This window comes from Corvus kubaryi, unplaced genomic scaffold (genome assembly GCF_017639235.1).
Source record: "Corvus kubaryi isolate FWS band 111438036 unplaced genomic scaffold, C.kubaryi_AGA036_p1.0 split1-131, whole genome shotgun sequence".
NCBI lineage: Eukaryota > Metazoa > Chordata > Aves > Passeriformes > Corvidae > Corvus > Corvus kubaryi.
The window spans coordinates 4436775-4508863 of NW_024582073.1; the positions used below are offsets into that span (position 1 = coordinate 4436775).

General features: G+C 42.5%; 1 protein-coding gene across 1 annotated transcript; it reads left to right on the top strand.

The window, feature by feature from the left end:
• The first annotated feature begins 10851 nt into the window (after positions 1-10851).
• On the top strand, positions 10852-41501 carry KDR (kinase insert domain receptor). The gene is made up of 30 exons (XM_042053383.1): positions 10852-10967; positions 12207-12297; positions 12784-12980; positions 14143-14267; positions 14568-14736; positions 15957-16096; positions 16292-16460; positions 17872-17983; positions 18076-18239; positions 19048-19204; positions 20293-20413; positions 21005-21113; positions 21878-22222; positions 23122-23268; positions 23414-23545; positions 25196-25302; positions 25724-25859; positions 26120-26224; positions 26857-26970; positions 28193-28281; positions 29999-30155; positions 31526-31626; positions 32979-33101; positions 33242-33353; positions 33742-33841; positions 33958-34063; positions 35145-35296; positions 38748-38844; positions 38940-39028; positions 39885-41501. Exons 1-30 carry the CDS (start codon positions 10916-10918, stop codon positions 40087-40089), a joined length of 4023 nt encoding a protein of 1340 aa, XP_041909317.1. The 5' UTR covers positions 10852-10915; the 3' UTR covers positions 40090-41501.
• The last annotated feature ends 30588 nt before the right edge of the window (positions 41502-72089 follow it).

The window sequence follows — 72089 nt, forward strand, 5'->3', positions numbered from 1 at the left end:
ACAGAGCTCAGCTTTTTCACACACGCTGCAACCCCTGTATGCCAGTTTGCAAAGGTCAAGGCCCCCATCCCCCCCAGCCATTCATCATCCTGCCCAAAGAGGCAACCAGCCTGATGCTACATGGTCTTTGGTTCCTTTTTTACTACTCAGCTATCCCTGCTGCACCCTGCAATGGAAACACTGGTTTCTTTTCATTCACAAGGGCAGTTTGAACCCAATACATTCCCATCACACAGCTATCCTAAGGGCTGATGAGGGCAGTTTGAACCCAATACATTCCCATCACACAGCTATCCTAAGGGCTGATGAGGGCAGTTTGAACCCAATACATTCCCATCACACAGCTATCCTAAGGGCTGATGAAAATAATGAACCCTGGCCACAGGAAGGTACAGGATGTGGTTGTGCTAGCAGAGCCGGCGTGCAGGTGGCAAGCCCTCGCAGCAGAGGAGCCAAGGGTCAGGAAACATGTGGAGCTAGAGGGGCGGAAGAGAAAGTAGGGAGCCTGGACTTAGTTTTCCTGATGACACGCACATCCAAGAGGAAGGCTAGAGGCTACAGAAAGTGACTTTCGCTGACGGCGCCAGGCGAGCGTGGTAAAGCTACCCACTTTTCATGTGTTCTCCTGGCCAGCTGGCGCCATGCTTTGTAGGCCAAATGGATTAAGGAAGGGAAGCAGTATTCAAAGTCCTTTAAGAAGTTTTAATCTGTCTTTTCCTTTTTTTTCCCTACTAGCTAGAAACCATATACCTGTACTTTCCCACTTGCTTCCTTTAATAACTGGATAATGTTATTACATACCAGTAGGTGTGTTATTCTCTTAGCAAGTTTTGACATCCATACCTTGGATTTGCCTGAAATATTTTTGCACCAGTTCAATCAAAATATTTTCACAGGTTGACACACACACACACAAAAAATCTAGTGACTGAAATGATAACAAGAGGATAGCAAATTCACAGTTCAACTGTGTGAATACAGTAAATGACATTATAAATGAGGCAGAGAGAAAGGAATTAAGAGACAGAGGCTTATTCTACACAGTGACTGTTCATGCATCTGTGGACATTAGACAGATTTGTTCTTCACTGACCCCTGTTGCTATATTTTTTGGGTTAAAAATATTGTGATTTTTAAGAATTTAGAAATGGTAATTTTATGCTTAGATTCTCACCCCTTATAAATCAAACATTCCTGTATTTCTAAGTCTGAAATAAAATAAGTCTTCTTGGCAGATATCACTGACCCTGATCTCAATGTCTTCCTTCCTTGAACTGCTCAGTTACCTTTTTCTTGGCACATGGCAGTCTGCAGATGTCAAAGAATAAGGAGGTGTGTGTTGTGTGGTGCCAACACTTCAGAGTTGGCATAGTATTTCCTGCAATAAAGGTCTAATTTCAGGCTTATGGAGAATTCCTGCTGACTCACATCCTGTGGCATTTTATGGACAAAAGTCCAAAACCAGATAATCTGAGGTCCATGTCAATTCCATAAGGTTGTCACCCTTTTCACCCAAATGGTTGCTTTCACCATTCATTTCTAATGGCGATAGTTGTGGCTTCAGGAAAAAGTCCTTCCTACCAATTTAAGCCTGGAGATTTGGCATCCCTATCTACATCTGCACCTGTGTAGTTTGCACCATGTCATTCTTGGACTCACAATTCCAAAATCACCTTGTTTCCGTTGCCTGGCATTTCACTGCTGGTCTCAGCTGAAAATGCTGCCACTGAATTATGACCTCTGCAGAGAAAGCAATGCCCCAGAGAAAAGTCTGGCAGCCTCCACCACATAGCCTCCTGCAGATCAGTTTTCCCAATCTGTGGTGTTCTGTATCCAGGGCTCACCTGGAAAATGTGATGCTGACTATGGAAAGGAGCAGAGCTGGGCTCTTTCCCTCACTGCTCCCTCAGCTGCAGGATGGTTCTCTAGGAAACCCTCCAGCCCCTCCCAAGGTTCTGTGCTTTCCTTATTGTTTCCTTGGCATTGTTAGCCTTAATCAGCTCCTTCTGAGTCTGGGCAGGATGAAAAAAGTGTCCTCATTGCTTGCTATGAGTGTTACAAGGAAGAGTTGCCTTGGTGACTCCCACAACTGAAAGGGTGGGAATGGTAATGTATTACAAGAACTGAATCAGCAATTCAGTGAAATGAAATTATTTCAAAATGCTTATCAGCTATGTTTACTGTGTAGTTAATAAATGTTATACTAGTAGAATTGCAGAAATATTCCTGACATCTCACAAAGTACAGATATATATGTGTATTAATATAAATGTATATATTACATCCCCCATATATATGAGCATACAGTTTGTCTTTTTAGAATAATCTCAACACAGTGCTAAGGTTGCTATTATATATGATCCTAAAATCCTCCTGAATAACATGCAGGCTCTGAGCCCTTCATCTGCTATTAACTGTCTGGCTCTAACTTCAGCCAGGCTCAAGCTTCTAGTAAATATTTCTCTTCTCTGCTAGTAGAATTTGTACTTCAATAATGAAGCACTGTGTCCCAGTGGGCTCCCTTTGCTGCCCGTGGTTCTCAAAGGTCAGACTGAATGTCCTAATATTTCCTTCTGTCCTTAATGATTATTCTATGAATTTTGTGCGTGGCCTGTTTGGGCGTCCCCCTCCAGAAAACAATGTGGAATGTATTTTTTAACCTTTGGTTGGTGACAACTTTTGGTGAGACAAACCCAGTGAAGAATACAGTCAGTGCCTGGTCACTTCCTTTCCTTTCCTGTTGATGCTTTTCTTCTGGTCCCACATCGCCACACATCAGCTACTAAATGTTCAGAGGATTCATTTAGCTACAGCCACAGCAGAAAACAATGAGGAGGTAGTACAATATTTGCTATGATATTTCTTCTTGGATTAGAGATGTGAGAAAATAGTCAGGTGATTAAAAATAGTGTAATCAATCAGTCAGCTTGTTCATAAAGGCAAAATCCATAGAAACCAGAGCTTTGGGTTACGGTTTCTGGCTTTGGGGTAAAGAATCTGAGAATTGAGGTAGTCTGCTTCCCCAGACTGTTGAAACACGATTTGTACCTCTGTAAAGAGAGTACTTTGATCAGCAAAGAAACTGTGATATTCTCCTTGTTCCTTTTCAAACCTGACTGATTTGTGTCCTGGAAGGGAAACCTGAACAGAAGCTGAACTTGCACTTAGTGGAACAGTTCTTTTCTTTGAAAAAAATGATGACCGTTATCTCACTAAAATGGGTATGAAATAAACAAAATGGGTGTTTTGTAAACAAAATATTAACATGCAAATACAATTAGTTGTGATGAACTTTTACACTTTGTAAGAAAAGGCTTTTGAGACATGGGTGTTAAAAATCAACTCTTGTATTACAACGTTAAAGAGTTTAATCACATTTAAGATATCTGCTATGCAAGTAAATTTTGACCATGAAAACAAGGTTTCCTCACTGCTGGGAGGTTCAGTTCTTCAGAGGGACTGTGAGAGCCAGGTGTGCTAGTACCCAAAAAGGTCTTCAGAAGAACGGTAGAGAGATGGAGATCCCTCCTATGTCTGTAGGAGCCCTTGCTGCGTCTTTTGTGGATCTCAAAGTTCTTTGCGTTCTTAAGTCCCTACATTGTGTCCCATAATAAAAAACATGTTCAGTTACTATTCAGTTATCCTGGCTGTGAAAACATTTGGGAAGAAAATGAGTTACCTGGAAGGAGCCAGTTTGGGAGTTTCCCCAAATGCAGTTTAAATGTACTGGCAAGCAACAGTTGGGAAAGAGAAGTCACATGCTTTGTGCAATTGGCCCTGATTTGGGAAAGTCGTTTGATGTAATTTTGAACCATCACTATAAAATGCTGCTTGTACTTTGGCAACCGTTGACACATTTCAGAAGTCCTCACCAATTTTTGCCCTCAGGTATCTCCCAGGAGTTCCTAGCTGGAAGTAGGGTGATGTGAATAATGGTTTGGAGGTTGGGTGGTTTGGGATTTTTTCAATTTTGTTGCTGAACACACAAGAAATGACAGGAAATCTAGTCACTTCAAGATACCTTCCAAGAAAAAGGTGTAAAAGAGCTATCAACTCAGACTGGTCACATTAGTTCTTCTAGCTGAAAAGGAGTGCTGAAATGTTGTTGTAGGCTGGATGAAGTATTACACTTGGCCCAATAAAGAAGTACCTAATTTTTGGGCTGTTTTATTAAAGAATGGGAAACCACAAATTGTATTCCTATTAATTATGAATACATGGGACGTGAATAAACCTGAGAAGACTCTCTAATACTGACTTCTATTGTAAATCAGAATTAAATTTCATCCCTTATAAATATCTGACAGACCTGATCTTAAATACCTCAGTTGATGTCAGTCCCAGACTCTCCAGACAACCTTATTTGGTGCTTAACTGCCCTGAAAATCAGAAACTGTTCCCCATTATCTGAGATAAATCTCCTGTCTAGAAAATTAGACTGATTATTTCCTCTTTTACCTTTGGTGACTATAAGGATAATTGATCAGGGACCTCCAGTCTGTCCCCTCTGGAAGGTTGTTATCGCACCTGTCTGTCTGGTCTCCTCTTCTTCAAGATTGAACAGTCTCAAATCTGTCAGCCTTTCCTTGTAGGCTGAGTTTTCACAATTTCTGACAGCCTGTTTCTCTCCTTTGAGTTTCCTCCAGTTTCAACTTTTAATGCTGTCCTATGAAGTGCTGGCAGTTTTTTCCAGTTGTTGTGACCTGTAAATTTTAGGCTGGTTCCCTAGGGAAATAGGACTTACCTAATCACATTTTATGTCTGTCTGTTTACTTTTTATATCTACTTGACTCATAATTTTGTAACTCTTCTGCCAGTTTCAAGCAAACGTGACAGTGGTTAAATATCTCTAAGATATTAGGTCCATATTTATTTCATTTAAGAAGTGGTAAGGTGTAGGAGAGACATCTCAGAGTTCTCACCAGTGAAAGGCTGCAACATGATAAAATCCTTAGCAGACACTGAGGCACCTCCGTAGCAGAAAAGTGCTACAAACAACCCAAAACCCTTCAGATTGTTCCTTATGTAGTATGGGACACACAAACACCCTGGGATCTGGGGTGCATTGCTTTTACTCTGAACGCAATGATGGCTTGCAAGAATATGTTGGATCGGCTGGCTCTCTGTCAGATACATTCACATTTTTTCTTTATTTCATAACACATGTCTTTGGCAGACTCTTTCCCAAAGTTAGAATTCCACTACCATGGAAATTCAGCTGTGGGAGGCCTGGCTTTGTGTCACTAGAAAGCCTCAGACACCATGCCATAACAGGTAGCCATTTCAGTTTTCCTGATGGTGCTGTTCCATATCGAACTCCTTCCATATTTGCAGGTGCAAGGTCCAGAATCCAGGTCTTTGCTCCAGGATCTTCTTTGTGAGTAGTGTGATACTTACTCCCTTGTTTTCCTTCAGTGAATATTAAGGGAATTCACGTAAAAACACAGCCATTTGGACAAAGTGCCTAAGGATGCTGTTTTCCATTCCTGCAGCATGGAGGTGAGGGTATTCTTGTGAATGCAAATCTCTTCACAGGAGAGGATACAGTGAAAGCATGCTGCACCTGGCAACTAATGGAAAAAAGGTTTTTGTTCTTCTCTGGCAGTTTTGTCAACTTAGGCTTTGAGACTTTTTTTAGAGACTTTTAACTTTGAGCCCCAAAAAGGAAAAAGAAAAGTCAAGGGGAAAAAAAGAAGGAAAAGAAACAAGAAAAAAAATATTACGTGCCACTTCTGTGTAAGAATCTGTAGCTTGTCCCTGTCACCAGTTGCCCATCCATTAGCCAAACTGACCAGGGGCCCCAGGCACCCTCTGCTTCCTGCTCAGAAAGTGATGCTTCAGAGCTGCTTCCTGCTGCAAGCAGCAGAGAAATTTCCATAGACTTCAGCCACAAAAACAACAAAGGCATTTGTCCCTTCTCCACAAAGCCCTTGCCCCACAAAGAGTTTGGTGGCAAAAGTGACTTGATAGGGTAAAAAAAGGAACTCCTTCAATGAGGGATGTGTAGGACCCTGTTATCCTGGCATGAGTAGTTATGCAGAGTTTTAGGACACTATGGGGACAAGCAAATAAACAATGAAATAAATTCAGTTTTTCAAAGGTGTGTCCCTAAAATTCCACATGCCTCCAACCATAATTACACGCCTAGGAGTGGAGAGACATATCCAAGGCACTTTAGACTAGTCTGGGGCTTGACAGCAATGAACCTGCTCCTCCAGTTTTGTTACCTGCAGCACCCAGCCAAGCTAGAATAAAGCCTCTTTGGGGATGTCCATGCACACTGAACACACACCCCCTGTTTATAGATGGACAAAGCCAAATACAAAGCACATATCCCTAGATTTCAGCAAAGGTGTGAACATTTTTGGCATACTCTGAAAATAGAAGTATTCAAACCTCTACCTTTAGGCAACTGTCTGAAAATTAGTGGGTTTATACTGTCTCATTCCTACTTCCACATCTGTTCTCACCTGAGACAGTTATTATTTCATTTCTAGCTGGAAGGTTAGATTTTGTCCTTTGCAATGCCCCTTGCAAACCAACATGTTTTGTGTGGTCTACACACGAAGTACATGTTGTAGTAAATGTATTTCTGATTTTGCCTGTCATTTACATGAATGCCATCTCATTTTCTTGAAGTGGCATCTCAAATGTACTTCCATGTCTGCCTCATCAAAGTTTGTCGGTGTGCCGTGGATGCAGGCCTGAAGAAAGCCACACTAGGGCCAAGGCTGCAGGCTGCTGCAGTGGTGCAGTCTGCAATGTAGACAGAGCTGAAGGGAGCACCCACTCCTGCACTTGATGCTGAGGTGCTTGCAGCCGTGGCTGTGGCACAGAGGTTGTGACCGAGAGGCAGTACAGCTGCCGGCTGCCTCATTCCAGATGTATTCTGCACGGGATGCTGACCGCTTGCAAACTTTTTGAGTTACAGGAGCAGGAAAGAACATAATCGGTGGTGCCAGGGCCAGCCCTTATCTCCCCCCAGGTTGTTAGTTGAATAATTAAGCAAACAAAGGGCCGCTTGGCTGCTGCTGCTCTGTCCTCTAGCCGGGCAGGGCTGCCCGGGAAGCCCTGACAGAGCCAGAGAGCCTGGGGGAGTGCGACAGGTCTGGGAGGAAAGGGGAGAGGGCTTGTCCGGTTCCTCTGCTGCTTCTTTGTGTCTTGTTTTAAATGAGCTTTGGCGATCAGAGGAGCAGATGCACAAAGGCTCGCCGGCCCTGTTTGGCCAAGGCAAAGCTTGGTGCCCCCTCCCACTGCACAGATCATTCCCAGGGACCGTTCGTGGACACGGGGCTTTCCCTGCGTGCAGGCTGCAGCAGAAAGAGGCTGCAGGGAAGGAGGAAGATAAGCGCAGGGACTGGGAACACGCTGATTTCAGGATGGAAGCTGCTCTCCGAGGGGCTCTGGGAGATGCTGTGTGAACTGGCAGTCAATCTGATGAAGCACAGAGTGATGCACAGGGTTTGACTGCATTCTGTCTGTCAGCTACCAGTTCTCCCACAAATCTCCAGGTCTGGTCTCATGCTGAGCTGAGATCTGCTCACTGTGGCAGGATGGCTGAAGTTTCATGGAGCTCCTTCTAGCCCCACGTTTCTTTGCTGTTATTGTCTGGCCAAGGCAGAGGCACTTTTTTGAAGTAAGACAGATTTAAAAAGTCTCAATGGATTTTCCTGTTATTCAAGGCAGGTGAGAATGCTGAGACAGAGGGTAGAGTATCTTTAGAAGCCATTGCAGGCTAGATTTAGATCCCAGGAAGTTTTCCAGATTCACACTGTCTCTGGATAGGGAGGAGATCCCATCCTGTACTCACTGAACTACGTTAATATGTTTGGCTTCTCTCACTAGCTCCCTGTGGTTCAGCATGGATAGTCTCTGGTGCAATCTGGGCTATGCTAGATAATCTACAAGTCTGGAGGATGACACAAAGGCTGTGCAGAGATCACAGCCTAAAAGGCTGGATGAGAAAGCTGCCATCCCTTAAAGCGCTGGGGTTTTGGTTTTTTAACCAGACATCTGTGTCCCATAGCTATCACAGTAGCAATATATTTACATGAATCTTCCACTTGGATTTTAGGTGACTGTCTTTCCTCTCTGCTCTGGTTGATTCTTGTCTCAGAGGTTCCACACGGCATCTTCCAGTGAAAATCCTCTTTCAAAAGACCCACTGAAGCTCAAAATAGAAAAATCAGTTTCGCAAAATACATATGACATCATACATCATGTATTGGTAAAGTCACCTCACACCTTTTCCAGTTCTCACTTTACCCTAACATCTACCATTTTCAATGATACTTGGCTCTAGTTTTTATTTGATCTTCCTAGAGGATTAGTCTCACCAACACCATATAAGTAATTTGAATTAGATGAAAAGTCCTGCATCTGTTGAATGACTCTTCAGAGTAAAGTTATTTTTGTGCTTAAATGTTTACAGGGTTAGGGCCCCATTCAAAGAAGTTGCCTTCTTGTTCTCATTGGTACCACAAATGTCCCTGGTACTACAGGGATGGCAATTCATACAGTGAAGCAGCAGTTCCTGCAGCATTATTCTAGTTACCAAGATTATACTGACAGACAGGCAAAGTGCTGAAGGATTGTGTCCCATTTAGGAAGCACAGTGTAAAAATTGAGATCTCGTTGGGATCACTCAGGGAGATAAAAACACTTTGTGCTTTTGAAATGTGCAGTTCCCTGTGGATGCACTACAGTCACAACATGCAAGCTCCTTGCTGCCAGCTGCTCAGTTCAATGTGTGCACTCACCAGGTTTGTGTGTTTGAAGGGTCAGCCCCTCTCTTTTCTTTCCTTCCTCAGGATGCTGCAGGGGAGAAGGAGGCAGGGGACATGGCAAATGCCAAAGGGCCTGTAGAGGGCTAGCATTCCTCTATCTTGGCTTAGATATGCTTAGGGCAAACAGTGGTTATTTGTTTCCATAAAGCTCAGGCACCACAATAATTTTCAACAAAGAAAGCAGCCACCCCCCTCCAAATCTCTCATTTAATAGCAATGACTCTGCATGAAAACAGAGCCCAAGTGGTATTGCAGTAAGCTGTAGCTGCACATCATCTGACTGAATTCTAGAAAAGTTACTTGTTAAAATCAAAATAGGGGCATATTCTCTACAGCTGCATTTTGGAAGCTCATATAGGAACACAGAAAGCATTAAAGTGAGCTACCTGTGATTTTACTGTGTTCTGAATTGTTTACTGTGTAACAATTTCACGTAAATAGTTTTTAACTTACTCTGACAATTTCATTTTCTTTGTTGACTACTTAAACTGCTTTTGAGGCAAACACTTCTTGCAGGTCATCCAACCCTTACCAATTTTTTTTCTCTTTATAGTCAAACCCAACAAAACCAGGATCACCACAAAACAAGTTACCAAACTGGCTTTTTTAGCAGTAGGTATGTTTGGTTTTCTCTAAGTATCAGTCACTAGCATAGAAACCTTAAATGCAGCCTAGTATCAGCAAGGTCAGTAGTTGAACTCACTGCCTGAGTTCCCCAAATCACTCAGCAATACCAATGACCTGACACGCAGTACGATGGAGGAGGGGGGGATATTAAGGAGGGCTGCCAATATTCTGGTTTAAGAGCTCATATGAATAGCAAGTGCAGGTTTTATTTGCATGGTGCTGACTTGCTGCCACTTGAATCACACGAGTCTTATTTGACTTTTCATGGATTTTATTTGATCTCTAGGAAAACTTTGGCTTCTCCCATTCCCTGTATCTTTCTGTGAGCAACATGGGTGTAATTTCAAAGGAAGTTACACTCTTTCCCCAGTACAGTAAAACAGCTGGAATTGCATTGCATGCAAAATAAAATTACTGCTTCATTAACTTAGTCACTTGTAGACAAGCTCCCACACAGACTTGAAGGGAAAGAGGAAAAGGTAGCCTGTAGAGGTGCATATACATATATGCATGCATATATGTATACACAGCTGTGTTTTTCTATGTACCTGATTATCTACCTTTTCATCTACGTACCTCTCATTGCTGATCTATCTATCTATCTATCTATCTATCTCCCCAAGAGGCTTTATATTATGTGCATGGATAACACATTAATAAACCATGTGTTTATTTTTCTCAAAGGACTACCTCACAAACTTCTCTTTAACTAGTTAATAGTTTTGATTAAAAGGTATAGTTCCGGTTGGGGGGTTCATTTTTGTAAAAAAATTCCAGCGTTTGGTGTGAGAAGGCAATGGCTAGTGCCACGGGGAGCATCCCACAGAGCGCAGGATGCGGATGCTGATGGGTGGGAAGGGTGGCTCTGGCAGGCACTTGTTGGATCCCACAAGCGGTGATGTGGCCAGCCAGGGCGGTTGGGTACGTGCTACCCGGCTAGGGGACTCCACGGTGTGAACTCAGCACTGATGCTGCCAGACACTTCAACCCGGGGGTACAGCCGCTGCCAGCAGGGACGTGGCTGTGTCTCACATGGCAGTACCTCATATGGCTGGCCTTTGGGATCTTTCCTGTTGAGGGGATTTTAAGAAACCCCAAAAAAGCACGATGAAGCGCCAGAAGACGCTGAATTTTACTGCTGAGGCCCTCCTGCCGCCGAGCAGGGAGGAGGGAGAGCTCCCGGTGCTCGTCCGAAGCGGAGCATCCCGCTGGGATGCGCCGGGGGAGCCCGGGGCCGGGCCGGGGGGCGGGGCTGTGCCGGGGTGGGCGGGGGCTCGGCCCCGGGCCCCTCCCCGGGCACGAGAGGGGCGGTGCCGCTCGCCGGGGTCCCGCATCCCGCCGGGCGCTGCGGGGCGTGCGGAGCGGCTCGGCTCGGCTCGGCTCGGCTCGGCTCGGCTCGGCTCGGCTCGGCTCGGCTCGGCTCGGCTCGGCTCGGCGGACGCGGCGCGGCTGCCGTCGGGCAGAGGGCTCGCTTGGCGCCCCGCAGCCCCGGCGGCCGCGGGATGGAGCTCGGCGCGGCGCGGCTGCTGGCGGTCCTGCTGTGCCTGGCTCCCGGTAAGCCCTCGGGGAGCCCCGCGTGCCCCTGGTCCGGGGTGTCGGGGAGCCGCGGGGTCCGGCAGCCCCGCGGGACCCCGAGGAGCGGGGGCGCGGGGATGCCCGGGTGCCGCGAAGGGCGCGGGTGCCGCTTTTCTATGGGTTTGTCGGGGCTGCTTGAGCGGATGAGACAGTGCGAGCCGCCGGGTGGGACGGGACGCGGGCTTGCTGACCCCTCCTGTCCTGTCCTCTTGGCCTCTCCTGTCCGGCCGGCTGGTGCTGGCCCGTCGAAGAGGGCTCCCTGCCTTGGCATAGTGTCCTGCTCGCTTGGCTCCAGCATCAGCTGTCGTTTCCGAGACCAAAATGTCCCTGGAGCCAAACGCGGGAAACCTGTCATCAGCGAAGGACCTGCTCGGAATGCGAGTGATTAAAGCACGGGGAAATGCTGGCGAAATAGGGAATGTCCCGGTCTGGCCACGCTTTCTTGTTGCCCGTGGAAGCCGGCTGAGCTGTCACGGTCGGAGCTGCGGCTCGGCCCGGTGAGGCGGGATTCCTGAAGGTGATGGCAGCAGCTAGGGCGGACTGAAAATCTCTCCCTGTGGTACCCCCCAATGTTGCACAAGCTGGGCTTGTGCCTCAGAGCAAGCACTGCCACCCAGATCACAGCCCTCACAAGCGTCAGTGGCTGCGGGTGCGTGCAATACAAGCCGTTGTGCCAAGAGTTCAGTAGTAATAGAGTTTTGCCTAACTGCTTAGGAGGAGAGAGATAACCTTAGAAAATCAAGGGATAAAATAAATTCATGGGATCTCAAATTTGTGATGAACTGTTAAATAGTTTCTTCACATAATTCATTGACCAGTAGTCTCAAAGAAGTATATTCTATTTATTATAAGAAAAGTTGGTAATCCCCAAGGAGTGAGATCATCAAATGAAGGTTCACTTCGTTTCAATGTCCCACATCCTCTTGTTAGACCTTGAAGTTGGCAACACAAGAAAACAGGAACTCCACCCTGGCTGGCTGAATTGTAATGCTCTGCAGCTAGCTCCTGACCATCTGCCTTTGCTTCCTGTTATGACAGAGTTTTTGAACTTTTTGGGATGCGTGAAAAATCATTATTTACCCTTCGCTGCTAAGTAGGTGATGTGAAAGTGTCCATTTAAAACATGCTGCATATCCCTGTATATAATACTTTTCTGATAGAGTAGCATTTACTTTGTTTAGTGGGTTGATTTGAGGGGTTTCATACATGTTTTCGCAGGTTTATTTATTTCTCTGGATCAGCCAACCCTTAGCATCCAAAAAGATGTCCTCACAATAACGGCAAACAACACACTAAATATTACTTGCAGGTAAGATCAAATCTGTTAGCATGATTTTGATGATTGGTAATTTATGTAGTGAGATGTGATCTTCCTCCTGTCATTACTCCTGTTTTCTCCCCACTCCCTTTGTGCCTTCTGCCTCACTTTCCCCTGACGAGTTTTAGAAATTATGTGGGAGGGTTGCAGCAAGAGAGAACTGGGGAGTGTAGGGTGGCTGGGAGGAGGAAGAATCAGCTGGGTCCTTGTGGATCCTGCTGGTGAGCCATAATCTCAACACTCTCTTTTGGGTGCTTTGTCACTTAGATTCAACAGAATGTAAACCTCAAGTAGCTTCCTTGTAGCTGTTAACAATAGGGTGTGTATGTGAATTTGTCTACATGGTTTGACGCTCTTTCTGTGTGACGGGGTGAAGCCCACCCCTCTCCATAGCCACAGAGGGGCTGGGGTTCACCACAGGGCATCAGTGCTGGCACATATCACAAGTGTGTGCTCCTCTAACATTTGCTTTCCCAGCGGTCAGAGACCACTGGAGTGGTCGTGGCCAGGCAAGCAGAGCAGTGCTGAGAAGCGTATCTCGGTGACAGACTGCAGTGATGGCCCCTACTGCAAGACACTTACTCTGAGCAAAGTCATCGGCAATGACACAGGGGACTACAAGTGCCTTTACAGGGACAACCAGGCAGCTACAACCATTTATGTTTATGTTCAAGGTAAGTGCTTACACTCTCAGGTGTCTCTTTCCCTAGCATCAAGAGAAAAAAAGGGTATCAAGTGTCTCAAAACAGTTTTGATGCTAAAATTTATTAATCCTAGAATTTTTGATCCTATGAAAATTTTTTCTTGTTTTCATGTTGAGTAATTAAATTCAGGTATGCTAGTTGCCATCAACACAAAAGCTTTCGTACCTATAATTCTGAACTTATCGGCCATATGCAGTACGTGGTCTGCTGATCTCCACCCAGAATGTAGCATACATATCTCTGCTGAGCTCTGAGCCTGTCCTCATGAATGCAGAGCTATTACTGACCTCAGCAGGAGTTTCATACGAGAGAGGATTACAGAGACTGTATATTTGTTAAAAATTACAGATCCAATCCCATGTATAATTTGTACTGATACCATTAAAAAAACTCAGAGAAACCACCCAAACCATAAACTTCCCTACATTTGCTGACCGTGGTGGTAAAATCTATGTAGGCTGTTAGAGCTCAGTTTTCAGACTCGGGCTGTCAGTTGTGCTGGCAGCAGCACAGCTGAGTGTCGCAGACACTGCAGAGCCTCCAGTTACACGCTCAGCTTCAGTAAGTGCATTCATTGTGGCATCTGCCTTTTTGCACTGCTGGCTTCACCCTCGTTCCCATGTGCATCCTGTTTCCTTTTTATCGTTAACTTATAGTTACCACTTGGAGAAATGAGATGTAATCATGTACATGAGTTAGCTTGTTTTATAATGTCATGGACCTATTTTTTTTGGTTTTTGGTCTGACTTTGAAAAGGATGCTGCCATCAAGGGAGCCAGTGTAACATGTCACAACTTTTAACTGATATTTCCTGTAATACTTATGCAAGGAAAGTCACACTAGGGTAAATCAGTTTTTTGTTGGCAAAAGGACTGCTGTAGCGGGAAGCCATTCTCCAAAGTGCACTCTGCTGCTGATAACTGTTTTGAGAATAATGATACTCTAAATCTGGGGGGTGGGGTATCTATAAAAACATGTACCTCCCCTATTTAGTCTCATTTTCTCAGTGCTTTATGACATAGAAAATAATAAAACTGATTTGTGAAATAATAGGGAAAGAAGAAAACTGGAAAAGTTTTCTCCATAATCATGTGACAAATAATACCCATTTATCTATTGGATATTATTCTAGATTACAGATCACCATTTGTGACTTCAGTTAGTGATCAGCTTGGCGTTGTATACATCACTAAGAATAAAACTGTGGTAGTTCCGTGCCTTGGAACCGTATCAAATCTCAATGTATCTCTACATGCGGTAAGGAAAAAGCCTGTTATTTTTTCAAGAGTTAGTTGAAATCACTGTGGCATAACTATGTTGCTTGAAGTATAAATATATTTCTTAAAAACTTCTTTCCATCCTTGTGAGTTTTATAGTCTGTGATTACAAGGTGAGTGCTGTACCTGTACTCGTCTGTGGCACTGCACTCTCAAAGCGTGTACTAATTCCCTGAGCTAGGATGTTAAAATGGGGGCCCTGCAGTTGTGGACAATGCTGGAGGTGACAATTCAGGGTTGTTTGATTTTTGACTATGTATTTTATCAATATTTCAAACAGAAATATCCAGAAAAGATATTTGTTCCTGATGGTAAATCCATTTCGTGGAATAATAAAAAAGGCTTCACTATACCCAGTCACTTAATCAACTATGCGGGCATGGTCTTCTGTGAAGCTAAAATAGATGATGAAAGCTACCAGTCTGTGATATACATAGTTGCAGTTGTAGGTAAGCCAAAGTTTTTTATTTCTCTATAACCAATGTTCTTTTGCTTTCTACAGCATACTGAACCAATTACATTTGGTTGGACACTAGGTTATTCAATACTGACAATGCAGCTAATGCAAAATGGATGTTGAGATTTATATCAGTTTTCTTTTAAATGCAATGTATTGTGTTCTTTCTGATTGGTCGTTGGGATAAGTGCTTCTATTTTTAGTGTTTTACATAGATGCCAGGGATTTTAATTTTTTTTTCTGACAATGCAGACCTTTTTCCTAAAATCACTTATCCACAATGCAAGTCATAGTTGAAGGAAGTGAGAGGCAAGCATCCATCAGCAGCAGATGAAAAGAAATTGCTCTGAAGGGGTACCAAAGGAAGGGTGGATCTGAAGGCTGCACAACAAGCTGGGTTATCTTGTCTCTCTAAAGACCTGTATCTTGACTCTCACAGGGTTTTATGCTTTCCTGGTATATTTTGTCAGTTGTTCATCCAACCCCAGAAATAATGTGATAATTCTGTGGAGGCTTAAGTCTGAGCTGAAACTCAGCAGCTATTTCTCCTTCAGCTGAGGACACAGTGACCATTTAAAGTATCCAAATGGCACCAAGGCAGTCTCTCCTGGCTTGTCAGGAAGGCATAGCAGCCCTCCCCTCTTTACTCTGTGCAGAAGGCTTTTACTTCTCCACCAAATTCACAAGTCCTCCCTCTGATTTGGAGGAATTTCAGAATATCTGTAGAATTTCTGCATTCAGAATACTCTGTTTTGAGTTTTTTTACTGCACAAAGTAAACTTTGGATAATTTTGCTAATGCTCCACTGTTATTCTCTGTAAAGTTCTTGCTTACTGCTGGGAATGGATATATATCTCCTTTAGTTTTAGGTCTCATAAGGATAAGAAGAAGGTGTCTAAGGCAGAGGAACTGTGTGAGTCACTGTCTCTTGCTTGCTCCCCCCACTGGAGGGGCTCTGATCAAGTGCACACATTCTGCCGTGTCACTGTCTGACACAGGGCTCAGCTGAGAAGTGCTCAGGGCAGGCACATCACTTCTCTCCAGGCTCCTTTGTACACCCATTATTGTGCTGCACTGGGGTATCAAGGAGCTTTTTTGTAGCTGGGGTTTCGGTAGAGTTTTGGTGCATTCACCTGGGAAATTTGGTGCTGAGTGCCATAAAGAAAACTCTTCTTACCCCCGTGTTTTATGCGTGCCTTTTTCTTCCTCTAGGGTACCGAATTTATGACCTGACAATGAACCCGCACGATGAAGTAGAGCTGGCAGTAGGAGAAAAACTTGTTCTCAATTGCACTGTAAGGACAGAGCTGAATGTGGGAATCGATTTTAAATGGGACTACCCTTCCATCAAGGTAAAGTTGTACTAACTTACAGGTGCCTTCATCACAATGCAATTTGATCTAGGTATAATGTCACTTCCCCCTTCAAAACATTGAGAAAGAAGATGATAATATACAACGAAATTTCTGGCATATACAAGTGTGCAAAAGGTGACAGAAGGAATAACAATGACATTTCCAAACATCTCTGTCTTTTGTCTATTACAGGAAAAACGTGCCACTATTAGGGATGTAAAAACCACTGCAGGAGAAATAAAGAAGTTTGTAAGCACCCTTACCATTGACAGTGTGTCCTTAAGTGACAAGGGTCGATATACTTGTGCAGCATCCAGTGGTCGTATGAACATGAAAAACAGCAGTTACTTTGTTATCCATGGTATGACATCGTCCGCTTCAGTTTTGTTGGTTGTTTCAGATTTGGGATTAATTACTGGGATGCAGAAGGCATCTCGATGATGAATCAAATGACAGAAATGAACCAAACTGCAGCTACAGTATTTCTCTTGCAACTAGTATGGGATTATTTTTTTATCACAACCTTAGTTAATAATAAGACTTTAAAGGATGCTGTATGTTACTGTAAGCTGTAGAATCCCACCAGAAAGTGGGCAGTAGAATAAACTGATGTGAGCCTCCATCCTCTTCTGCACTGACTTCCTTAAGGTCCTGTAAAACTCAGTTTGGGTAGGTGGCTTTGTATAAGGGCTGCCTGTTCTCACTCTTGGTGAACTAAGGCTAGATTTTGGTGGCTCTGTGACACAAGAGTCTGGGTCAGCATGAATGAAGCTAAGAAAATAAAACTTTCAGCTTTTGCGTTATGAATAGATGAATCAAATGGAGTTTTGGTCATACGGAAATGATGCAAGGGAAACAGCTTTGGCTAAGTGAATAGATAAGTATGAGGCCACATCCTACACCCTTTTCTCAACCCCCTCTTGGGCACAGCCCCAGCTCCACTAACTTACTTATAGAAAAAAATTACCAGTATGAGAATGGCTCATTTTTAATCACCAAGTCAGACAAAGAGATTTATATTTTGAAGGAGACTGGTTTACCTGAGGTCTGATTTCAGGAGCCAGAATATTAATGGAACTTTTAAGAAGAATCACTATGCCCACAATAAGTTTGAAAGTTATTTGTTTCAAGATATACTGAATTTTCTGCTGGGTTCTTTCTGTTCTGCTCTTCAGGAGCCAAAATGAGATCATGTGTTATTCTGAATATACCAGATACTAAGTCTAAACCATTCTAAATCTTAGTCAAAAGTCTAATTCAGTCAAAAGGCTAATCACTGTCTTATGTCTGAATGCAAGTTTATAACTTATAACAAGTAATGTAAATAATTTCAAAGTACTCTGTGACCGCAGTGGTTCAAATACATACTTGAGAATAGTCTGAGAGTATCTAACTTTATCACACTGTAGTTTTGAATAGTCTAATTTCCTGGAATGAGTATACTGAGAGAGTTTTATGATATGTATATATGTGTATGTGTATACAGGTGTGACAGTTGGCACACTTTCCTGAGAGCTGAGTCTTGTCTCTGCTCTCCAGAGCTCCTCGGTGAGGGAACTGGTCTGTTCCTCTGTGTGAAGGAAAGGACTAGGTTTTCATGATGGCATCTCTCCAGAGTCCAGTTGGGAGCCAGCTGTGCTTTACCAGTGACCCATAGCCCTATCACTAACTTCTATTTGTCATCTTCTTAGGTGCTAACCCAAATGGAAAGCACTTTTGTTTTGGTCCACAAGGAAGGACCATTTAGTTTAATTCCTTTTTTTTTTCCCCAGAAAGTCCTTTTATTCATCTGGAGAGAATGGACAATGTCGTTGAGACAAGGCTAGGTGACACAGTCAAAATTCCTGTCAAGTTTAAAGGATATCCTCCACCAGAGGCTAAATGGTAAGAACTGGGATATAATGTGTTTGAAAAAGTGAGATTTTCTTAGTTAAAGAAAATAATTAAATATTCAAAGTGCTCTGTATTTTCTTCAGGTATAAAAATGGAAAAGCCATCAATGCGAATCATACAGTTAAACTTGGCTATGCATTAGTGATCACTGAAGCAACTGAAAAGGACGCAGGGAATTACACAGTTGTCCTTACAAATCCCATTAACAAGATACAGAAAAGACATACATTTACCCTGCTGGTGAATGGTAAGTGGGGTATCAGAGGTGCCTTTCTTTCATGTGTGGATGTGGTATATTACCATCCTTAGGCTTAATTCATCCCATAGCTATGAAGATTTAAGTACTGAGGAAGAACAGCCCTTGAATCTCAGCCCTGGGAGGGCAGAGGTGACCTGTCTCTCCTGTCTCTAGGATGTGTCAGTCAAGAGGCTGCAGACTCTGGGTGTTGGTGTTGTGATGATACTATGTGTGGGGTGGGTTTTTTGTTTTGGTTTGGGTTTTTTTCTGTATATTATTCTTTGCCTCTGTGTCCTGCTCTTTTCCTGCCCTTCTTGCTGGCTGTGCTGCTGGAGTCCTCCTCCACCCCGCTCCATCCTGGTCCTGTCCCGCCTCACCCATCCTTCCTGCCCCACACAGGCTATCCCTCCTCTTCTGCCCTGCCCTCTACAACCCTCCTCCTCCTCCTCCCCTACCTCCTCCTTTCTGCTCCCCAGGAAACAGCCTGTGCTTTGAAGACAGCAGGTCTTGAAAAGGTCAGCGAAGCTACGTGCAGTGGGATCAGGCCTGGGGAATAATGTGCACTTAATGGCTGGGAATGGTGGTGAGAGTCCAGGAACTGCATTTGAAACCATGGAGGATTGAAGGGGGATTTTGTAGGAGACCCTAAGTATCCCGATCCTCAAAGTGTTGGGCAGGTTCACTGCTTCCCCACATGTCCTTGGAGACGCTCTGTGTTGCACTCGGGGGCATGGTGTGAATTGGTCACCCTGGGTCTAATGGCATGCACGCTGGGGAGCCTTCAGCAGGAGGTGTGACCTGCTGCTCTCTCCTGCAGTGCCCCCCCAGATCGGTGAGAATGCGCTGATGGCCCCCGTGGACTCCTACAAGTACGGATCGGCACAAGTGCTCACCTGCACCGTCTACGCTGTCCCACCACCCACCACCGTGCTCTGGCACTGGCAGCTGGAGGAGGAGTGCACTTTCAGCCCCCAGTGAGTGCCACGTCCTTGCTATCTTCTCAGCTTATGTAGATCTTAAGGGATGTTTGTGTTGGGTTGGGGTTTGTTTGGTGCCTCCCTCATCCAGGCTCATTACTGAGTGCAAACCCAATGGCCAGTGAAGAAAAGATTGTTGTACTTAATTTGCAGATTGCTGCAGGCAGGCTCTGCCAAGGTCGTTGTTGGCAGAGGCGAGGGCCACCCGCAGAGAGGATCCAGCAGTGCTGGCATGTTGCTGTCGGGCTCTCTTGAAGGGCATCTCGACTTGCACGGGGTTTCAAATGCAGCTGTTCACATGCCCTTCCCTCAGATCCCCCTGTGGGCTGCAGGCCCAAAACTCCATCCCAAACAGAGGAAATTTGCTGTTTATGCTAATTACGCGTCCTTGTGGTGTTTTTTTTCTTGTGCTCAAGTGCTGAGTGTGATGGTGCTCTTTATCTGTGTGAAAGTGTATCTCAGAGGAAGTGCACTGATTGATGTTGGGGAATGATAGAGAGAGTGCCTGACTGAGATTCACGCAGCTTCCCTTATCTGGGCCTGCCATAAGCCCAGATTTCCTTTAAAAAAAAAAAGGCCAGGGACAAAAAAAAAAGCATTCTTCTTTCCTGTTGTTGTTTTTAAAATGATTCCACTAGTTTCTTCCTTTGGTGCCTGGTTGCTTCCTACACAATAGCTACTGTCCTCAAGAAATTCTTGTAGGGAGTTCAGTAATTTCTATGTCTCTCTGTCTTCCTTTGAACTAAATCAACTTGGATCATCCATTTATGAATGGAGGTTTGTTCCCAGAATAGCTGCTTTCCTCCAACCATCCCGACTGAGCTGACACAGGCAGATTAATTAGGAAATTCACCTTTAGGCTTGGGGGTCCTTTACTTTGAAGAGCATGAAGGTGTCAGGAGGTTATAGGGTGAAATTTAATAGAAATACTTCCAGAAGCATATGCTTCCCTCACAGATGCAAGCTGTGGCCAGTGATGCATCTGACTTATAGATACCTGCATATTTTAAGGAGAACCCAAAATCACTCTCTTGAAGGGCAAATATTCCTCTTATCTAATGCATATGTGTCTGCTTACATTTCAGGAAGGTTCGCTCAGGAGCCAATCCATATGCGTGCAAGAAATGGAAAGTGATCTCAGAGAGAAAGGGTGGGAATCAGGTTGAAATTAAGTACCGGGTCGTTACTATTGCTGGGAAAACAAAGGTGAGCAGAGTTTCTTTTCACTTGGCTGGGGATGATTAACCCTGTTCAGGCAGTCCACATATCTGGAAATACATCACTAGAGATGAGACTCTTTTCACCTATTGTTAAGCTCAGGGATCTACTCTTAGCTAGCCAGGCAAGCTCCTGCTGAAGCCAAGGGGCAGATACACACTTTCAGGTCCTTTGAACACTGATCTGAAGAGGGTCTTCATGGAGGAATATAACTGACTTAGATTTCAGTAACTACCTTTTAGTGGTCTGAAGTTAGATGAGTTAATCTTGCCAATTAACTGTAATTAGAAGCTGAAGAGACTGAAAAGCAGAAAAAATTGTGTGTACAATATTTTTTAACACGTATACCAAAGTCCACCTTCTGCTTCTTCCCGTTTCCTTTTACCTGGTTGTTACACAGTTAAGGACAAAAATGTAAACTTCAGAAGGGGACTGTGCTTCTACCATGCCATGGACTTGTGCTTTGGAGGGATTTTCGGTTGTGCAGATATCTGCAGAGCCCTTTGCTGAGCTGTTGAGGTGGTTGGGTGTTACTTCAGCACTGATGTGGTATGAAATTGCTTGATTGTTCTTTCGTAGACTGTGAGCACCCTCGTGATTCAAGCAGCAAATGTATCTGCTTTGTACAGATGTATGGCTACGAACAGGGCTGGGTCAAGTGAGAGAGTGATCTCCTTCCATGTGACCAGTAAGTGCACCCTGCCAAGGACAGCCATGTTAAATTAATGTTATTTTGTCTGTTTGCTAGTGAAAGGCACTTCAGTGCTGTTATCTGATTCCCGTCCTTTATGAAATCCTTTAATTCTTTTGGATTTTAGGTTTACCTAAGGTTTTCTTTAGGCAGCCTTTAAAGTTGCCACTAATTTCAGCCAAGTGATTAGTTCTGCTAGTATCAGTGGAGTGGCGGGCCAGTGAAGGTGATGCAAGATGGGCGCTGTTCTCCCAAGAGTGACTACTTTTAAGCTTTTACAGTCACTTAAAAGAGCTACAGAGAAAATATGGTAATGTCACAAAATGAATAAAGACATACTGTAAGAGCTAAGACTAACGTTTTCAAAACCTGTGGCAAAGAGCTTCTGTCTCCTTAACAATCGGTCCCCATATTCACACGCCAAAATTTTATTTTAATCCAAATTTTAAAATTAACTATAAGATAGTGCTGAGAACCGTCTTAGGTTGCTGTAAGTTTCTACAGGAAAAGCAACTGTATTCGTTACACAGTCTTTCATTTGATCCATTTGAAATATATTGCTTTTAATGAGATTGTACTCCTTAGATAATTGATTGGTTAAATGACTGATTGATTTGATTGCTCTTTTTCAGTGTTTCTTTTCCTTATTTCTAACCAGATAGGATGACAAAATCTGTGTTTCCAAAATTACTTTTTCAAGTTAATGTTAGCCACAAAATGCAGAATCAAATAGGAATTTCTTTTACTTTTTTAACTTGCAGGGGGTCTTGAAATTAATCTCCAGCCTCAGAATCAACTGACAGAGAAGGATAACATGTCCTTGCGATGCACAGCAGACAAATTCACCTTTGAGAAGCTATCATGGTACAAACTCAGTGCTCACGTTTCACAGACTCCCTTTGGAGGGCTGCCCATGCCTGTTTGCAAGAACCTCAATGCTCTCCAGAAGCTGAATGAGACAGTTTCAAATACCAATGGTGAAAACATCACCTTGGAGCTCATCCTTCGTAACATCTCCCTGCAAGATGGAGGGGACTATGTTTGCATTGCTCAGGACAAAAAGGCTAAGACACAGCACTGCCTGGTGAAGCACCTTACTGTTCAAGGTACTAATCTCTTACTCTGAAGCAAAATGAGTGGTTGTGTATGAAAATCATTGCAGTAGTGGCAGTTTTTGGTGTGTTCAGGCTTTGCATGTGTTTGGTTAACGGTGCACTCAGTGTGTTAAATAGATTTAAACCAGTTGTTGTAACACACACTTCTGGGGCTTGTCCAGGCAGCAGGGACTCTTTCATTAATGCCAGTGAGGAAACACTGACTGAGCCACTGTACTGTGCAAGGAGATGTGTTTGGCTCCTGCTGAGGTAATGTGTTTAGCTCAGTAACTTCTCAACTCTACTTTTCTGAACACATTTTTCTCTGTAGCTGTATATGCACATGTGTATTCATAGCATTGATGCTGTTGCTTTGTGTGGCTGTCTCTCGAGTCTGAAGCAGTGCCTATAATTTAAAACTGCCATAAGTGATACTGGTATTCAGGCACAAGCAATGCAAGCTGATAATCAGTCAGATTTCACAAAAATAGTGATGACTTTGCTTTGGGACCTAGATGTCTAGGTTGATTAGGCAGATTCAGGAAAATACTTATACATGTTCATGGCCCATCTTGAATGGATGTTTAATGGACTAAGAGTGCCAAGCCTCTCATAAGGACCCTGGACGTAGAAATGTGAGGGAAGCAATTTCTCAAGTATTCCCTCTTCCCTCAGCAGCCTGAGCAGTTACAAATTAAATCAGCTAAAGCAATTTATATCAATACTGTTGAAATTTTCTTGGCTATATTAATCCTTTCATGTCATGTGGAAGTTGAGCTATGATCTTAACATGAATGCTGTGGCTCTTGGTGTAATAAAAGGATCTGATACTTTGTTACTGGGACATGAATGGCTACTAATTGATCTTTTTATTAATAATCAGTAACTTTACTGTATTTTCAAATCAACAGAGCCCATAGCACCCACACTTGTTGGAAATCTGGAAAATCAAACAACAAACATTGGTGAAACTATAGAAGTGTCATGTGCAGTGAATGGCATTCCTCCTCCAAGCATCACGTGGTTTAAAAATAACGAGACCCTTGTGGAAGATTCAGGTGAGGATTGCTGCCTTGCTATTGTCATTAAAATGCTTTCTTTCATGGGACTGACTGCTGATTTTCACCATGAAAGTTTCATTTTGAATTCTTAACAAAAATTAGCATAAAAATAGCAAAATTAAGAACCATAATTTTTTTCCAGGTATTGTTTTGAAAGATGGGAACAAAACACTAACCATCCGTCGAGTGAGGAAAGAAGATGGAGGGCTATACACCTGCCTTGCATGCAATGTCCTCGGATGCAGTAAAGCAGTGGCTTTTTTTTCAGTGGAAGGTTGGTGTTAGCTTCTTTCCAGATTGTGCATAATACTGGCTATCCTGATGGGAGATCTGAAAATACGCTATGAAATTTGTGAAAAGTCCTGACCGTTCCTAACAAGCTCAAATTTGGTGCTGTCATAGCTGTCATAAACCAGCTGTTGAGGTTGATGCTTTCTTCTCCACTATGCTGTTTAGAGCTTTTCAACAAAAACTGCATCTATCTTACTTTTTTTGCAAAGAAAACTCTGCCAATCTATATTACATGCAAACCCATACAACAGAGCTACATAAACATGCAGCTATCCTGGGGCATCTCTGTTGTCTAGGTAACATAAATGACATACTATTTTTTTTAGCATAGGATGTTGTACCTTTCAAAATTATGTCATTGTTCTCACAGCATCTAAGAAAAACATAGTGAAGAGTTTTTGCAGTCTGTTGTGATTGCTGTCCCATTTCATTGAAGCAGGTAGTGATTTTGAGTTAGGGGACTCCAGCTTTGGTCCATCACACTCTGAAAGCAGCATTTGTGAGACCCATCTCTCACTTGTTCCAGTCCTGTTGTGGCACACCAAAATACAAGTTGCAATGACAAACAATAAATCCTAGCAAGAGGTTAGTCTGCAATGTGGGTAGCTGGGACCACGATGGACTTTCAAAAGTTGCAACAAGAAGCCTCAAACTAAAAGCTCCTTGCTCTTGGTATTAGTACATTTGCATACTTTAGTCACTGAACCCTTCACAAACCTCTGTCTTTACAGTCAAGGTGGTTGTCTGATCTGTTCCATTAAGGTAATTAAAGTTCATGTTATCCTCATAGGTCCCTTTAGGATATTTAGATGTTGGGCAAATGTTTACATGGGGTGGAAATTATCTGCAGATGATATCGATGTAGATCTCAGCTGATGTGGTAAATATGGCTGGGGCATGTCTGTAGAAATTTGAAATCTGTGTGAGACATACTGTTTCACTCCAAGAAGTTTTTAGTGCAGCTCATTGGGGTCATGCAATGGAGTGTGCTACTGTGTGGGAAAATCTCTGTGGTGCAAAGGATGAAATACAGGAGCATGATGTGGCAAACAGGAGCTGAAGAAGAGAGCTGCCTCTGTGCACTAAAAGATGTTCAAGTGGTATCTGCTGGCCACTATTTTACGGGAAAAGGAACGTTGTAAATAAGACCTTATTATCATGGGTTCTTGTAGATCCACATTTTTCATGGCCCAGATGAATGATGTCAAGAGACAAGAGAGAGATTGTTCCCTGGGTCATTCTCACAGCTCTTTATTTTCTATATGATGGGGGTGTTTTTCTATATGATGGGGGTATCTTTCTAAAGAAAGAGTAATTAGTTTTTGGTATTCTAAAACAATTATTTCTTTCCAAAATGTGAATTTTACTTTTTTTATATTTGTCAAAGGTTCAGACACTGTCCTCGGAACAAAGTTGATGCTGAGAAATTGGATGGTGTGTAAAGCAACATGGAACTGTAATATTCCAACATAACCCCCCAAGCTTTTTGTTTTGTTTGGATTTCGTTTCCTTGCTCTATGTTGCACTTTTAAAATGAACCTTCAGAACAAGGAGCTCTGTTCTTTACTTTAATGAATGAACAAAACAAATATGCTTCCAACTATCACTCAAATATTCATTTATTTCTTCCCAGGCGCTGAAGAGAAAACAAATCTGGAGCTCATTATCCTCGTTGGCACTGCAGTGATTGCCATGTTCTTCTGGTTGCTTCTCGTAATCATCCTCCGGACCGTTAAGCGGGTAATGAAAAAATTCTCATACTGTCCTATCAGCACTGGTCTTGCATGACAAATGAGAGCTGACTTGAGGCCTTTTGTGTTGCTTCTTTCCATTGTTCTTAAATCAACAGACACATTTTTTCTCTCCATGCCATGACATTCTTGCCTGGAACCAGGAGTGCAGAAATTTGTTTTTAATTGAACAGGCCCTTGCAAGAGAAAAATGTTTCATCTGGTTCTGTTTATTAAAAAAACAAAAAGAGAGAGCGAGAAAAGAAAAGTGCAAGTAATTAACAATGATCACACTCATGATGACATGGTGTAGGGAAATGGTAGCCTGGCATTTCTGGGAACTAATGAAATACTCTAAAGTGAGAAAATGGCATTTTGCCTGCACGTTGCTAGCAAAAAACTGTGCAACTGCAACTAATACCATTTTCCAGGCCAACGGAGGGGACATGAAGACTGGCTACTTGTCAATCATCATGGATCCGGATGAAGTTCCTATAGATGAGCACTGTGAGAGGCTCCCATATGATGCCAGCAAGTGGGAGTTTCCCAGAGACCGGCTAAAGCTAGGTGAGTTTTCATTGCATAAGCCATTAGTGATGCTGCAGCCAGCACTATGCTGGAGGGTGTTTTGGGTCCTGGCTCACCACGGGACTGCTCTGCTGCATGATCCCTAAGTGGGCTCTGTGTTCCCATAGGATGTGGTGCATCCTGTCTACATTTCAAGTCCTCTGTTAATTTCTGCTTCATTAACTCATTTTGGAGTTGCTTTTTATTCTACAACTTTTGCCTGCTGTGCCAAGAGAATATGTTTGTGTTCTCACTTCAAGGTAAACCTCTTGGACGTGGAGCTTTTGGCCAGGTCATAGAAGCAGATGCGTTTGGGATTGACAAAACTGCTACCTGCAAAACAGTGGCAGTCAAAATGCTTAAAGGTAAAAATAATGACTAAAACTTCAACTTGAATATACAATATAGGGATATTTGTCAACACTATAACTATTGTACCCATTGTTGTAAAAGTTTAGTTTAACAGGTGTTATCATGAAGCAATGATTAGAGAAAGTATGTGCCTTTCCCTCACTGATAACTGGAGCAATAGTGGTTTCCTAGCCACTGCTTTTATAATTCCACTTAGGTTCAGAACATAAAGTTGCTCCTGCAATCAATTTGCACATGTCCATTTTTGCCTTATGCATCCTCGTGGGAAGTTTTCTGCAAGTCTCAAGACAATGGCTTAGGCACGCTCCAAACTGAGTTGTAATTTGGAATAGCTTTCTCCTCACTTTAAATCATATTATACTGCCTCACATTTGCCACAGGAAAGTTGAAATGTGTGGTTCCCAGACACATTGTTTCTAAAGAACATGTAATAGGGCAGCGAAATGGGGCTGCCAGCAGCTAGGGGCTGTATTCCACCCTGTGCTGTACTGGCATTTTTGACACAGCCTGCCAGCCAACAAGGCTCCTCACATGATGGGCTGGATAAATACCAGAAGAGAATGGGTAGGAGGGAAAAACCTTTCTGTCTATGATGCTCCTGACCTGTGTTGCTTTACCTCTGCAGAAGGGGCAACCCATAGTGAGCACAGAGCACTTATGTCAGAGCTGAAGATACTCATTCATATTGGCCATCATCTCAATGTTGTCAATTTACTTGGAGCCTGCACAAAGCCGGGAGGTGAGTAACTTCTTAGTGGGTGAGGAGGTGCTAATAAAAACCCTATTTCTTCCGTTTCTGCTGCATAGGCAATTAAAATTCAAACTGAGGATTGGAAAGAGTAGTTCTTTCTTAAAAAAAAGTAAAATCTGGTAAGAGTGAGCAGGCCAGAGGTGGAATAAAGGTGGAATAAGGGCCATGCAGCTCCATCCCTTAGTTGTTCTCTCACTTTGCTTTTCTGTACTTGAGATATATCTTTATAGTGGACAGCCCATGTGTAACAGACTTCAGAGCTGAGTCTAACACCAGATTTAACCAGTTACTCTTAGTCTTGTCACCAGCTACAGCATGACTGCAAGCTGGGACTTCTCCTTTCTGTTTTGGATGGGCTGTTGGTGCCTCTGTGTGTGTGTAGGAGGGGAGATTTCAATTTGGAGTCCAGCTCTGGGTGGATGAACATATTTCACTTTATAATCAGGGACAGATGTTTTGTTTAGCAAATCTAGTGCTACAAATTAATTTGGAAGAAATTCAGTGTAAAGTAACTCAGTAATAATTTTTCAGGGACACTAACTTGTTGGCTTACAATGGGATGAAAATTTAATTTGTAAAGTTCCATGACAGAAGTCAGTAGTTGAAGGAAACATAATCCATAAATATTTATTTCCTTGTTTATTCCATAATAAAATAGAAATGGCCAGTATGTGAAACCTAGGATGGAAATTTTTCACCACAGAATATGCCTATATGAAGTAAATTTGAACATGAAATACCACATTTAGATTGTACATTAAAGCATCTATGTCTGAAATCAAGATTCCAGTTTTAAATTTTTAGTACTTTAACTGCCTGCAGAAAAGTGCATGGATAATCATGTGTGTATTTTATTGCAGAGGTTAATTGCACTTAAGTTCATTCAAATATTTATGTCGCATCCTGACAATGTCAATTAACTTGGGCTGTTACTGGTGCTTCAAGTATAAGCACACCACTATACTTTCTGGCATATGAAACTAAGCCTGTGATTTTCAAAATTATGTGCTTTGTTTTCTTCCCTTAAACAGAAGAAAAGTGAATAATTTCAGTGTTTTGATTAGATTTTAATTTTTTTTATTACTGATATTTTTAAAAACCTTTGGCTGTCAGAATACTCTTTGAACTGTATGTGTTTCTAGCTGGAAGTTATGCTGTGAGATAAGGTGGGATATTAATGGTCTAATGAATTGCTTTATGCGTTGTACAGGCCCACTCATGGTGATTGTGGAATATTGCAAGTTCGGAAATCTGTCAGCTTACCTACGGAGCAAGAGGAGTGAATTTGTCCCCTACAAGGTAAGGAGTCAAGGTTAACAGTAGCATGTTTGGTTTGGTGGGGTTTTTTCCACACACAATGTTTCTTCTTCTAGTGCAGGCTGAAGCAGCAATCCTTGGGGATGCTGAATGTCTTAGTGTACTTCTCATGGGAATGAGAGATGGCAAAGACATCAGAGGTCATCTAGTCTTTCCCCTGGCCCCTGCAATGTAGCTGTTTTGTTATTGTTAGCTTAAAATGTGCAAAGGAACTGGGCTTCCACTATTTCCTTTGGCAGACTGTTCTACACTTGGCCATATCTTTCAGGAAGTTTTTTCTGATTATCAGCCTCAATTTTTTCCTTTCTTAGTTAAGCTCCAGACCACCTTAAATAACTGCACTCCTTTTTTAGTGTATATATCCATCAGATATCCATAGGTATCTACTATCACGTGATTATCTGTTCCCTTGGCTCGTTGCTGAACAAGGCTATACATTTCTTTTGCTGTTAATAGTTTTGTATAATTGATGTAACTCATGAGTTTACATTCAGCTTTTCAACTCCCAAGTCCTTTGCAAACAGGAGCTCCATCACAGCACCCCCTCTGCACCCTGATTTGAAAGAAGGGGGAGGATGGAGACCAGCATTTTCAAACTCATTTCTGGGTAGCTCTGAGAGGAGTATTATTTCTTTAGAGGATCCCTCTGGAGGATCCATGCCCTCTGAGGGTCAGATTGCTGTCTGAAGAACTTGGCTGTGTGTACCCAGCACTCAGGGTCACCCTGGGGACCCAACCCTTTTCCACCCACAGCTAAGAGGGAGGCCTCTGGGCTGTGCTCTGCCATGTTGGTAGACTTGAATCTTCCTGCAGCTGCTGTGTTTAGATCAGAGCTTCTTCCCACTGCTTGTTGGTTCTCCAGGGGGTTATTTTTCTTTATCCTTGGAGACATTGTTTACTATTTTGTATTGGCAAAGGCAGCTCACTGCGTCTTCTTGTGAGGTAAAAAGATAAACAAATATCTGAGAGGCCTTGAAGGAAGAGACAGGGTTTCATGAGGGTGCTGACCCTCGCTTACACAAGCGGCAGGAATGGGATTTGGCAATGGTAAAAAACAGCTCTGCCAGGGAAAAAAATCACCAAACCAAAGCAATGGAGAAAAGGAAAATGTTTTGGAAGACGCCTCTGGGGCTGGATTCCTCCCTAGAGGCATGCAGTGGCTTAGGGGAAGAAGGAAATAAGTCAGATGGCTGTTAGAGTTTTGGCCAAGGTAGAGGTTTAGCAGGAGGCTCTTTGCAGCAGCAGGAGGTAAAGCCATAGCAGTACGGAGAGGCTGGAGTGTATGAGAGGGTTTGGCAGCATCCATCCATGTTTGTTTCACAGGTGGGGGGCACCAGGGGCTGAGGAGACCAGCTCCTCAGTGGGCATTTAGTCCCCAGCATGTGGAGATGTTGCTGGGTTTGGCTGGGAGGTTGTGAAAGCAGGCAAAAGTTGTGCTGTGGAGTGGCAGAGGGTGCTCCAGCTGGTGAACCTGCATGGCCATGGGTTGGGTTTTGCTGGTACTGTCAGTGCACCGGCCTGGTGCCCCAACCAGCGCTGGCTTGGAGCAGAGCAGCTGATCATGCCTTCACTGGGTTGCTGTCCCTGCCTTCCCTGGTCACCTTGGCACAGACCATAGGGAGCACCACTGCCTCTCCAGTAGAAGCTTCTGGCATGCTTTCAGCTTCTGATTTTTCTCACCCTCCCCTCATATTTCTAGACCAAATGTGCCAGATTTCGGCAGGGGAAAGAGAACTACGTTGGTGATGTCTCTTCTGACCTGAAGCGACGGTTGGACAGCATCACAAGCAGCCAGAGCTCAGCAAGCTCTGGCTTTGTGGAGGAGCGGTCCCTGAGTGACGTGGAAGAGGAGGATGGTAGGATATGTCTTCTCCTGGTGTTGGAACATGTGTCATTGGTGGGGCTGATGAGGGACATTGGGGACTCTGTGATTTCCGAAGCTCCCTCAAAGCTGTGTGCAGGCTATTCTCTGGTTGACCAAAGTTCCTGAGCTATGGATTATCTAGATCAGGATCCCAAACCCCTCAGCCCAGTCCCAGATAATGTCCTGTCTGAAAAGGGTCTGTTTTTAGTGTGAAGCCTTTTGGAGATGTGTGTGTTTAGTGCCCCTATATCTTCCGGTAAAATCACAGAGCACAAACTCCAAAGGCAGTGCAGAGAGGGATGCACCAGGGTGCTAACTGAATTTCCTTAAAGTTTACCCAGAAGTTAAATACTGTGAAATGCTATTTGCTTCACTGCTTGTTAGCAGAGAGCTTGCTTTGCCTTCCCTCGGCCCAGGTGGTCTGTCAGGAACAGGAAGCCTGAATTATCCGCTCATTCAAAGCCTCCCCAGGATGCACATATCCTCTGCAGTGGTTTCACTGATACATTTGCCATGTCCTCCTTTGGCAGATGCAGCACAAAATGCTCAGTGCTGCCATTTCAGAGGCTGCTAATTTCACCTGGGGTGACATCATCATCAGTATGTGAACAGGGAGAATGATCTTGCAGTTTCAATGCAATCCAATAGGTAATGTCACACATACATTTCCACACCATCATGGTCCCTTTCCAGTACTCCCTGGTGTAAACATTCACCCTCTGAGCTGGGATGTTACCTGAAGCAGCCCTTAGGTTAAGGTTTTAGCCACCAGTGCTGTAGTTCTTGGTAGATGCCTGCTTAAAATGAGGAGCTGAGCAAAGAGTTGTTTATTTCAGCATGAACTAAATGCCTAGGTATCTTTGGATATTTGAGTACATTATTCCTCCAGGTTACTAGAGGATGAGGTTAGGGTTCTTCTACACTAAATTAGCAGGGCTTTTTGCTGAATTGAAGTCTTTCTCCCTATGGCACATTCTTTCTTCATAAAGACTAGGTGGGGCCTCCCTCTCCTTCGTTTCTAAGTTCAACTGAAACCACAGAAAGCTTTACTGTCCTAGGGACTTGTGAGCTGGGTTTCAGTTGTTTTGCTTTTGGGATTGTTTTGCAAATCTTTCCTCTGGTGGGAACTCTGGAAATAAGCAAGGAGGCCTAGGGTATAGCCCATCATCTCAAAATTTATTTTACACAGGACTAGTTTGATGTAAAATGGGTTGTTAGTGATAATTATACAGCCAAAAAAAGTGCTTGATTTGCTCTTCCAGTCCAGTGTGGCATAAGGTTCACATGGCCTTTTACCTAACAGCAGTTATTGGTGAAATCAGTGACAAAGGGCATGTTTGACTGTCATCTGATTCTTTGCAGCTGGTCCTGAAGACCTTTGCAAGAACCCTTTGACCATGGAGGACCTCATCTGTTATAGCTTCCAGGTGGCAAGGGGAATGGAGTTCTTGGCTTCACGCAAAGTAAGGAACTTCTCAGGAAGAGTGGCATGTTATTTATTTGACTGTAGGAAGTAATGCTGTAGGTCTATAGAAGGAAACAGCATGTTCATCTTTGGACTAGCAGTCACCCACAACATTTTCTTTTTGCTCTAAGACATACCCAAATCATTCATGCTACAGAGTGAAACAGCGTGTGCATTTATTGACACAAATGTTAGTGATCTGTATAAGGTTTATGGGCCACCACTTCACAGAAGAATGGTTAAGTGGTTGGAGGAGGGGAGCTGACTTCTAAGGACAGTTAAGGGAATTAGGGACAAATCCCTGGTAACAGGAGCTAAATGAGAATAAAAGATTTTTCTCTGAGGAGCAAAAAGTTTCTTGTACCTTGTGCACTGGGATTGGAGGGGCAATGTGAGGAGAGACGATACTCAGCTATGAAACTTCATGGATGACTCCTTGGATAATCTCTTGCAGAAGACACCCTGGCAGTCAACAGCACCTCACTTGCATTTTGGCCTTCTAGAAGTATTTTTCTGTGGTTTGAGCCTAAATATGTAGAGCACATATTTCAAAGGATGACAATTCCAGCAAGAGTGAGGAATTGCCTGCAGCTGTATAGAAACAAAAAATACTTAGAAATGGGAAAAGAAAATAGAAGCAGGAAATACAACACTGCTCTAGAGTGCAGGCTAGGTGTTCAAGAGCAGACTTCAGAGTCTTTTTCTAAAAACATGTTCTTGTCTGCCCTTCATACATCTTGATTGATGTGCATGTGTAAAAATACCTTCCTCCAGAATCTGCAGTTTCAGTCCATACTAGAAGCAAACCTGTAGCCACTTTCAGAGCCTGATTTTTTTACTTCAGGCTATTGAGGCTTGAGTTTTGAACTGTTTGGTTGTTAACTAAGCTGTTGTTCTGCATAGGTAGAGATGTGGACTTCTTTCTCTGTAGTAAAGATTAGTTTGTGTTGGAATCAAGTCAGCATTTTAGTGTGGTGTTTTTCAGAGAAATAGTGGAGTGCACAGATTTGAGTGAACCTAAGTAAATCTAAAAGTAATCAGATCTGAACCTGTTTTGTGTCAGCTTCTTAGGATAATTAATTAGCTAACTTCAAAGGCCCTCTCTGCACAGTGGATAAACAGATGTATGTTTGGACTTGAGAACACAAGTCTCCCTGAGCCAAATCAGTTGTGACCATCAAAAAAGCACTTAAAATCAGCAACTGTTGATGCTGAGGTTTCTTTTTCTTAAAAGGTTTTAAGAATTATCTGGCCTTTGAGGGTAGGAGAGCACATATGTGAAAGAGATCAGCCCTGTGGACAGAGCTGTGACCACAGGCAGCATATGATGTTGTTTACTTCTCTTTGCAGTGCATCCACAGGGACCTGGCTGCTCGTAATATCCTCTTGTCAGACAATAATGTGGTCAAAATCTGTGATTTTGGCTTGGCTCGAGACATCTACAAAGACCCAGATTACGTCAGGAAAGGAGATGTAAGTTTCAGATTATCTGTTTGATAGAGAATTAATATGAAATAAGGACTTCTTTTTTCTTTTTTTCCCTTAAAGAAGTTTGTGGAAACTCAGTGTTTTGCTAAACTGTGATACCATTTTGTTTATGAAAATGCTTTTAGGCCAGACTACCCCTAAAATGGATGGCACCAGAAACCATTTTTGATAGAGTGTATACCATTCAGAGTGATGTATGGTCCTTTGGAGTTCTGCTGTGGGAAATATTTTCGTTAGGTGAGTCACTTTAATTTTACTGAACCATCTCTAAACAAAAGAGTCTGAAGAAAACAGTCAAAGTGTTCTGGGATCCTCTGTTGCATTTTCTTTTTACTTCTTGAAAAATTCCTATATATTTCCTCCATCAAAATAAAACACCAAAATTTTCTTCAAAATGCAAATGTAGGAACGTAGGCTTGAAATGCTTTTTCATGCAATTTCAGTACGTGATGATGTGCCTCATTTACTCAATCAGTTGCTGTTTCCATCATAAGTATAAATTGTTTACACATCCAAATACACTGAATTGCCTTATTAACACAAACCATAACAAGTTATTTGCTTGAAAATTAATCCCAAAATTTAAGAGTCTAATGCATTAAAATTACTGTTGCTTTCATTTTAGGTGCATCACCGTACCCTGGAGTGAAAATTGATGAAGAATTTTGCAGAAGACTGAAAGAAGGAACGAGAATGAGAGCACCAGATTATACAACACCAGAAATGTGAGAAACTGTTCTTCCAGCTGCCCACCTTTACCCCACACTACTAGCAGGTGCAGGAGCAAGCAATAGGTGCTGTTTTCTTTATGCTGGTATTTTAATTGGTTTTGTTGTTCTAGGTACCAAACAATGTTGGATTGCTGGCATGGAGATCCTAAGCAGAGACCAACTTTTTCAGAGCTCGTGGAGCACCTGGGGAATTTACTGCAAGCCAACGTCCGTCAGGTACGTGAACTGTATTCTCTGGTTGCTAAAACCACCAGCTGAATCTGTCCTGTTCTGCCAGCCACCACAGCATTCCATAGTTGGGTACTGTCTGCTGGGGCTGTCACGGAGCCTGGGCTTCTTCTAGCGCTCCCATTACTGACCACCAGCTGGGTCTCCGACTAGCAGAGAGTGACTTGCGGTGTAAAGATCCCGGAGGCTGTGTTGTGGTAACCACAGGTCACTCCGCCCTGCCAGTAAGCCTTCCCATGACACTACTGCTGTCTTTGCTGGGGAGTTGTTGGCACAGGCTCAGTTCCCTGCTCTGCTGCTGATTTCTCTGCATGCTGCAGACGCATTCCAGCAGGTAGCTCCTGTTGATCTTACTGTGCCAAAGATGGTTATCTTCGTGTATGTGAGGTTGTGGGCTGCAATGCTTTTAATGGCTATCCTGGAAAACAAGGATACAAAAACTTCATTGCCTGTGAGCAGCTCCATGCAAATTAATGTATTAAGGCATGACCTGTGTGCAGGCATTCCAGTAAAAGAGCCCACTGCGACCAGGTGGGTACATGGGCTTCCCTTTCAGGCTCTCCATCTTGTGGCTTCCTCTTCAGTTACTACAGAAGTGGACAAGGCCGGGGCAATAGATGTGAGCCCACTGAATGAAGGAGGATTTATTTGGCTGTGTGCTCCCCTATTAGACAAACTCTCCCTTTCTAGCCTATCAGTGATGATGCAAATTACACTGCCCCTCTAAAACATCAGGTTCATTTTCTTTGTGGCATTGGAACTCAAACATTATCAAAATCTACTTCTATTTTTTCAAAGACGTCAATAAAAAGTCCAGTTTATACATTATGTTACAGTAGATCATATAAAAATCTATTTTTTTAAAATTCAAAACTACTTGAAAGTGGTTCTTATTAAGCTTCTTTCTTTTAATGTAGCTGCTCCTGCAGAGGTGGTATACTGTTCACAGTTTAATAAAACACCCACACTGTTGGGCTGATGCATTCTCCATGTACATGCATGTATCTGTTTATGTCTGTGTGTCTCTGTAGCCTATTTATTTTTTGTATTTTTTCACTGCATTCTACAGGATGGTAAAGACTACATTGTCCTTCCTTTGTCAGTATCACTGAATATGGAAGAGGATTCGGGTCTCTCTCTCCCAACTTCACCTGCTTCCTGTAGGGAGGAAGAGGAAGTCTGTGATCCTAAATTCCATTATGACAACACAGCAGGAATTAGGTATTTTATATGGTGGACATCCTACTGGGGCCTCTGGGAAGGTTTTGTTCATGCTGGGGGAAGGGAAAATGAAAGGAAGAGATTTCAGCTGCCTGGTCCATATTTAACCTTCTCCATAGGGATAAGGAGGAATTTGTAAAGCTTTTGTAGGCAAAAGCTTGTTTCTTACCTTCCCAATTAGTGATTTTCTTATTTATTTTAAATGTTGCTACCCTTTCAAGATTTGGTATTGTCATTCAAAAACAAACAAAAAAAGCAAAAAACATGACAATATCTGTTATTTGTTTTTGAAGAACCAGAACATATAGAAGGTTTTACTGGTCCAATTCAGTTGTGTTCGCAGTGTTCTTGTGTTGCAGCTGCCAAGAGTATTAATGATGATAGATCTGTCATTAATAATCTCTCTGGCATTTCTCCTCCTAAAATGAAATACTGGAAAATAGGTCATGAATTGATAGCCAAGAGGAACGTGATGTAAATAGTGTTGTCATTGGGTTTTGTCCACTGCTTGCTTCTGGTGGGCTCCTAGGACATCCATAATGGTAGATGCTGTTGGGTATCATGGCAGAGGTGACTTTCCAGTACGGAGTTTGTACTAATGCACTTCAGGGGCTTATATTGGACACTTTGAGGACCTCTGGCTTGGGATGTAAGGGAGAAAGGCATTTTCTCATCCAGCGCAGCCACTGAGATGCTGGGAGCTCTGGGTTGCTCAATCCAGTCTCAGAAGAAGGAGGATAGAAAGAGATGGATGCAACCGTCAGGGTGGAGACAGAGTCTGTTGGCAGGTTTCATGTGGTTTCCATGAAGCAGAGCCCTCTGCCTCGCTGCGTGTATCATACTCACCACAGACGGAGTTCCCGATGATTTGGGGTACAGCAGGAGAACATTTCTATGTGGTCCTAGAAGAGACTACCTGGGCACAATACATTTCACACTTCAGCTGAACTTATGATCCTGCAGCTGAACCCATGTTTTAGTAGTGGGACAGTTCAAACTATACATGTTTAAAAGACAAAAAAGCATGATTTAACACTGAAAATATCACACTTATTTTCCACTTTTAATACTTCCTATATGGCTTTTCCTGGTCCCCATTTCCTGTTATGAACAGAAGTAAAAGCACTCTGTCAACGTCAACTCTGTCAAAGGAGACTTTGAATCTCTTTTTTCTCGTCTTATAGGATTGTGAAAGCACTTGTGGAAATCATGGTAGGAGAGGCAAAGTGAGGAGGTTAAGTCATGCTTAGGGGCTTTGTTCTTACGTTCTGGTAGCTGAAAACGATTTTGTAAGCATGGATCTTGCTATATAGGTAGTGGAAAAGATTGATCTGTTCAGAGATGTCTTTTTCAATCTTCACAAAAGTACTAACTATGAGGAAAGGCTGATAAATATAATCTCTTAATCAAAGCTGGAGGAGGATAACAAGCACAGGGAAAGCATGGAGAGTCTTAAAGAATTCTTAGATTGCTGATGTAAATTAAAATCAGCAGGATGTCCTAGCATCTGCCATATTTCGTTTAGTAAATAGATATGCAATTTCTGAACCTTGAAAGATTGTCATTAAAAACAGTCAGGTGAGGTATAGAAGAGTTAGTGTAAAGTGTAAAGGTAATGCCTACTCTTAGAAAGAACAGAAAAAATGTAATTCTGAAATCAGTTTAATTTGAATTCTGGGAACGATTGTGGAATAAATGTTCAGATAAATAATGGTAAATGCCTACAGGAAAATAACTAAAAAATGGCCAGCATGGATTCATCAAGAACAAATCAAGTCAAAGTAATCGAAGTTTCATTCTTAGAGAGAATAATTGACCTGGAGGATAGCAGAGAAGATGCATTTTGATTTCCTGTAGAACATTTTTGGCCTTTTCTTAATGGGACAATCTAATACAAAATGCAAGCAAATGTCAGGAAATACTCTGAGGACATCAGCTGAGCTCTCACTGCCACCGAGCAGGAGTCAGACTCCATGCATAGCCTCTCTCTGCCTGCACACTGTTTCTAGTCCTATTTGAACAGTAGTTTGCTTAACCAGGAGGATCTCATTCACTGTAGCCCTTGTAGGCTGCCTCTTGTCTGGGCTGAGCAGAGGCAGGTCTCCCATACTTGGGAAGTCATTCAGATCAAGAGGCTGGGCTTCTCAGTCCTCACCACCCTGGAAAACTGTAGTGCTGGCCATGCAGCTCTGTGCCTGGGTGGACATTTAAATGCAAGCACAGAGGGAGCTTCCAAACTTAGAAGGCAAGTTGTGGAATAAACTTCTAGTCGTACAAGATCAGGTTGTCCAGGAGGGTGAGTGGACTAGATTGTCCATTTGATGGTTTTGGTCCTGGTAGTGTTGGATGGGAAATAGATTAGATACCACTGCAGAGGAGCAGAAGACATGGCCAGTGCAGAGAGCTTGAAAAGAACTGGTTTTGTTAAGTTTAGGAAGAGAAAATAGAGAGGGAACATAGTAGCAGTTTTCAGTACATGAAAATTTGCTCCAAAGAGGGTGTTAAATAATTGTTCTGTGTCCCCAGCATTAGGAAAAATTTGATTTGCAGCAAATACTTGGGTTTAATATTTGAAAATCATTCTAAAGTGTGATTGAGCACCTGAGCAGGCTACAAAAGGAACTTGTAAAATCCCCACCAGTTTAAATAAATTTCTGTTGGACATAAGCAGGATTCAGCAGAGCTAGACTCAAAGCTGGGAAAAGGGGTGAATGATACTCTTAACTGTCCCTAGCTTTGCACTTCAAGTGGATGCAGCTTACTCTACTAACTCCATGGATTTTCCTTCATTAGCTGTTAAGAACATAAATTTGACCTGTTTAACTGGGACACCATCCATTTCATTCCATATTCACTTAGGCAGAAAGCTGAGGGTGGCGTTTTGTTTGCTGTATTAGTATCTCCATGAAAGTAAATTTTATTTTTTTGTCCAATATTTTTTATGGATGTCATCCTGAACCAGAGGGCTTCTTTTGGAGAAGAGCCTTCAAGAGAGATTTAGCACTCCCTGTCCTGATCCCCACGGCTGAAGGGCAGCAGTGTGCTGAGTCTGCTGTTGTTGTCCTAGGTCCAGCCAGGGGTCTCAGAAGTGCTGTCCGAAGGAAGAGACACACGTCTGTGCTCCAGGCTTCTCTGTTTATTATACTTCTAAGCAAAGCTTGCAGGAAGTGAAGCCCTCCGGTGTAACTGAGGAAAGAAGCTGTTTTCTCAAAGTCATTTCTTAGGATTTGCTCAGAGATCAATATTGTCAGGAGCAGAAGGTCAGAAATATGCCACTTTCTAGGCTGTTCATCCCTTTCAATAAATAGATATTTTGAAGTTTGCATAATATGTTTTGACAAAAGGATTAACTTCTCTGAAGAGAGATAAAAGGGTTCTGATATCATTGTGCTGTTTGCAGCCAAGTTGTGGATAGTGGACACAGAATTTTATTGTTTTGTTTTCTTTGCAGTCAGTACCGACAAGGTAGCAAGAGAAAAAGCCGCCCAGTGAGTGTGAAAACATTTGAAGATGTCCCTTTGGTAACCACTGTAAAAGTTGTTCAGGAGGTGAGTTTGTCTGTTTATACATGCTTCCTTCTATTATACATTTTTTTTGTGTTTTTATTCTTTTTCCATTTAATGCATTTCCAACATCTTTGCAGGAAAACCAGACAGATAGTGGGATGGTTCTTGCATCTGAAGAGCTGAAGGCATTGGAAGAGAATGAAAAACAAGTGAAAATACCCTTTAGGTAAGTTTATAGGATTGAATATGACCTTTTACCTGCAGTATGTCAGAAGACTGATTGGTTTGTAGAATTGTTTGGAAGACAAAATCTTTTCTTAAAGTATTTTCAAAAACAGAAAGCAAAATTGTGCCCGGTATGCCTGGTCATCTGCATTTGGTATTAGGAGAGGAGAGGTAATGCAGCTTTTGGAAGCCCCAGTCAGCACCCAGAAAGGACTTGTATTTATCAGCTGCAATAGTATCAATCAGCCCTCGAAGCTACTGAGCTGGTGCACAAAACTGAGCACAAGGACCTGTCTGAACTCTTGGTTTTGGTTTTCTGCTTGCTTTTTATTTCTTTTTTTTTTTTTTTTAATAGCTGACACACAAATTTTCAGGGTGTACCTAGGTGTATTTTCAGAGCATTTTACAGGGGTTTCATTGTGCAGTTCACAGGAAGCACAGTGGTGTGCATGGAGCTGAAACCTCACGTATGCTGTCTGAGAGCTTCTCAGGAATTATTTTTTTCCAGAACTACTTCAGTGCAGACTAAGATAAACTGCAGTTACAATTGCACCACAGCTGAAGTAAAGCCTCTAAAAGCTTTCTCTTAATTTCATCTGTGGTTGCAATCTAACTCCTTGTATTGTCATAAAATTAAACATCTTTTTCATGCATTAGTGAAGTTAGGGCATATGAAAAGGTTTCTCCTTATAATCAAATGCATGTTTAAAAAGGCTTGAAGCCAGGTTTAAGTACAGCCTTTTGCTTTGGTTGTTGTTGTGATGGAAAGCAGCTGCCATCTGGAGTCGCCCACCTGCCCTCCAGAAGACGGCTCTCTCCACAGCTCTCTCAGCCCTGTTTCTGTTTTTTTTTTGCAGCACACTGGTGCCCAGCAAGAGTAATGAGTCCGTCATGTCCGAAGCCTCCAACCAGACAAGTGGGTACCAGTCAGGATACCACTCGGATGACATGGACACCACCGTCTATTCCAGCGAGGAAACGGAACTCTTGTGTGCCCAGGAGGCTTCGCCCCCACTCTGCCGTGCTCATGGGCTCCCCTACGAGAGCCCCGCGCCACTCTAGGGTGAAGCTGGCAGCTCCAGCTCCCCCTGGGATGTGCCTTCATTGCCTGGGCTGGTGGTATTCAGGTTTGACGTATTGAAAGATGGCATCTGTAAGAAAAGACATTTATTTTTCCTGAAGATGATGCAGAAGCATCTGGCAGCAAAACTGCGCTGTGCCAGACTGGGGTTCTTTCCTCAAGAGATGCTGGTGGCTGAGGGTGCAAAGCCCCAGCCGTGGTGTGTGGGCTGTGCCAACCCCATGGCAGGAGCTGACCCTGTGGAGATGTGGAGCATCTGCCTGATGCAGGCAGCATCACGGCATTCAACTTAAATGTTTCTACTTGTACGAAATAATGGCACATCCCTGCTTTTGTGGGGGTTTTTTTGTTTGTTTTTCCCCTTGTGTGGCTGGACTCCAGGAAGGAAACAGCACGGCACTGGCTTCTTGTTTCTCAGAGTTATTCCTTGCTTGTACCTTCACAAACAAAAAAAGGAACCTCCAGCTCAAGGTTCTGGCACTCACTGACAGCCTGAGACTAAACATAGGCTGGGCTAAATATAGGTGGGGGTGATGGTCTCTGTCCTTGGCAGAGGAAAAAGGCTGCTGTACAAGTCCTCATGAGCTGCATTTTCTCAGTGAAGTTGGTTAGCAGGGAGAAGGCAGAGCATTGAGCCAAGTGATGGGACTCAAATGGCAGGGCCGTGCCTGACCTCTGAGGATGGCTCTGCTCCCCTTTCATCCCCAGCACCCTTGACTCACACCAAATGCCTGCCTGCCTGCCTCTGAGCTGCCTGAAACTGCTGCAAAAAATATTCCCCTCCCCCCAAATCACCACTTACAACGGGGAGAAAAGGCAATGTCATTTACCCTAGGACACAGGAAGCTCTGTGGTTCTGGTGGGGCATCCTAAGGGCACCCTACCTCTCATTTCATCCCCCCTCCCACAGATTTAGGTCTGACTCTTTCACTTTGAAAACTCAAAGTCTGTTTGGAGTGGCAGAGATCTCAGTTTAGGTAGCCTTGGGAATCCGTGGCTGGTTTCATGGCAGCTCTGATCTTCTCTGAGTGATGTTGGACAACTTCTTACCTGTGCTCTTGTAGTCCCAGAACTCTATTGATAGACACAGTGAGGACTACAAGATTTTAAAGTGTAAAGCTATTTCTACTGAGTTCTTTTTGTATTTTTATAAGTATTTTTTTGTTTGTACTTACTGTAATGTCAAATGCTGGGAACCATGAATATAAGGCATATACAGTATTTATAGCCTCTTTATGTAGAAATAAATGTAATATATTAAAATATAAATATATATTATATAACAGATATTGTACTATTCACATTTTGTATCGGTGTTCTGTAACATTGCAAAGGTCACAAAATTTTTTAATAGCTAAAACTTTTCACTTCATTAAAAGGGACTGGAAATTTACAGTGGGGGGCTACAAGTAGGTTTGTTTTCTTTCATTATATCCTTTCTGTTGGTAGGGAAGATTCTAAAGTACTACTTGTTTCAAGTCTATGAACATGTGTAGTCAAGGAAACTTCAGTGGTTTTTAGCAGTTGGCAATAAATACCTTTAGAGAAATGGACAGAGGAAGAGACTGCTTGTGCAAGCTGAATCTCCTCTGAAAGAGTTTATTATGTTCAGTTGGGGATGGTTGATCTAATTGTATAGTGGCTTTTGCCTGGGGAGTAGCATTTTCCCTTAAAGCCTTATTCATCTTTTCCCACTTGTGTTTCTTCCAGCTCACTTCTCACTGACTAAATGTCGTCTCTGCTCTTGTGCAGCGAAGTCTTCCTTTTATTTTAGATCTGTACTTAAAGCTCCTACCTTTTCACTCTGTTGTCCAATTTTTAACTTTCTCTTCTGCACTGTGTAGGCCTTTGCTCTCAGGGCAAGGCTGTCCACTGCTAGGGACATAACAGCTTATGCTAAAATAAAGTGCAAGGGAAGTTAAGCCACAAATTGCAGACTTTAATTCAGCTTCTCTTTATTGCAGTTTGAAATGAGACAGGCTAATGCATAGTGAGAACACTTGTCTAGGAAGTGAGAGATCTCACTGCTGAATTCTTCTCAGGCTGAATATGGGACTGATGCCTTCTGCACATTATGTGCATTGCCCAAATACAAGATTATGAGATATCAAGGTGTAAATGTTTCTCTATTGCTCCCCCTAAATCTAAAGCATTTTACAGCGAGGAAATCAGGAGCAGGGAGGTCAGATAGAAAAAAAAGGGAGAGACGTCCTAAATTTTGTGCAAGGGGTTCTATGAAGGACTTGTATTTTCATGTATATATTTGACATTTGTCTTGCTTCCCAGGCAACAGTCTAGCAATCAGAGTATGCTCAACAGACAATGCTACATCCTTTAACATCCCCCCTCTGCAATATTTTTCAATATCTTTAATGAAAATGCTCTTCTATGTATTATTACACAAGGGACATAAAGTACTGACACTGAGAGAACGTTGATGAGGCACATGTTGGAGAGTCCTAACAGTGAGGTGGAGATGGAGGTGTGTCATTGATACCTGCACTACCCAAAGTTTGGGATGTTCAGTTTAGACATCTCATCTCGTAGCTTTTTTCCTCTCCAGCTTGGTGTAACACACAATATGTGCCATATAAACGCAGTCAGAGGCTTCCCTGGGTGTTCATGGTACCTCTAAAAGAGCCACCCACCACGATGCAGACTGATGAAGTTTCAAGACATAGCCATGTCAGTTACTAAGTTCACGCTTACAATCCTAATCAGCCAATTAAGCTCTCTTCTGCGTCCAAATAGTTTTAAATATGCCTGGAAAATGTGGCAACTAGCACACACCTGCTTTAGGAAAGGAAATTGGTTTCTAAAAAAAAAATCAGCCCAAACCATATATTCACTGTCAGAAACAAGCAAAGGTTCTATAAATGTGTTCATATATTTGGCATCCAGTTACACAATTCTTTTCTTAAACCATGGCCATTACATCCTTTAAAACACCTGGACTTTTTGTTGTATTCTGAATACAGCACATTCAGCGGAACCCTAGTCATGCCACATCTGTCTTTGAGATGCTTTAAATTCCAAAAAGGATATTTTCAATGAAACAACAGACATATAATGCACAGATTTGCAAATGCCTTGCAAACCAGTCCCAGCTTTATCTCTACCCTGCAGCCATGCAGCAAAGCGTCAACATTTGGATCAGCATCCTTATCCATGAAATTCAGCCTGGATCTGAGCCCAGTGAGCTACAGATAGAAGGGACACTTAGAAGATTATGTATCCAAACATATCACTGTGAGCAGCTGGGTTGGAGTGAGGAGAAGCAGTGATGGGATTGACTTGTCCTGTTCAGAGGAACTGCCAGAATGAACTGTAATGCCTGGTGGGTTAGGATGTGGGGAATCAGGCACAGCCATGCCAGAAATAGGCAGTTCCAGGGCTTGGAGATGGCTCATGTCAGCTCTTATCAATGTAAACACAGCCCACCTGAAGAATGCAGGGGTGTTCAATCATGGTAGGTAGATCCTTCTCCCTGCAAAAGACACTGTAAAATGTATCTCATCCTTTGCATGGAAATGTCTTGGCAAATCCAGCCTAAGCTTTTCTTATTAATGCATCTCCAATTGCAAACAAGTGCATTTCACATGAGAATAAAAGTGTTAGGATAATATTCCATGTCTTCTAATGCGGGCGTCCCGAAAGACCGTGCCTGGAGACTTTTGGGACAGAGTGCTTATTAATTATAAAAGCAGTATGTTACTAAAACCACTACAATCACAGAGCTGCTGACATTGGGGACAAAAATTTCCTTTTAATGGCATCTCTTTTTATGGTTCCAAGGCTGCAAAACGTAACTGGGTAGCATGGATAGCCTCCAGATACAAAGCTGGAATCTGCTATTTTTATGCGAAACATTCCCAAACCATGAATCATCTGAGGTTTCCCCTCATCACTGATACTTGAGTACACACCCTGTGTTACCTCGCAGTATGGGACCTCACAAAGCAACAGCAAGGGCAAGGAAAACAAAGTTAACGTTTGTTCTTTCTAATTGACAAATTTATTAGGGACAGGAGTTAACCGACAGAGACCTTTTCTTTGGACTTCAGCCCTGTATTTTTATTCTGCCTGGCTGAGTGTTGCATTCTGTGTTGTGATATATGTCCTCAGCTCCTCAACCCCTGACATTCAGGCTGATTAAGTCCCCGAAGGTCATTGGGAAACATAGCAGGAGCTTGTAACATATGGTGCTGATAAACATCTCAGCATCAGAGATAAGGAGCTGGTCAATGTAATCTTAGGAAGCTCAGGTTTTGTTGCCATAAAACTGTACAATGTAAAGCCTAATCCCTACACAGGTTTAATTAGCTGTTAAACATATCAGATTCATGATGAAGGGTGTTCTGGTTACCTAGGCATTGTTCACTGGCTGCCACTGGTTGGTTCAAATGTGAAGTATCTCTTCCTTGCAGCTTGTTAGGATGACATGTTATGGTGAATGATGACTGCTCTGTAAGTTTTGGGGCAGAGCAGGGGGGAAATGAATTCAATTTACAAACCCAGCTGTAATGTCAGACACAGCCTCTGGTGCCAGGTAATATGGAAGTGCCGTGTGGTTTGCCGAGTCCTGGTCAAAAAAAGACTTCCTTATAAGTTGGAATGTATGAAATGAAGTTCAGTTATCTTTTTCAAGGAGAGCTGAATCTGTTCACCATCCTACAGAGCTGTTTCCCTGAGCTCCATGCTGCTCTCTCTTTCAGTATAGTCATGCTAAGTGACTTGATTAGCAATGTTTTCGCAAAGTGTTTAGTTTTATTTCTCTCAGTCTGTTTTCACACTACAGTCAGAAGCATGATTGCCACTCATTGTAGAGAGATGTAAGGTAGTTTTCGTCCTGCCTCGCTAAGCAGCAGTACCAGTGAGAGCTCAGCAGCCTAGACTTCTGCTTGGCCCAGCATCACCCGTTGTAGTGATGGCTGTGTGCCCCATGATAGTGGGGCACATAGCAAAGTCTGTTTGAATCATTTGAGGCTGAAGATGGCAGGTTGTTTTCCATCACTTACTCCCAGTGTACCAGACCCTGGATCTGTAGACTGGTTAACTCTGGTGGGGGTCAGCAGGCAGAGGTGGCCTTGGTTTTGGGACTGACACGGCCTAGACTTGGCAGTGCTGTATTGCACGGAGCAGGGGAGAGGAGCCAAAGACTGAAAGAAAATTTTAATAATCGTGTATATCCTTTTTAATTATGCATAGGTACTTATACTGGAGAGTTGTGCTTTAGCACCAGGAACCAAGGAAGAGCAAAGGGGTTTTGCTTGTTAGAGACCTTCAGGTTGCACTGTCGAATTGGAAGACCAGCACTGCTTGCTGCTAGTTACGTAGAGGCTGCTTTACAGTGCATGTTTCATGCAGAAGTAGGGCCCCTTTATTCCTAGGAAGGACAGTTCCTGACGTTTTCTAGGGTTTCACTTGTACATTTGCTCCATTTATTTCTCTGTTCACCATGTTCAGGCTATGGTTTAAGAGCTGATGAGTTGGGCAAGGCGTCTGAACCAGCAATGGACCCTTATGTTTAACATCCTTTGATGGATTTTCCACTTTTTGAACTCGTGTGTAACCCTTAACATCTGCAACATCCTGCAGCAAGAGCTGTTTGCATGCAGATTTTCACTTGATGGCCAAAGCTATTTTCCAGTACGTTGATCAAGTTTTCCCTACCCGCTTCCTTCATGTTATTTAGGATTTTATAGACAGCTATCTCCCAGTCTTTCCCTTTCGAATCAGAGTATTCCTGTAAAATCTGTTTGCATCTCCCCAAACCTGTAAATAGGGCCCCTTGGTGAGAAGGTGACATCTGTCTGGCATGATTCCGAAGCAGGTCTCCGCAAGATACCCGGCTTCCGTCGGGAGGAAGGAGGGTGTGGGACAGTCAGCAGAGGACCGTGTTTTGTCAACTGACTCGCATGACGGATGTACCGCAGCATTGGCAAACATCAGTCAATGTCAAGACCCGACTTTGCCGGCATCTTCTCAGCACTGCTATTTTTGGCTGGTGAAAGGTTTCCCGGGGTTGGGCTGGACTTGTCTCCTGTGTGCAGCGTCGCCCCGTTCCCAGGCTGTTTGTGCTGGCTCCTGGCTGGCTGCAGGGAGGGATAAGGGGCAGAAGGCAGGGGCTGGGTGACTGAAATGCAGCACAAACAGGAGCACCATTTACCACCATGAACCAGCAGAACAGAGGGAAAGCCAGGCCTATCTTATCAGTGACTTACTCAGACTCAGGGGTATAAAAGCTCTCTTTAAACTTTGGGTAATACCCATAAACAGAGCTCTTAGGAGATAACTTCACCAGCAGAACTTTTTTGGTACACTTATGTGTAGTTTTGTATTGCAGTGACAAAGGCATCTTTATATTGTCTGATAAACTTCTTAAATTGGCAACAACTATTTAGCATTTCAGTTTAGTTAAGTACTAAAACAGCAGGGAGTGTGCAGCTAATGCAATACAACTATTAATATATGTTTGGTAATGCTATCAGAACAATGGCTTTAGTCATTTCAAGCCTGCTTGCAGGCTAATGTTGCTAATTTTTCAGGAGGATTATTAAGTTTGATGAGCAATTTGCTTCTCAGTATAATTATATAGCTATTAAAGAAATCAATATTGTATCATGTAGAGTCCCTTAATAGCTGTATTTCATTGAGTCTGTTATGGGGCCAGCTTTGAAATCAAATAAGGAGGAATCTTTATAATTCTGCTGAAACTGGGCTTTGCGTTATGAGATAGATGTCTTAGACATTGAAGAAAAGGCTGCAAAATCTGTCCTCAGTCTTAAATCTTTGTATTCAATTAACAGTTTTACAAGTAGACTGTAAAAAATCATTGCTGTATGTTTAAAAATTTTTCCCCTCTTCTGACTCCTAAACATCATTAAAATTCCTGACCACTATATAGCTTTCAAGCAAATCAATATATTCACATAAATACGCATATTCAAATCACCATGTCATAAACCAGTTTGTCAATTACTCCAAAAATTCACTAGCCTAAGGTGAAGAACTCTTTGCCACAGAAGTGTCTGTGACAGATTTCTCATCTGAATTGATGAAGTGCTTTTTATTTTTCATTATATGATGCTTTTTCTTTTTTAATAGCATATCCTTAGGTTTGGGCAGATCAAAGTTCATCAGAGCTTATATATCATGGCAAAAAATGTAAGGTACATCTCATTTCATGAGCTGTACTTGCACTATATATACTTTCAGTATAGCTCAGCCCAGCATTTCTCTGACACTCTGACATTAAGTGTCAGAGTTGGGCAGTTTCTTCAATAGAAGAAACTCCCTAAATTTGCCTTAGGACTCTTGGGCTTAACTCTTACCCTGTGTTGTGTGGGGTTTTTTGTGCCAGCAAAGGACAGAGATGACTGAAAACAAATTGGGGTGGGGTTATCTGGTTGCTTGATTGGTTATTTTGAACTCAACTCCTGGGACATAGTTTGCTGAGCATCACAGCTATAAAAAGGGACACGGCAGCTGCAGGAGAGAAAGCTGTGGGTGCTGGCAGTAGTGGAGAGGCACAGCTTCAGTCCTTCCTCCAGCTAACACTGCTTGTGAAACTAAAACCACTGCAACCTTTTTCGGATGTAGCACAGTGTGTCTATGTGGCTGTGAGCTGCAAATGGGGGAGAGTCACCCACTGCTCCCATCTGGGGCATTTTCTGAAATGGTAAGAAAGACATTTTCCCCTATCCACTATGTACTTGGTTTTTCTTCACTAGTGAAGGAACTTCAAGTAAACTTGGAGATATTCCTTCAGATGTGTAAAAGTCTTCATCAAAAGAGTTCTCTGCATTCCTTTTATTTGTGTCACAGACAATAAGATAATACAGAGAATAGATAGTACTTTGGTCGCTCCTCACATAGGTTTTGTTTTACAGAAGTAGAGTTGAAGGGAAAACCTGTTTTCTATCTCTTCCAGCATAAGAACTAGTGACCATCAGCTGCAAACACATTAATGCAGTTTTCATCTGTGCTTAGTAAACTTGTGAAATTCTTTTCCACAGGTTGTAAAAATTTACATCAGTTGAGCAAACTGTTGAGCAAATTAATGGCAGAAGAAAGCATTCAGAGGTACTAAATACATAAAACACCATCACAAGTTCAGGAAATCTCTGAGCTGCAAATCATGGGAAACTGAGACAGAGTGTTTGGGAGAAGTTCTCTATGTGCTTATCCTGCTGATTTACTGTTCCTCTGGCTTCCACTGTCGACTGCTAAAGCTCCTAGAATGGTGCTTTGGTGTACTGCAATATGATCCCCTGAAGCTTTTATAAGTGAACTTGTAAGCTCTAATTGTTAACTAAAACATTGTCTTGACACTAATTCTCTGCAAGTGTTGCCGTTTTTGGGCTGCATGTAAAAGATGATAAATGTGGGTTTTCCAACACACAAAGTGCTCTGCAATGAGCACCATATACATTGGTAAAACAAATCCTGCTAAAATTGCTCTAAGTGGTTCCAAGCCCTTGAAAAATGACTGTGTCTCCAAAGAGAGGGTGAAGGACAGTGGACCAGACACTGTACTTCACATGCGTGGCTGCAGCCTGCAGTTTGATTTCAGTGATGCTTCATCATCACCAAGCACCAGCTGCACAGCTTGTACCTCTATTAGCAGCCTGTTGAAGAGCCATGTACCTTCTGGGTGAGAGATTTTGGGCTCTGATTTTCAGCCTTTTTGCTGCAAATAAACACTGCATTCCTGACATTTCAAGTACATAGGCAGAATATCCTCAGCTCCATCAGGCTGCTAACATGTTGTGCAGAGGAAACCTATTACAGCCTCAGGAACTGATGAGTTTCCTACTCATTCTCAGCAGATTGACTGGTGCTAAATATATATATCCTGTACTTCCACATAGTCTTGGTAAAGAAGTCAACCTGTTTACCATTTTTTTTTAAGATGGAAAAAACCAAAAGGTGAATGTAAATTGGTAATTCATAAAGGAAAAACTAAATCACATTTTTCTTATCACTCCATGCTTCTAGCTCAAAGTTCACTGAACACAACATGAGACCGTGCTCAGCAATGCACAGAGAGGGAAAGCTCATTGACACCATTGGGATGCCTGTGTAGTTAGTAATTTTACAAGGAAAAATTTCCTCGAGCCTAAAGCATGGAAATTCTAAACAACTGCTGAAAGCCCATGACATGTAAAGGCTGTTTACTTTAGTGTCTATGGATGTTTCCCTGTGGCATCAACCATTAAGAGAGAGTCAATATTCGGGCCTCAGTAAAATCCCCAGTGACAAAACATAGCTGGATACACTGAGCTCAGTCCTGCAGCTGGTGGGACTTGTGCATCCACAGCCTCTCTGCAGACAAATGAAAAACTGCCCTGAATATGAGCCTGAGCAGAAACACCCTGTCAGGTTTAAAGCTTGGTACTTGGTGCAGACAAGCACCAAATATCTGACAGTACTGCTGCAGCTCTGTCAGGCCATGCACAGCAGGTATGTGAGAGATCTGGATCCAGGGGTTGTACAAACCATGTGTGATGCAATACAGGTTAGAGGCCTTCACAAGACTGTAACACAGCAGTTCACCTGTCTGACTTCTTCCAAGCCTTTCCCATAAGGCTGGAGAAACAGAACAAAGAGTCTGATAAAGCTGCCCTCTGGAAAACCCAGCTCCCTGTTTCAGCTGACACCTCACTACTATCTGTGTCCTTTTCCAGCAAGTCACTGGCTCACTTTAAGTGTTCTCCCATGTGAGAAGTATAATGTAAGCTTGTAAACAAGTTTATTCTGCAAATATCTCTGTAAATCTGGGGTGGGGCCACAGGAAATTTAAGACACAACTTACTTTACTCTCCTTTAAAAATACTCTACCTTAAAATTTTAAGTTTAGACCCTAGGTGTTAACTATTTAAATAGGTTGTTTCTTCCTTATTCCCTTGTTTCACTACACTCTGACACCTTAACATTTCAGTCACCCTCCCTGCTATCTTTAGAGCAAGACTCTAGAAAGGCTCTGGTATAGCTTTCCTTAGTCATTGCTGGGAATAGATGGAGATGCAAGCAAGGCTGTGACTGGCATTGTCAAAGCAGGAACTAATCAGCCCCTGGGAACAAATGTTTGCTGTTCTGCTAGGAAAGCAGTAGGGAAAACTCAAGTTACATCTGGTTTTCTCTCAACTCAGCTCTCTGCAGACAAGGTCATGTTAAAATAAAACTCATTAGAGGAAGAATATGCTAATACTACCTGAGACTGAAATAAAAGGGGAAAGCAGACAGGTCTGCCCTCTAAGCGTAGAAGCTGAACTAGCTGTGGCTCCTGTTCTCGCGGTCAGATTTCTTAGTGCCTAATAAGTCACAAACTCCATCTGAAGTCTTTTGCCAGCACTGGACTATATATAAAATAATAAAATGGAAAATAGTAGATTCAAATAGTTAGTTGACTAAAAAGTTACTGCAGGGGTCAGGAAGGGAGAACAGGCAGACAGTGTGATCATATTAGAGTGATTTCCTGCCCAGGATCTGCAAGAACCATCAGAGTGATGTTACGCAAAAACTTAAATGCCATACATATTATACCACAATGACCAAATACATTTTTTAGACAGTCTAGGGAACCAGTTTTCTCTGAAGTTCGCAGGATTTTTTCCCTCTTATAAACCTCCTCCCTGTGAGGAGCATCATCCTGCAGAAAGAACTGTGTGAAACTTTGTTCTCATTGAAACCCAAGAGTGTTTCACCCTGGATTTTAATCCAGCCAATATTTTAAGTTTTGCTGTCTCTGCAAGAACCGTGCATAGAAAAATCACCTTTCACTGGCCTCACAGTTTCTGAAGCCCATGGGACAGTATCTGTGGAAAAAAACAACAAGTCCAGTTAGACAACAATAACCCAGGCTTCTCCCTACAAAACAGCAGTCCCCTCCCAATGCAGCTAAAGGAAGCAACAAGCCAGATGAGGAAGGTAAACCTGGGATCCTAAAGGAAAGAGTCTCTGGTATTTATAAAAGTCAGAGGTTCACACGGAAACTTGGTTACAGCACTGATCCTCTCCAATCTATTTCAGGACACACAGCCCTTTTTCAGCTATAGTATTTGACTCATTAGTGCTGGAATATTGCACCTCTTTTTAACTCCTTAAGTGGGAAACCTTGGACTGATTTGAAACCATAGTGACAGCTAGAATGTATGAAGTGAGAGCTGAGAGCTGAAATTCACTGCGTGAGTGAAAACAGAGAGAAAACCAAACCACAGCTTCAGCATGTGAACTGTCAGCAACAAAGTCTTTTGACCCATCTCGGTCTCCTGTGAAGGACATACCCACTAGGCAAAAAACAGACAGGGAAATTGCCTGCAGCAGGCATTGTGATGAAGTGCAAAGAATGCTGATGCATGCTACACATCAAATGTTAATATTCTCTGAAAGAAGTGCATGGAGTGCATTTAATGTCTTCTCACAGGTTCTAGAGATAACTGAGTTTGGAAGGGACTACAGAAGGTCTCTGCTCCAGGCTCCTGCTGAAGCATGGCCAGCTCTGAGGTTAGATGAAAGTGCATTTCACCACGCCCTTTGAGATATTGATAAAGATGTTAAACACAAGAGTTTACAAGATGGACACCCATGGTACCCCACTTGTTACCAGCTTCTAGGTGGAGGATGACCCATTAACCCTCAAACCCTGATTATTCAACCAATTTTTCAGCCCTCTAGTTATCCACCCATCCAGAGTGTAGAGCTTCAACATGGGGTTCAAGATCATTGTGAGCAGCAACCTCTAAAGCCTCACTAAAGGCTTTAGGTAAACAACATGCACTGCTCTCCTGTCACCTGCAAAGCCAGTTACTTTATCACAGGAGACAATTGGGTTGATCAGACATGACTTACCACTCTTAAGTCCATGCTAACTGATACCAATCACCTTCATTTCCTTATATGCCAAAAAATATCTTGCAAGAGTACTTGTTTCAAAATTTTCCCAGGGATCAAAGTGATGCTGACTGTCTGCAGTGCTCTGGGTTGTCCTTTTTGGTCTTTTCTGACCATGTGTGTGTAGCTTTTCTCCAGTCATTAGAGAGAGGCCTCTCCCAGTTTCACTGACTTTCCAAAGACCATACAGAGGGACCTTGCATCTCATTGGACTGTAGCTACAACTTTTGGAGGGTCCAGAGTCACTTCAGTCCTTCAGTTAACCCCAGAAAGCCAAGAAAATATTTTGAGGCAGTTGGTCCTCAGCCTTGTGAGCTCTTCTGGGGGCTACCACAGGGGTCTAATCTCTTGCATTTTCTATTCAATATGTCTATATGATACTAGATGAGAAATAAAGGCTCTGTGATGATTAATGGATGTCAACCAGCAAGCTTAAAGGATCAAACTATAGATGACATCTGACTCTTAAGTTTCTGTTGCTCCTGTCCAGGTGATATGTTGACTCAAAGGAGACAATCCTTTCATTTAGAGAGAATTCAATACTTAAACCTAAAAAAGAGCTAGATGGCCTCAATCCACACAACAGGAGATATGCTTACATATGCTTAAATATCTACAGCAGGAATAACTGGGATAAGTGGGCTGTCCTAATGAAAGAGGTGTATAGCCATTTACGACCCAAGATAAAAACATCTTTATCACAGAATCAGAATATTCTGAATTGAAAGGGACCCACAAGGATCATCGAGGTCCAAATTCTGGCCATGGACCATCCCAAAGAGTCACATCATGTGCCCGGGGGTAAACTGCTCTTTCCATCCATAGACAACTGTAACATTTTAGCAATTAATGCTGGATTATTCATCACTCACTTGTACCAATGATGTTTCATTCTTGGATTGTCTGCCTGGAATGTTTGGACTCTGCACTGACCTTTGTGAGCTTTCTGCTGCAGTCAATGTAGAAAGCAGCAGCCAGCCCAGCCAGAGCCACAGTTACATCTTTACATGCATTATACCATTATACAGACGCTATTGCCTTTCAAGTACCGGGAGGACACCAGTGCATGTAATTTCATATGTAGCTCCTTGGAAAGCTCAGAATAAGTGCCTGGATCCTCACAAGTGCTAGGGCTTCCACATGCAGTTGTGATCCACAGAAAGACATGCCCAGTTTTGTTTGGCTCAAGATTTTTCTGAGAGTCTTTTTCCAGTCATGTGAGATATTATCCTGGGAAGGACAGGCAAAATTCTGCTGTGTGGGGAATTCCCTCCCTTGCAAATGCTGGTGAGGCATAAAAAAAGGTGCAGGCTCAGATTAATTCTACTGGAAGGTGAGTAAGCCTTTTGTCATCCTGGAGAATCTCACTTGGTTTTTTGCCATTGTACCTGGGTAATTTCTTGTAAGTACTCTTGGATTTGTTGACCAAGAGGAATTGTCTATAAGGCTATGTCTACATTAGCATCAGTGCAACTCTGTAGCATGATTCATGAACTGGTGCCAAGGACTCAGTGACCACGCTGTATGTGGCGAGGGGAGGTTGCTTTGAACTGTTTTTAATCTGACTCGGAGCCCGAATGCCCTTCAGTGGCTGGGGCACGTCAGTTGTGTTTCTAGAGCTCACCTTTTTGTCTGGCATCGTCTGAAGGGATCCTGGTTTACACAAGCTGTAATGTGAGCAAAGAATTCAGCCATGAGCAGGAGTGGAAGATTTGCTTCTAAAATGTTCCTTCAAAAAGGAACAAAATTGCTAAGGTCAGTACAGCCTGAGCTACCCACCCTGAATACTGGTCTTGACTGTAGGAGTTTCCATATCACCGTTAGTCCAGGTCCCTCTCCTTGTCCAGTCCTTTCCTACGACTTGTTAATATAAGCCTTCAGCTTTTCTCAACAAATTGGTTTGAACTTTCTAACCTCAAAGGTTAAGCCTGCTGCTCAGTGAGTATCTCATATTATCTGCCTTTATAAACTGGAAGAATGCCTGTGTCATCCCAGCTGTAGATGTTTGCTCCACTCCTGGCAGGATTTTAAAATTGCAGGTTACACCTGTTTATCATCTGGAATGAGAAAAGCAATGTGACTCGCTCTGTAGCAGTACTGTGTTTATCTGACAGCTCAAGCTCAGGATCATGAGATCCTCAGGAGACCACATTTCAACTTGGTATCCTGATTTGTGGCCTCTAATTGTTTGTTTTGAAAACAGAACTGTCACAAGCATTGCTTGAAAACGGAGCTCTGGGTTTTAACTATGTTGTAGCAGTCACTTGATATTACTGCTAAAATGAGAGAGCATGTTGGTGTTAATTGAGGTCAGCATCAGATGTGTTTTATTGGCTTCTGATTGCTACCATTACAACCATTATTCCTACTGCTTACTTTTCTGTAACTTGCTCATCCATCAGGTAGTATATCAGTTAAGCAGGTTTCTTCCCATCATAATGAATAGCAAATGAGGGATAATAAGAAAGTCAGCTTCTGCTCCTTGAAATTAATGGAAGCGTTGTCATTTCACCAGCATCATATCAACCTAATTGTGCTGAAAGATATTATAGCATTCCCCTTCTTTAAAAAAAAAAAAAAAGAAAAAAAGGAAAAAGTTAGGATTATGCACTTAAATCAGTCCCAAAACTTAAAACCTGCCATTTCAAAAAGGGATAAGAGAGAGGGGAGAACCTGTCAGCACCATCACCTTGAATAATCGTGGCTTCTGGTCTACTGATAAACACTTTTCTCTGTTTTGACTTTGGGAAGACACCCTAGTTTCTGGATGCCTGGAAATAATCACAGGGCACATAATTCACAAGTACATTCAGATGTGGTTGTGTCACAGGGAATTTGATGTATAATAGAGGGATATGTTGGACAGAAGCTCTGGGGAAGGTCATACCATTCCAGGCCATCTCAAGCAAGATCCTGAGATGGTGGAGGAAAGAGCTAGTATGGACTAACAGGAACCTTCAACAAAGACCTACAAAGAAATGAGGTGTCTGTATCTTTTTCTGCTTCATGATTTAGCAAGTGTGCTACATCCTCTTTCCAAAGCATTTGGTGTGTTTCTCCAAAGAAACAGGATCTTCTTTTTGCATCAGCTGTTGATGTTCCATGAATCCATCCTTAAAGGGAATGATGTGCTTTTTAAGCAGTTTAGAGTATTTCCCAACACTGCATTCCTCACTAGGTAAACCACAATTTCTTTTCCTTCTGCTCCTATTAGCTTGCATTTATCTGATCATCTGGTTTTGTTTCCATTTTTCTAAGTCAAGTTCATGTGGTGCTTTTAGTCTTAGTGGTAATTTTGATTTATTTTAATTTAGGTTTCAAGATTTTATAAGGGAGCAAAGGAGGAGAGAGGTTTTGCAATAACCCAACTCAAATTTGTAGGGAGATAATGGAGTTTGAATTCACGCTTGCACATTCCCTTTTCTGTCCCTGGTAAGTAAGGTGAGAAGTCATCAACCGTGAGCTCAGGGATGAAGACAACTGGCCTGGGAAAATGATTCCCTTCACCTCCTGAATGAAGTGAGAACAGGTAAAGATGACTAGGCAGGGTAGCAGATATGTGCAGTAAAACAGATCAAAAAATAAATGGTGTGAAGGATGACTTGTTGCGTTGGCCAAGCTGCATGTTTTAGTCAGATCTTGGGAAGAGATCAGGCTTGGGAAAAGATAAAGTGTAAGAGACTGTCTTCTCACTCTGTGTCCTCCAGTTTAGGTAGTTGGAAGCCTCTATTTCTTTTGTTTTTATTATCTATTTCCACACAGAACTTGTAGCAAATTACCTGAGAAGCAAGACCAGGATGGAGCTTGCTCTGGCTGGTCAGGGCTTTACATCGTAACCAGCAGGGACAAGCCCCAGGGGCCAACGGAGGTCAAATGAGATGTGCTTGGAGGGACAAGGTTTTAACACTGAGCCATGCCCACTTACAGGATAAGGGTTGCATGTGGATAAACTAATTTTGCTATCAACATTTGGATGTCGTCAACACTCATCTGTCCTGGAATTAAGCTGCATGCTTTTGAAATAAGGCATTGGGTTTATCTGGTTAACAAGATGACTGGCAATGACCTAATATTGAAGTGTAATATTTACACTGTAAAAATAAGGATCATTGACTAATAAAAGATTGCAATTAATGGCAAGAAAGCAGTGATTCATTTATAGAAAAATTGAGCCTAACTGTAGAAAGGCACCTTAAACAAGGGTTGAAAGAGCCTTGGAAAAAGAAAATCATCATTCATCTTCGCACGTCTTTTGATTGAAGTTGTTTAAGGAATCACCTTTCAGAAGGAAAACAACCATAGCATATAAACCACTTTGGCCATTGTTTATCCAAGGCAAAACATGGGGACACAACTCAAGTGTGTATAAACAGTTAATTTCATGGGGAATTAGTCTGTATTTCAGGCATCAACAGGGTAGCAAGGTACAATGTGCTTCAAGCTGCCACTGAAACTCAGAATGCCTATGACAAGGGTTTTAGCAGAATTTGTAATGTTACTCAGAATATTTATTTTTGTAATAATCTTTCTGCTCTGATACTTAGTTTTTACCTGCCACAACAACCAGTAAAAGCTGAGGTAACAGTCCAGAATATTTACCCTGCTTACTTATGACATTTAAGGTTGAGATGCTTCTCTAAAGTCAGTCTTTCCCATCACAGCCAATAATAACATATTTTAAATAGAAAATTATTGCATAAAAATAAATGAGAAAGAATAAAATCAAAGTTTAAAATTTACAATATAAATTTTGTATTTCAGGCAAATTTAAAATAAAAGTAGGAGCTGAGTGGCTCTGCTTCTGTATATGGCATTTAACATGGAAAAAAAGTTAATAAGAACATCATGGTTGTTACTTCCAGGAAGCAATCTATTTTTAATATTACAAATGCTTTCCTGTTTTCTTCTAGCAGAGATTTCTTCAGAGCATATGAAATTCAAGGGTTTAAACATTTTTTCCCCTTGTCTGTGGTATGCAATCACAGAAAGAGATCAACATATGTTATTTATTTTAAGAAAGCCTCTGCACTGTATCAGCTGGGCAGGGTAACATTGATAGGCTTTACAGTTCACAAATGTCACCCTTGTCCTAGGTGAAAAGCTACTGCTGCTAGAAAGCTCATGCAGTGTGTGTGCGTCCAGTGTATGTGGGATACATGTTCTGAGACTGAGAGCAGCCAGGATATCTACTGATCTGCAATTAGATTATCTATGTTATTATTTTTAGTTCTCATTGAATTGGAAGCAAAGTGAGCTGAAAAAGAAACCATCAAATGGCTCCAACTGAGATCAGTGATAAACAATGTTTTTTTTCACACAGCAAAAAGGAGAGTAAACACAGCCCAGGTTTGCTCTGGTGGTGAAGCTTGTAATACAGCAAGAACATCCTTTTCAAATTCTTGCCCAGAATGCTGCAACAGGAGAGAATAAGGTGTGTTAGAGAGACTTCTCCAGGCTTTACACAATCTCTGTGGCGCCTGCAGCACAGTCTGGAGATGCCAGGAGAGCAAAGAGAAGTACGTATATGCATAGCTGCATGTACAGCAGGTATTCATGTAGATGGTCAGGCAACATGTGGGGTCCTGCAAATTAGAAGTAAAATCCAGCGATGGAGCTGATTGCCTTTGCTGGATAGTGAATATCTATGAAAAAATAACACTTCTTGCTTTAATTTGACAAGAACTTCAGTCAGTAAAGCCAGTCATGATGCTGGTGTCAGGATGCAGCTTGATAGTACCCTGATTTTACTTTGCAAGGTCCTTTTCTCAGTGAGAGGACCCTACAACTGTTCCTGAAAGCTGTTAACTGCTTTTGCTGACAAATGCCCAAACATTGCACAAACCACTTTAAAAAATAATCATGCTTGGATTTGTCCGTGTATTATACTACGCCTGTTCTTTACTGCAAATTCAGAAGCTGTAATGACCTCCAAATGGATGTTTGAGTTTACCTGTTCACTGAAGAATGAGATGTCTGGTTTTCAGCTCCAGTCAGAATCCCTCACTCTCCAGAAAATCGTTGAAGTTTTGTCTTGTGACTACACTGTTTGCTAATCTTATGCAATGTGTACTCAATATTAAAAAGCCTACAACTGTTATTTATGCACCCAGACTTAACCATAAAACTGATTTTCATACACTCAGATGCTTCCTCAGTGTCCACTTCAGAGAGTCATCTACATTTGTGATGCTCCATCCTCTTCTGTCTGACCATTTCATATGTTTTGAAACAGAATTGTTATCATTGCAAACTGAGTTGTTTTCTGGTCCTTCACACTTTGTCATGAGTCACACCAGAACTGCTGACTTTCAGCAAGACACAGAGCTGGAGTAATTAGGCTCATTAATGATCTGCAGCCATCTTCCTTGCTAGCACCTGCTTCCTTTTCAGTTGCACTACTACAAGAAAAAATTTAAGTAATATGGCAAATTCCAGAGCCATTCACAGTCATCTGGCATCCATCCACTGACCTTGATCCACAAACTGAAGACCAGCTGAAAGATCTGAAAGTTGGTTCATTGCCAGTTTATCCTGGAAATCCTTGGTAGCTTTCTTATCCGCTTTGAATACGTGACTTTGGTGGTCCTCCAGCAGCTCAGGTAGAGCCATCCATTTCCCTCCCAGCCCAAAACCCCCATGCCTTTGTCTTCACTCTCAGCTGTTTCCCTGGGCTGCTCATACTGCTGCCTGTCTCCAAGCCACTCACTGATGGTCTGTCCACAAGCCAGGTGGCTCACACTGTTCTGTGACACCATGAGAGAAGCCCCATTCATGTAAGGGCATTGACAGGCACTCCTGCTTCTGTTAATCTCCCAAAGACAACAATGAATAGAGAATAACAGGTTTAACAACTTCAGGAATGACCTACATGATGGGACAGAGTGCACACTCAGCAAGTTTGAAGTACTAATCAGGAGGAGTGGTTGATAGACCAGAGCATTGTCCTGCCATGCAGAGGGACCTGGACAGGCCAGAAGAATGGACTGGCAGGATCTTCATGAACTTCAACAAGGGGAAATGCAGAGTCCTTCATTTTGTGAAGAGTAACCCCAGACACCAGTACAGGCTGGAGACTGAAGGTCTGGAAATCAGGCAGATATGGCCTTGAGGGTCCTGATGGACACCAAGTTGAACATGAGATAGGCATGTGCTCTTGCAGTCTAGAAGTTCAACAATCTCCTGGACTGCACTAGGAACTGGACTGTACCTGGACTGTCTCCAGCAGATTGAAGAGGGAATCTTACCCCTCTACTCATCATTGGTGTGCTAGGAGTGCTAGGTCCAGTTCTGGGCTCACCAGTTCAAAAAGCACATGAACATACTGGGGTGAGTCTGGAAAAGGGCTACAAAGACAATTAAGGAACTGGAGCATCTCTCAAATGAGGAAAGGCTGAGAGAGATGAGACTCTTCATTCAGCCTGGAGAAAGGAAGTCTCAGGGGGATTTTATCTATGTGTGTACATACCTGAGGGGAAGGAGAGGGAGTCAGGCTTTTCTCAGCAGTACCCTACGGGGAGAGAACACAAACTGAAACACAGGAAACACTTTTTTATTGTGAGGGTGACTGCGCACTTGCATAGGTTGCCCAAAGAAGCTGTGGGCTCTCCATCTTTGGAGATATTCAGAACCTGACGGGGCATGGCTGTGAACAAAATAGCCTGAGCAGAAGAGTTAGACTGGGTGATCTCCAGAGGTTCCTGCCAGCCTTGCCCATCCTGTAATTCTTTGATCTTTGCAGTATCTGAATCTGGATGATTCAGTCTCTCCGCTTTCCATGGTCAGAAACAGATTAAAAACCAGTCATAATAATAATAAAAAACCCCCTGATCTGAACCTTTATTGTTGTGGATGACTTCTACAATATCCTCCAAAATGGAGGGCCACAAAGTTCTCTTTCTACATTAAACCAGTCACAGTTCTTCACACTAGCTCATGTTATTTGAAGATCAGATCTTCCCAGGAAGATAAAATCAGAGGATAGAATCAGGGATCATATATAATCTTGGATTTTCTCAGAGGTGCAGTGCCTCTTTTTCCTGGATTTTCCTGAATTCAAATAGAAAAGATATCAGATTTTGTAACCAAAAGTCCTTCGTCAAGTATATGACTCCAGTCAAATTAACTCCTTCTGAGAGCATGACAGGACACTTCACTGTCTACTGCTAGTGTATCTTTAGTATTAATTAGTACCTCTCGCCTTTCTGCTGCTGCTTTTCTCCCAATGGCCCTTGGCATTGCTAGGTCACTTCCTAGGACAAACATAGGATATGAGCCATAGAAATACATGAATGCTTTGGTTAAAGCCTCCTGTGGACTCCTGTTTTGCTCTGACCTGACTGACTAGAGGAGTCCAATGGCTTCTTTATATTTTTCTTTAGTAAAAATAGACCAAATTTAGGGAGGTAATCCAACATACAATAAGGTTTACTTCATTAGCATGGACCTGGTTTTGGCAGACTCTGGAATTGGTAAGACCCAAACGTCACAAGTAAAACTCTACTCCTCAGACCTCACCTACATGTATAATACCTGACAGTCTCTAGAGAGACTGCACCTTCAAAGAAAAATTACTGATGACTAGATATACAAAGCATTAGTCACAGAATCACAGAATATTCTGAGTCGGAAGGGACCTGCATCTGGATCATCGAGTCCTGCTCCTAAGGGAATGAGCCTGTGCAGCGACCAAACCTATGACCTTGGTGTTATAAGCACCATGCTCTGACCAACTGAGCTACTCTCAGGGTCATGATTAACAGATTCACTCCAAACAAGAATACACTGAATTGTCAATTATTAAGCAATAAAATGGACCTTTTTTTAGTTTTCACCACTCAGGAACTTACACTGTAGAAGTAACCCAAGGCTCTAACTACTGACTCTCTAACTGCAAACATGTAGGCACTTACCACAGCTATTTAATACAAAGTACTGGTATGCTCTGGCATTTGCAAATGAGTTTCCGTGGCTGACATTTTCTGTTATGTCTCTTCATTTTTAATTCCTTTACTTTCATTACCTGCAAGTAGTGATTTTTCTATTATATTTGCAAAGGTACAGCCAATTAAAAAAAAAAAAATGAAGCATGAAACGACAAGTGGCCACTGGGCAGGAAATGAATCACTGACTTTGAGTGTGCTAACTACAGATAGTGCAAATATACAGAACCACTTTGAAAACTTTCCAAGGACAATGCTCTGTTAAAACTATAACATGTATTCTGAGGATATGAATGTATTATTACGCAACTCTTCGAAAACAAAAAACCTCAGTAAAAAAGCCCAGGGATGTGTTTGGATGGGAACATTTGTTTCAAATGGGCTGACATCTACTACTCTCAATCTGCTGTCTACAGCCAGATCTCTGTTCTTCTTTCTAAGAAGGACTCAGCAGACTACAGAGTGAGTTACATTTATTTATTCTTGCCAGATAATTTATCTTTTTTCCTGCACATAGGTATCAACCCCAAAGGATATTGCCATAACATGTTGACATAGTTTGTCACAGAATATGTGACTATTTTTTTTTAAAAAGGAGAAGTAAGGACTATTTCCACGCCCTGCTGTGACATTTGGCATTTTTCAGAACATGTCTTTGGCCATTCGCCAACATATTGACATTTTACATAATATTTCCAGTTTGATTTGTTTGATTGGATCCATTTGCTCAAGAGAGCTAAAGATATACAGTTAAGATCAAAGGTTTCTCAGAAACTTTTCGATCTCCTCTACTCCTATGTTGCAATCAGAGCAGAATATTTAAAGAAAAGCTGCAAACTGTAGACAAAATTTAATCCTAACTCATCCTCATTGATTCAATTTAAGTGATGGGAAACACCAGCAGTTTGAATAGGATCCATTGCTTCCCAACATTTTACACCATGTCATTAGTAGAAATTACGTTTATTTCATTATGGTTTTAGGTATGTGCAGAGGGTTATCTAAAACTCAAATAAAATATTGACTTTCTTTCTGAGAGTTCTTCATTGAGACTCCTGTTTGAGCTGCCCAGATGTGGCCTGGATAATAGGTGACTCAACCAGGGATAAAAAAACTCAACAAAGTAGAACATCTGTGGTTCATTTTGAAAAACATCATAAAAAATAGTATAAAGTGTGAAAGTTCATGCAGCTTTATTTGAACAGCCTAAGTCGGAACAAACCTGCTGCGTTTCTTTTCCCTCAACTTTCAGCACAGAATAAGGTTTGTCCCAGTCGTTTGGCCTTCAGCTGGACCTGCAGCTGGCTCAGCTCTCAAATGCAGAGTTGCTGGAGAGTTTTTATTCAAAAAAAGCCCAAGGGAAAAAAACCCAGTAACAGCTGCTACATACTCAGAAGAAAAACCTAAACTAGCTAGTCCAGACTATGGAGGCTCCCTTTCCCATTAGGCTGCAGGCTCCTTCACCACACGGAGCAAGAAGTGCTGTGCACTGTGCCAGCAGCACGGAGATGGCCAACCCACCATCACACACACCAGCTCAGGTTCTTGGGCAGACATGTAACCTCTATCCAGCTGGCTCTCCTGCCTGCTGTGTGGGAGGTGATGGCTATGATTCTTCAAGGACCTTCCACAACTCTTTTGTAAACAGCCTGGCTTTACTACTTAGCCAGAGAGGGTCATTATTTCACTATAATGACTTGATACATATATGAGAACATCAGGTTTCACTGAGTGGTGTTTGAATGGAGTCAGGGGATGATCAGTGTGAGGACTGATACACCCATGCAGGTGGGATATGACATGCCATCTGCCTCTGGCGGCTGCTGGGGTTCTCCCTCTCACCCACAGCATCCCTTGCCACAGCCCAGACAAACAAAGATCTGTCATCAAGCATATTCACCTCCATTCTTTCTGCATGACCATTTCTCCTCCCAAGAGTGCTCCTGCCTCAGCAGTTTCTGGACGAGGTCCAGCACTCATATGAATTCAACAAGAGGCAGAGAATTCACCTGAGAATTGCCCTTGATCAAACAGTGTGATCAGACATGTAAGGCTTTGGCTTCGGCTTCCAGCTGCCAGATTTTGCTCTGTCTCTGGACCTTTAATTTTTTACTTGTGAACGTAAATTCAGTGTAATCAAACCACCTTTCATTTTTCTATTCTTCCTCTTTTACTGCTTCCCTCTTCTGCACTTTTCTCATGAACTTCAATGTCTCTCATAAAATGTGAACACAGACCTATACATTACTCTTACCTCTTCCTTACACTGGAAAAAATGGTCTCTGCTGCTTGTCCCTTGCATACGCCTTCAGATGTCGCGCTAAACCCCTGAGGTTGCTACAGATCAGGATTATTTTTCATGCACAATAATTACTATGGTATTTCAAGATATGGGACCATCTGAGCTCAAGGCAGTAAAGCAGGGCCCTTCCCCTATCTTGTTTGTTAGGTTGTGTTCAGCCCATGGAAAAAAGGCACTGGCTTTGATCTTTGAGTCTGTATACTCAAATGTACATATTCAGATGCATGAAGGAGACTCTGGAGAAGTCATAACAGTCTCATACCATCCCAAACACTTATCTCCTGCCTCGACTCCAGTGCCTTCTGCCCTCTCAAGAAACACTTTCTTCACAGAGGTTCCTCCTAGACTTTTACTTCATATTTCTTCACTCTGATACACAGCATCAAAAGTCATTTTTAATTAAGTCATTCACTAATAGATATTGCAGAATGCAGCAGGTAATAGGAATAAAACTAAGATAAACTCCACCTGGGTAAGGTTATCATAGAGATTTTAAACCTCACGGGCTGAAGAAATGTTTCTCTCTCAACCAGATGTCTAAGGAGTGCAATGAAACAACTTTGATTTGTAAATCACAATGTAAAAAAACAAATTCAGGTGCCACTCATACATGTAATTCATGTTATTAGCAAATATTTGCATTATGAGCTCTAATAAGCTTCTAAGAAATAAGCCATTAATGCAAGGTTGTGTAATTGCTCTTCATAACTTGGATGCATAGAGAAAACAGTAGGTAAGCCCCTAAATACGAGAAAATGAAGAATTGATATGTTGCACCAATTGACAGCTTTCAGAGTGAAGTGACAAAGGAAGAATAGAAGAAAAGGAAGGTGACCTTCCCTAGCAACAGTGGTTTGGATGGATTGATATAGGCAGAGTTCCCTACCAGGAGACCAACAAAAATACAGAAGGATAAGTGCAAAGTGACAAAAATCTAAGGAAGTTTTTAGTAGCTTAATACAGCACGCTAAAATAAGAAGGACAGGCTCTGTGCCAAGGGAAACTAAATCCTTATAAACTAAATTACCTTCCTGATAATACTTTTTCTAAGTACTGATGCTTTATAACATAATACAGAAAACTCTGACTTCAGTGGATCTTCTTCTACCATTCTGATATAAATAAAAAGCATAATAAGAAAAAGCATATAAATTTTTTGCTATTAACGTGTTTATTTATGGAGTTGCATTGTTTGTTGTTTAAAAATTTTGTATCAAAGACAGGTTATTAAAGTTCCCTAAACCCAAACTTCTTTCAGATCTCCTTGTGTTCTTGTACTACTCACTGCTTGCTCACTGTCCTTCTGTAAAATTGACCATACCTGATATTAAATTACTGATTCTTACTAAAATGTTTCAATGTGCCAGTATTATAATGAACCATGATATAAGATCCACATGGTCATAAAATCATAGAATCACAGAATGGTTTGTATTAGAAGGCACTTCAAAAATCATCTGGTTCCAATCCCCTTGCCATGAGCACGGATGTTTTCCACTAGATCAGGCTGCCCTGCCCTAGAACACTTCAGGGGTGGGGCATCCACAGCTTCTCTGGGAAACCTATGCCGGTGAATCACCACCCTCACAGTGAATTTCTTTCTAATATCTAATCTAAGATCACCCTCGTTCTATTTGAAGCCATTACCCCTTGTTTTATTCCTACATGTTCTTGTCAAATGTCTCTCTCCAGTTTTCTTGTAGGCTCCCTTTAAGTACTGGAAGGCTTCTACAGGGTCTTTTTGGAGTCTTCTTCTGTCCAGGATGAATAACCCCAACTCTCTCAGCCTGCCTTCATAGAGAGGTGCTCTAGTCCTTTGTGGCCTCCTCTGGGATTGCTCCAACAGGTCCATATCCTTATGTTGGTGGCCCCAGAGCTGGATGCAGCACTCCAGGTGGGGTCTCACCAGAGCCGAGTAGAGGGGCAGAATTTCCTCCCTTGCCCTGCTGACCACGCTGCTTTGGATGCAGCCCAGGATACGACTGGCTTTCTGGGCTGCAAGCACACATGGCTGGGTCCTGTCCCACCTCTCATCCACCAGCACCTCCCAAGTCTTCTTCCTTGGGGCTCTCTCAGTCCTTTCTTTGCCTAGCCTGTGTTTGTGCTTGGGATTGCCCTGATCCTTGTGCAGAACCTTGCACTTGGCCTTGTTGAACCTCAAGAGGTCCACACAGGCCACTTCTCAAGCCTGTCCAGGTCCCTATGGATGGCATCCTTTCCCTCCGGCACATTGACCACACTGCCCAGTTTGGTGTCACCAATGAACTTGCTGAACGTGCACGGTCCCACTGTGCATGTCGCCGACAAAGGTGTTAAATAGCACCAGTCCCAATTCTGACTCAGGAATATCACTTGTCACTGGTCTCCACTTCAACATTGAGCCATTGACCACAAATCTAAATGCAACCAACCAGCCAATTCCTTATCCACCAAGTGCTTTTTTTGTCCATCAAATCCATGTCTCGCCAGTTTAGCGACAAGGATGTCATGCAGAACAGTGTCACATGCTTTGTACAAGTCCATGTAGATGGTGTCAGTCTCTGTTCCTTTATTCACCAGTCCTGGAACACCATCAGAGAAGGCCATCAAATTTGTCAGGCCCAATTTGTCCTTAGTAAAGTCATGTTAGCTGTCGCCAATCACCCATGTGCCTCAGCATAGGTTCCAGCAGGATTTCCTCCATGAACTTGCCGTAGTTCCCCAGGTCTTCCTTCTTTCATTTCTTAAAAGTGAGGATTATAGTTCCACTTTTCCAGTCACTGAGAACTTCACCCAACTGCCATGACTTCTGAAATACGATGGATAGTGGCATAGCAACTTCATCTGCCTTTTTAGGACCTGAGGATGCATGTCATTAGGTCCCATGGACCTCTGCACCTTCAGATTCCTTAGATGGCCTTGAACCTGATCTCCTATAGCAGGCGATTCTACATTCTCCCAAGCCCTACTTTCACCTTCTGCAACTTTAGTGATGTGGCTGGGGCATTTGCTGGTGATGACAGAGGCAAAAAAGTCATTGGGTAACCAAGTCTTCAATTTCCTTCTGGAGTGAGCCCATGTTCTCTCTAGTCTTCCTTTTATTGCCCACATATTTATAGAATCTTTTCTTGTCACCCTTGACACTTCTGCACAGATTTAATTCTGCCACTGTTTTAGCTCTTTCAACCTGGTACCTGGCTGCTTGGACAAAGTCTCTGTATTCATCCCAGGCTACCTGCCCTTGCTGCCACCCTCTGTAGGTTTTCTTTTTTTGCTTGAGTTTGTCCAGGACCTGTTTGTTTGTCCATTCAGGCCTCTTGGCTTTTTTGCCTGACTTCCACTTCATTGTGATGCATCATTCCTGAGCTTGGAGGAGGTGGTCCTTGAATGTCATCCAGATTTCTTGGGCCCCTCTTCCCTCCAGGGCTTTATCCCATGGTAGTCTACCAAGTAGTTAAACCTTATTTTCTCACACATTTTAAGCAATCCATATTTATATAGCAATGCAATGTATACTTTTACACACTATGTCCAATAACCTTAAATAAAGTATTTTAAAGGCTGTTGTGAAGCACAGAGCATATACAATCAAAATACATTGGCATAATTGAGCTCTTTAATCTAGAAGAGAGTCTCTGCAGTTGCCATGTTGCTCTTCTTTATTAAAGACGGACTGGAAGCATTCTCACCACCACTGCTTCCCTTTGCTGCTTTTATTTTCCGAAGCAAAAGGAAGGATACCCAGCAAGGCAAGCTTTCCTCGGGGTTGCAGAGCCATCTAGTGTCGGAAAGACAAGGTTCTCACATACATAATTTCTTTCCATTTACTCTTCGTTCCTTAAATGTGTTGTCATTCTGTATCTTAACGATTTTATCACTGTTTCTCAGGTTCCTTTCCGTTCTCTGCATTTATCTTATTTTCTTTTCCTTTTATTTTCAGTCTTTAGAAATTTGGCATGATAGGACTACCCTATACCTGTACACAAATTATGCCACATCCGAGTTTCTGTGTTTGTTTCTTCCTTAGGATAGAAAAGCTGAAGGAACACAAACCGAGGGCATATAGGGATGGATCTCAGCAAAGATTTTTTAATTGAATCCTCTGCAATACCTAAGGGTCAATTATACCTCGGTTAGCCCTCATAGATGTTCATCTAAAAACCTAAAAACATCTGGAACATCCCTGATCCAAAGGCAGGAATTTCAAATTCTATCTGGCCAGCCTTTCCCCTGTGGTTGCTCATTTTCACTAGGGAAGTTTGCTCTCAAATCTAGGTTCAGTCTGTTTCTTGCAAATTTAGGTGGCTTCTTTTTGTCCTTCGTTGGAAAAAAAGAGGCACTTGACCAGTGCTGTCTTTCTTGTATCTTTTGCCTGTTGGTGGATGTGCTTCCTCTTCTACTTTTTCTCTGTGCAAAGCAAGTGTCTTTCTCACAGATTTTCCTGTCTGGGGGTGTTTGTGGGACCTCTCTGCTACACTCTCTGCCCTCTCCTGACCTGTCTCCGTGTCTTGTCTCTTACTCCCAGAGATGTGGCAGTGTCGGATACTGCTTCAGCCAAGGCTTTGTTAGTGCAGCATTAGGGCGGCACAAGGGATGCCTGTGCCTTACAAATGATAAACCTGGTGCTGAGCTTGGGTGACCACCTCAGGTAGGGGAGAGACAGTCTTAAGGGCTGCAGACAACCCAGAACACAGCAAGCAAAGGAAAGTTTGAATGCAGGTTGCTCAGAGAGAGGACTACAGGGTCTATTGGAAACATTATCTTCAGTTCCAGCTGGCTTATGAACACTGGTGGCCCTCTGGGTCAGGAGGAGTAGTATATGTAAATTGTGCATAAACATGCACGTTTCCTACTGAATGTTTCAGGTCACTGGATACAAAATAACAACTATTTTAGAGGTGGAATAAAACTGTGTAATTTGCCAGATTAGCTGGAGAACAACTGAGCTAAATATAGGTGCAATTTTATTTTGTGACTGAAATACTTCTCTAAGTCAACAGAAAGTGTTTATGTAGATGTCTGTTCTGGGTCCATTAATCAACAATTTAAAAAGAAATAAAACTTCGGGGCCAGAAAGTTTCCTTATTTCAAAACTAGATTTGACCATATAGGATTTGGCAGCTGATTCTGTGTTTCATTTTTATTTGGTGGTATATGTTATCCAGTATGACCTGCAAAAGATAGGCTGCTCTATCCCACGCAAGACAGGACCTCAAAGGGATGCCAGAGCAGATTTCAGTGATCTGCTTTGGAAGTGACGAGGAAATAAATGACAGACAAGCTGTTACCCAAGAACAGAGGCAAACGTAAATGATGACCTGAAAAGGACTGATCATAGGAGGGATATTGCTACCTAAACATATGAATATCCATGTTAGATAAAGAGAGGAACTTACCACCCACACTTCTGTTTAGGATCTGAAAATAAGCCCAACAAAATTTCAAAAGCACTCTAACACAAGGTGGGTAACCTTGGATTTCCATTGAGATGGTTTATTTTTAGGCTGGTTTGCTAAGAAAGATAGTGTGTGTGATCACACTCTTTATTTCCCACTAATAACTTCTGAACCTGCTAGGCAGGTTGGATGGAAGATCAGCAGTCTCAAGGATATGAAATTCCTGTATGTTCCATGAAAATCAGTCACTGGGAGGAGGAAAGAGACCCCAAAGAGTATCTCTGTAGACAGACAAGTTCTTGGTACAGTTTGGTCTACCAGTAAGTAGATACTGAGCAGACTGTAAATAAATACATGCACATACGCTGCAGACCCAGGCACAGCAGAGCACTGCCTGCTGCCTGCTGCCTTTTGGAGCTCTATTGTGTCCAGCTGATAGGACAAAACTGGGCATCCCAGGAGAAAAGCAGAAATATGAAACAGATGGTGACACTGGAAAGGGGAAGCTCTTACTCATAGAGTATGAGCTACAGTTATTATTGCTGGTGAGTTGAATGATGTTAGACCCTCTGAAGCATATAAAATATCTGTTTCTTTCTCTGCTATTCTACAAAAAGACATAATTTGTTTAAATAACATTTGTCTAGCTTTTGTTTGGATTAGCTATCCAGCGATCAACTATTTTATTAGCTGGAGATTACTTTAAAAACAAAAAGCCACTCATTTACCTCACCTTAATATAAAAGGTGTTTGTAAAAACCTTTAGCTCACAATAGCTTTTAGGACATTTTGTTACCATGGGAATGGATGTGCTTTCAGACAGACAGCTGCCGTGTACATGAAATACATTAGCAGAACTGGAAAATTAGAGAAATAAGGTGGTGTTCTGCACATCTGTCCTCCACAGGCCTCTCTGCCTGCCTGCTTCCCTTGATGATCCATGGGACACAGGTTCTCCAGCTGCACCAGGAGAGAGGAGATGCTCTTCAGGAGAAAGGAGGTGCCAATGAGCTTGGTAACATAAGGTTGTGCCAGTAACTGCCTGACAATATCCACCAATACATTAAAGTATCCATTTACTCCAGGCTTTCTTCAGAGGCTGCGTTTTCACTGGGTTATTGAGATATAAGAAATTACTGACAGCTTTTCTGGGGGGGATCCCTGACCTTTCTGGCTAAAGTGGTGTAGAGAAGTTATTCCTATAAACTCCCATGCTTTCTCCTTCACCTAAGCTTAACCTGTTGCTGAAGAAAATCAGAAAGCAAATTTTAGGATTAGAAAACAAGGTTAAACCACAGACCTGTAAACCCTAATGAACCCCATCTGTAAAGAATCCCACCCCCATCTGCAAAACCCTAACGAAGAACTGCTTTCAATTGCTGGACAAAGGTATGGGTTATTACAAGAATATAAGCAAAACCGATGTGGTTTTTTTCTTCTTACTCGTTCCTATCCTTAGTGCTGTGACATACATGAGAGGAAATGCAATTTATCAGTGTAAAACCTCCGTTTCTGCACATTGTACATAGCATACACACACGTAAACCCCTTGGGCCTTCGCTGGTTCTCTGTATTAATAATGTGACCATGTAATGCCATCTGTGACTGAGCATTCCCAACTTTCAAAGAAGATGACAGTAGGTCCTTCTCCATCTTCCAAGACACATCTGTTGGGCAAGCCAGGGGCTGGGAGACCTCTGCAGCCAGCAGCAATGTCAGCTCTTGGCTCACTGGTATCCTTCCATGCTGATGAAACTGGAAGCTTTTTGTGGTATCCAAAGTGGAAAAGGTATTTTTATCAACACACAAAATGTCTCCAGTGATCTGACAGTGTGGGTTGTGTTCATTGAATGCTCCGCCCAGCACGGGTGGTGCAAGAACTGATGGCACAGCAGATGCCTTTGTGGACATATTGTTGGCCGGTTCCAAATCCTTGTCTACCTTCCATCTTAACAAAGCTCGGTCTGGAGTTCTTGATGGCACTGGCAGTGGCCTTCCCACACTGCTGGAATGTGCAACCACTATTTAAAGACCAATCCTTGACGAGACTTTCTAGTGACTGCCCTGTGGTCTTGTGCTTCCCCCCACTCAGTAGCCTGTGTTTCATTCCCCTTTAGCTTTGGCAGCTCACAGTTGTGATATAGCTCCTCTCTTAATTGATGCTGCTTGTATGGCACCATGGTAGATGATTTATTGAAACCGTAACAGAGCAAATCTGCTGGGAAAATCATCTGTCTTGTCCAAGGAAGACATTGGATTAGTGTGGCACTATCTGCTTTTCAATGAACCTACACTGCCCTTTCCCTGTTTGTAGCTTACCTTCATGCCTTGAATTACAGCTTCCTCCTAGCAAATGGCAGCTCTTAGGAGGGTAAAACACCTGTACTCAGATCAGGCCAGTACCAATCATCAGCCCTCTTGTAAACAATAGGGGTTTTGATCTGGGATATTCCTCAGTAATTACTACCACCTTTGGTCATAAACAGGAATTAATTCATCACAAAAAGTCTACACCAGTATCACAGCCTGGCATGAGGACAGGATTTGTCTATAAAATAGAGGCAGGTAGCATGAAGGAGTCTTACTACCATTGCTGGCTGGACTAACCCATCAATTCATGTGCAGCAAAGAGGCATGTGTAAACATTTTTCTTTTCAGCAACAGTGGTTAGACGAAGAGATGAATGAAATTTATTCAGGAATTAATAGTGAAGATACCTGTCAAAACATAAGCAGTATCTGGAAGAAGACACTGAGATTATAGTGGTAATATAACCACCATTCACACTTCCTGTGGCCAAGTTCTTACCTCTGCAAAATGTCAGGCTGTGTTTGGTCTGTCTGCTGTTACTACCAGGCACTAAGAGCCTGGTCTCACCATGGTGGGTGCCAGAATTTCCCAGGAATCACATTTGGTTTGCAAGCAAAAACTGTTTGGTCCAGTTGATGTCCTTACAGAACCACCAGTGGCAGTGAGTCACCTCTCTTCCTCTCTTTTCACTGAGGCACATCTTCATTCCAGTGTCATTCATCTCTACAAACAGACCTGAGCCAGTGTAAGCAGGATGGCAATTTGCTCCTCTGGATGTGTCCCCGAGGTAGGGATTGCTCTCTTTTCTGTGCAGCTGAAGGTCTGATCACAGCCACATGATACAAGGAAGTCTGATTAGGTCATGTGAGATGTTCAAATGCTGTTTGGCTGGTGGAAAAGTCCAGTTTCCCATGGAAAGGAAACAATGACTGGACTATAGTCTTTTTCCCTTGTTCTCTGTGGGGTTTGGAGTTGATAGCAAGAGAGAGGACGTGGTGGCAGATCGTTGCTCATTTTTAGTAAAAAGCCCAGCACATTGGAAACACCATCTTTTGTCTTTCAAACAATGTCAACATCAATACTGCAGCCCCATGCACTGGGAGTTCCTGTCTACCAAGACACCTCAGGGGTAACCAGAGCCCTGAGTCTCTCTGAACTAA

What these genes read in the sequence shown, in the direction of transcription:
- KDR (XM_042053383.1), top strand. Translation starts at nt 10,916, where the DNA reads ATGGAGCTCGGCGCGGCGCGGCTGCTGGCGGTCCTGCTGTGCCTGGCT. An exon ending in CAGAGACCGGCTAAAGCTAG is followed by an intron (nt 25,860 to 26,119) that starts GTGAGTTTTCAT and finishes TCTCACTTCAAG; the next exon opens with GTAAACCTCTTGGACGTGGA. An exon ending in AGTTCTTGGCTTCACGCAAA is followed by an intron (nt 31,627 to 32,978) that starts GTAAGGAACTTC and finishes TTCTCTTTGCAG; the next exon opens with TGCATCCACAGGGACCTGGC.